The following is a 69,812-nucleotide window of genomic DNA, read 5'->3' on the forward strand; positions in this document are numbered from 1 at the left end:
GCACTAAACTTTAACATCAGTTATTAACTGATGTAAATGAGTACAATAGACATCATTCAAGCTTACAGGACTGATGTTAAATAATATAATATACATCATTTAGGATGTACGAACCGATGTTAAATCCAAGAATAGACATCAGTTATTAACTGATGTTAAAGACATGTACCTTTAACATCGCCCACAATAACATCAGTTACAATTCTGCGGGACATCAGTTTTTGACTGATGTGTATTACCATATTTCTAGTAGTGTTTTCCAAGGGGTATAAGTTTGTTATTTTTGTAAATTACTTTTTGCTGATACCCTAATAATTATATCCTTGAGTTATTAGAACAGTATATATATTCCTAGGCATCAATGTAAATTCTTTACCTAAAAGTTGAGATTAATTTCAAAACATATATGGTTTATTATTTTGGTTTGGTTATGGTTTCAACTGGCATTATATCGATGCAGAGAAAGAAGTTGAGAATACGGTTTGAGGAGAAACACATAAGCAAGCAATCCAGCATCTGGTAGACAGCGTCAGGACCCCTATCCTAGAAAAGTTAAAGGAAAAAGATGAGGAGATCGTGGAAATGGGAAAATTGAACGCGGCACTTCAGAAAAATGTGAAGAATCTTTTGGATGTGAACGAGGCTTGGACAGAATATGCAATATCTTGTGAAATCAAGGCCGCCTCTGTCAGTAACAAATTGGAAGTCACTACAAGAAAATCGTATTCACACACAGTTATTAGACAACAGTCAAAAACTATTTCGTTGTCCTAAATTAACAAACAACTGGGACTTTGTTGTGATTACAAAACTGTTGTTTAGGTGTTTATATGACAATGGTTATAGGTCATTTTTAATCGTGTTGTGTAAGGGGCGTCCTCTGATCAGAATAGACAACAGGTCTTTCATATGCTATTGTTAAATATCTTTTAACACAAGCTTGTAAAACCATTGTATGTGAACAAATTAATTTCATTATAAGACTACACTTTTAGCCATTTGTGTTGTGTAAGTTAGACAAGTGTATACTGGCAGCGTTATTTGATTAATTATCAAACTATGGTTTGTAAATACCATTGTCAAGCTGAAATATTTGAAAAGTTGATAGTCGATGGTTATTAACTTTGTGAGATAAATTGGATTCATACAATAATTTATCAAAACTCTTGTATAAATACCTTGTTCAGAAGACAGTTTCACACATTCTCATAATCACTGTTGTATGTTTATTAACAATGGAAAAAAAATTGACTTGTACATATATTACATCCCAACACAAACCAAACCAACAAATTTGCAAAACCAGAATTCAGCAAGCAACAACATATCAAACCAAAAATCGGCAATGAAATTTGGCAAACCAATTACTTTTATAAATTGACAAGTTAGTCCAATCGGAGTAACTACACAAATTTGATCACTTTTCATGATACAATCAAGGCGTACTAGTTTGTAATTAAGTGGCCAAAATCAACATTACAATGGAAAAAGGTATTTCAATTCCCGGTTATTAATTCCAAGTAAAATCCTTCTGCTTAGCCATTCTTCCAAGGCCTTTCTTTTGACTTTTGACACTGATCATCAAATCTGCAGAAAGAAAAAAATAAGACATTAACCTTAATTAAGAGAAATCTGATTTAGCCAAGATTTGAAAGGCCTACTATCAGCAGTAGAAAACACCATCCAGAATTAGTCCTTTAATTTTCTGCAACCAACGCAAGCCATTTGTATGTCCGCCGCAAGATTGTTTTTGCAATGGTAAAACCATCATCTATTCTAACAAGAGACATCAAGTCGCAACATCAAAGTTCTTGAGAACTCAAAGTCAAATGATGATGATTTTACCACGGCAAAAGCAATCTCATCAATCGGTCGAGTAGAAGCACCAAACCAACAGAATATCAAACCAACAATCCGCAATGAAAATTGGCAAACCAAATAATTTCATAAATTGACAAGTTAGACAATCAGACTAACTACACAAATGTGATCTGTTTTCATGATACAATAAAGGCCTACTAGTTTGTAATCGTTACATAACAATCGAAAGGGCATTACAATTCCTGAGTTATTACCTTTGGTAAAATCCTTCTGTTTACATCAGGTGGTTAATATATACATGCTTTAGCATGTGGTTTATATCAATTATGAAATTTATATATAAAAAGTTACATATTAAAAGATAATGGGTTTGGAAATAAAAAACAACCATTGTGCTCACAACAATCTAATAACTGGACAAATACTTAAAACTTATTGCTCCATCAACATTCCAACAACTAGGAAATATAACAAAGACGTGTCTCAAAAGATGAACAACTATGAGGTACAACACAAACATTTGTCTGAACAACTCTCAGATAAGTGGAACAATGACAAAATGATGAAAATAAGTGATTGCTTGAAGGACCTCTCACAATGGCACTTGATCCCACTGTTGTCTACAACACGCTATAACAAATCTTTGGTTTACCAAGTAGTTGTTGTCATGCTTTGACACCACGGGGAAAGAAGTTACCATTGTTTCAAAACCTCTTACATAAATGTTATTGTCTCAATCTGTCGTCTACAAAAAACTACTACAAGCCGTCTTTTTCAAAACTGTTGTTGCCATGCTTTCCGACCACAATGAAGTCGATGTAACGTTGTTTAACAGAAAATATTAAAAAAAATAGAATGCCTTAGTTGACACGAATACCCCGTTGTTTGTCAGTTAAAAACCATTGTATTACATGTCTTTTAACAATTGTCCTTTATAAGACAATGTTGTTCTTAAGTAATATTAACAAGCAGCAGGGAAGTATTGAGCTATATTGTTCTAACAATGGTTAAACCGGACTTATCTGATATAAATCAGACGGCGCTCCGATAATCAACGGGAGATTTCAAGGTTAGACAAGGGTGGAAAACCATTGCGTGAACCTGTTTTCCTTGTAGTAAGTGGCCCTGGCTGAGGTAAGCAGGCTGCAGAAGCTTTTGCCACGAACTAGTGGTTCCCGAGGAGCAATGTGTTGCTTCTTTCCGTGGTGATAATGTCTCTGAAAAGAACACAAACACACAAGGGAAAGCTGAGGTAGTAGCAGTACAAGATGTTCAGAAAACTGAGGCCGAAAAGGTGAAGACTGGAGCTGGTGAGACGGAGAGGGTAGTGGGGAGAAGAAAAAGTACATGAGCCGGGGTGAGTTTGAACTGAGCATTTTGGCATGGCCATGCTGGCGTCTCTGCTTTTGCATGGTTTGTGGGAGCCAAGAATCCAGTCTTCAAGGTCTTAGCATGAAAGAAACAGTCAATATATCGTTCGAGATGCTTTAAATATACAAGAGCTGCAGACATCAATTTAAAAATTTAACATACCGCAATTTTTGACAATATGAACAAGTATTTTTGTTTTTTTATAACATGGACCGAAACAACAGGAGTAAAATCAATCATCCATATAGGAGGAATCACCATCAGGTAATCCAGTAAAATGAGAAAGATCATAATTCTCTCTCATAATATTTTACAATCCGAACATAGGTAAAATTCGATAAATTGAAAATTTTAACATAACGAGTAAACTTTCTTTCCCAGATATCAAGTAAATCAAGAGGAGCATAAATCAAACACCCATAACATGAGCCACAACCAGTGATGGAGCAAAATATGAAAGGGATTATGCTCATAATATTTCATTACCTAGGCCCATAGCCCTTCCAACAACATTTTGTGTCACAAATTGTCTAAATCAAGAAGCCACAATTTTCTGTTTAATTTAAAAAAAAATAAAAAGTTAAAAAATTATTTTCAACAATTATCCCAAATCTTTTATAATAATTTGTTATTGATTTCGTTTACATTAATAATAATGAGAATTTTCTCAAATTTTATGTGACAGTTTTTAATTAAGATCATATCTACTAGTGCAAGAAGACAATCGCTTATATGCAACTTAATCACCTAGTTAAAATTAATCAAACTCATTATCTGAAATATTTTTAAGTAATAATTTTAATACGCATTGTTTATAATTTGAAAGATGCATGTTTCTCGAACTTTTGTTACCGATAAAGATTGCATGCTACTTATCCCTTTTCGAAGTGTGACATTTTTGGGAACACAATTCTGTGTCGGTACTAAAATTATTGGCGTCGATGCATATTGCGCACCATCTATGTGAGGAACACACTTGTGATGATGTGATCACATAGCGGTTGCATGCATCATTCGACATTAATAGTAAGCATGTATAGTATATTGGTATGTATATATGGGACCCAATACAGAAGCCAAAGTGATAAACATTTATATTGTGTCATCTTTCTAGCAGCTGATCCGATCTTACTGGTCTACCATGACTCATCAAGTTCTGACTAAAATTTGTGACTTGGAGCTCCAGCTTGGGCTTTCTTTCATTCATTTACATTTTCTAATTTTACGGACTTAAATATTATTAATTTATAACCCTTGTCAATCATAAATTTCTAAAATTATTTTATATATACTATTTATTAAAAACTAAACTTTTATTTAATTACATCATCATTTTTTATTGTAATTAAATTATTAGTGTTTAGATATCAAACTTTCGATGTGTAACATTTTATCCTATTTTAAATTTTAATATTTGTTACAAAATTATTTTTAAATGCATGTCAGGATATGAATTTATCTCCGAATGATATGTTTTATTTTAGTGAAATCATTATGCTGTTTTATAAGCTCTAAAGTGATGGAAAACTTTTCGACGCCAACAAATATAAGTTGGCTTTTAGGGTCTTTAATCTTAATAAACTCTTCAAAAATGTAACTAGTATTTAGATATCCAATATGGAATTGTTACAGGTAGTTCATTTTGGTGTAGTAGTGATAATTGTTTCAAAAGTTGTTTGAAAAATTAATATATAAAAGTCCGACGTAATTTTCAAGTTATATAACTTAAATTCAAAACTAATTTACTATCCATTTTTTCAACAATATCTTTTGTTTCGATCTTTTTATTATAACAAATACAGATGTGGCTAATAATATCAATATGAACTCCTTATTTAATTGAATTGTGGAACATGATAGGAATTTTATAGAGTTGTAGTGTAAATTAAATTATTTAAGTTTTAAAACTTAAAACATATAATTTCATTCACGAGGTGATTATGTTACTTTACTACTTGGTACTTCTTATATTTCACTGCAATAAAATTTCGCTTATTAATTAAGTATATAAATAAATATTTAGTATATAAAAAGTAAAAAAATTGAAATTTAGCTTGGACTCAAATTCGTAAGTTAGTGGTCTTTTTAATTTTAATGAAGTCGAACCAATTCCTCATCCCCAATAATTTAAATTTATTTATGCGTTTAAGTTTGTCCGAGAGACTGAAGTAGTGTATGTAACAAAGTATCCGTTAGAAAATTTATTACGGCCCATATTTTATAACCACGGTTTTGTTGAGGCGAATTATAGTAACGGCCTACCACAATCCTTAGACCCTGCAGAGAAAGTGGCAAATAGTCCGATAGATTAGACAATCTGACTATAATAATAAGTTCTTAAGTTAAAAACTGTGGTGACATATTAAAAATAAAAAATATTATTGATCTTTTAAAAAATGACACTTCAACCATAACCAACCTCCTTGTTTATAATTGTCTATTATTTTAACCAACTTCATATTTGTAAAACCTCTACATGCTTTCATTTATTATCATATCGAATTGATATATTTTATTTATAACAATCTAAATATTAATAACATACTATTTTTAATTATAATCAACACCATTGTAACACAATGTCTCACGGTTATTGGTCCAGTTTAGCCAACAATTATAACCAAAGCATGTTGCACATCTGATAACTAGTAAAATCATTTTTATTTTTAATTTTTATAAGTTCTATTTCAATTTTTTACATGATACTAATTTATAATTTACTAAAAAAAAATTTATACTAGTTTTTAAGGGTATATATGATCACATGAATGATGAGGCCCTCGAATTTGTGTAAATCATGTGGCCGCAATTTTACCCCACATTGACACCGCTAATTAAATTTAAATTAAACACTGCGCGTCTCTCTCACTCTTTTGTGTTCTATAAATAAGATTGCATCCGTTACTTCCCAGTTTTCAAAATGTGACATACCTTGCGAAGACAATTCTGTTTCTCCGATATCAAAAATATCAGTTATAGATTGGCATGCACATATTTGAATTTGTATGAGTTCTGAACCCTTTGTGCATGCCATTTTGGAGCTATTCACTTTGTGCATGGCATTTTGGAGCTATTTACTTTTAAGCAAAGTTTATGAAGATAAGGAAGTCTTTATGAAATCACATTCACATGCTTTTGCATGGAGGTTCGTCTTGTATATATATTAAGTTTGTACCCTTCTGAGCGAGAACAAAGAAAAGAAATTTACTAAAACATCAGCACATAGACTTTTGATCACATTGCAATTGCATGCAGCATTGGATATGTATGGGACTCAATACAAATGCTAAAGTGATAAACATGGAGGGACTGATCTGGGATTATTTCTAATAGAAATATAAATAAATTTTTGAAAAATATTTGTATATTTTCAAATTTTTTGAGACACTTTTATAATTTTATAAAATTTAGAACGGTGAAAAAATGACGAATTTTGGTGTGCCTCTTACTAAATTCGCCCCTAACTTTATGCAAATTTTGTATATGTCTATCAAGTCTATTTTTTGGATTTGAGCACCAGCTAATTTCTCTTTTGGATATTGAGCGCCGTGTATTCAACTGATATTTTAAAAGAATTTTTTGTACATAAAATTCTGGTATATCTACTCAGATTTAAAAAATGTGTCAAAATATCAGAGTTTTCATTTGAGATTTATTCTACAAAATCTAATGGTATTGGATTCAAAATTTGAATTATACTTAAAATCTCATGAATTCAGTTAGGACTTTTTGGATGTTAATTAAACGAATGGATTTTGTGAGATTATTCGATATATTTTAAGTTTTTAAAATTGAACAAAAATTTATAAAATTTTATAATATTGTGCATAAATTCTAAATACTTAACATTTGTCGTATTTTAGTGAAATATGTATATAATCAAAATCTGAGGTGATTCATTAAAATCCACAGATAATACTTTTTCCATTTCAAATTACATGTCCGCCTTCAAAAAATCACATAGTTTAAGAAAAGTGGATTTTGAGAAAAAAATGGTGTATTAAGTCATTAATTAAACCTAATATGTGGTATATGGTTTGATATTGGAAATATAAATTAGAAATATATGAATGAGAGTTGATTTTGGAAATATAAATTTATATTGAAAGTTGAAGTGGACAAATATTTTGAAACAATTTTCTTTTCAACTGTGGACATATATTTTAAAACGGAGTGAGTATATAATTTACAGAAATCCCGGTTGAATGCACCTCTAAGTATGACTTTTTAACGTTTTAGCAACCAACTTAAACTGAAAAATGTTTGTAGAATAAGTCGATTTAAAGTTAAAAATAACCCAAATTGATGCTTAAACAATTTATTTTATTGTTATGAATATTTTTTTAGAAATATCATTCAAATAAATAAAATATTTTATTATTATACTTTTAGTAATTCATAAGTCACCTATAACGTCAAATTAATCAAAGAGACATACGGACTTATCATAAGTTATTATTTTAAATTTATTCATACTAGCTCGTTAATTATCTGCTTGTTTAAATTTTAATTATTTTTTCAAAATAGAAAAATAAAAATTTATTTATGAAAAGTAGTCAAGAAGGATTGATTTTTAGTAAGGTCGATATTATTACTAGTCTAGCTACTTATACGCTTGTAAATTTTTCAATCATGTTTAGAGAAAGTGCATATATGATAAACTTTATTTATGAAAATTAGTCTACAAAAAATTTTGCAATAATAAAATTATTTAATAATGTTATATATATATATAATAAAAATAGAAATAATAGGTAACAATTATTAAACCTGTACTCCTAATAATTAAAAAAGAGGACATATACGTGACAAAATGGTTGCGGATAGTCCCATTTATTATTTAAGCCTTGTTTTGGAGATAATTCTAGACGGATAAAGTTTAATATTATAATATAATCTGATAAAGTTCACTTCTGAATATATAAAATATAATTAATAAATTAATTCCAAATTAAAAATATATTTAAAAACATTATATATGTCAATAAACATAATATCGAGATTACACAAGTGTTTTTTTGAGGTGATGGATGAAATAATTGATAAGTCACAATTTCCTCCTCTAATAAATTTGAAGCAAAAAATTTAGTAAAAACAACATATTTCACAATTTGTTGTAACTAAAATAAACAAAATTATCTTTCTGTATTCAATTAGGTGATCATAAATTTTTTACTTTTATCTATCTAAACAACTTAGGTACCCGGTGCGCACTTCGGTAGCGGCGGGTTCTTGCATTAAAAAAAACCTAGGTATCAAAACAACCCTAAATTAACATGGAAACATATCCTTGACACTTTTCGAGCGGGAGGAACACGCGCATAATTCTGTAAGTTTAGGGTTTCGTTTACTATTGGAGTTCTCCATGTTATATGCAATATTTTTGGGGAAATTTTGAACACACGTACGGATGTAAATTTTTTTTTTCGGGATTTCTCAAAATTTTCTGAAATTATATTATTCCATAATATATTTAGAACTTAAAAAAATGTATAATTATAAAAGGACTATTATCAAATAGCTAGAGAGATTATATAGAATTATTATATTTCAAGAGATGGTCACAACATTATTATTGGTTTTAATTTCTTAAACGAAACATATACAAGAGAGATACATAAATTTTCTTTAAAATTGTAGGATTTGTAATACAATATTATTCCTCCTAAATAAGTTTTTCTGAGAGTAAATCTTCCCAAATATTTCAAAAGAATATTATTTGATTTTTGGTTAGAATTTTTTATTCACTTTCTATCTCCAAAATCAGAATAGCAATTGAGGTGGGATATTTTAATTGGTCCAAAATAAAATCATTCCACTCAAAATTTAATATGTGTCATTTTGTACCAAATTTTGTGCATCCCACTCTCAAAGTCTATAAAATGCACCGCAACTCATTCATTCCCTCACCATCTATTGCTCTCTCTTTCTTTCTCTCCAACAACATATACTCACATCTTCCCAACACTATAACTACATCCATCCCATGGCATCTCAATCCAGGCACAGCAGTGTGTATGTTTGTTTGCCTGAATTTAATCATACATGAAAAAGCATGTTTTATATTAGTTATGTGTATCTGATCTATTTTTTATTGAGTCTTATTCCGGTGTAAAATTGTTTTTTGCAGACAGTTTGGGAACAATCAGGCTGCAGCAGGGCTTAACAATCATGTGCAGATGGGTAGTGCAAATCCTTTTGCTACTACAGTGGACAAGCCGTGGCTCGGTATCAATCATATGTTACTAGGTTCGAAAACCATGGTGATTCAGCCGCAGCAAGTGAATGAAACAGTTCCTGCTCATATTGCACCTGCTAACATGCAACTGCCTGATGGCGAAAGAAAGCGTTCCAGAGAATCATCAACAACAAACGAAGCTAAAAATCTGCACAATGTTAATTTTCCAGTCCCTAATTTTGCCCCTCCACAAATTAGGGATGAAATGATCGCCCTAAGGGAGAGTGATCGTCTTCTTTGCCAACAAGTGAGTTCAATTTTTATGGATTACCAATATCCTGATTAATTGTTTCCCTGTTTTATTAGTATGATATAAGAAATTCTTATTTGTTTCTGCTTATGCTTGGCTTGGTTAAGGTATTAACTGGTATAGTATTGATGCAGAGCAAGAGGCTTAGAGTACAATTTGCCGAAAAGCAGAACCAGGCACTTCAACACCTGGTTAATAGTGTGAGAGGCCCTTTGCTTAATCTCTTGAAACAGAAAGATGTGGAACTTTCAAACTTCAAGAGATTGAACTGTGCACTCCATGAAGGTATAAACGATCTTTATAATGAGAACCAGAAATTGTCAGATTGTGCAGGTGCATGGAAAATTAAGGCCGTATCTCTGTACACCAACCTAGAAGTTGCCATGGGAGAGCTTAGGAGGCTGCAGGGGCTTGTGCCGGCAATTGGTGCTGTGGAGGCCCCCCACGAGGAGCAGGAAGCGAAGTCCTACAGTGGTAGCAACGTCTCTGCAGAGAACACACCAGGGAACTCTCAGGAGTGGCAAAGGCAGAAGATGGTGAAACCGCCACTGAGAAGGTGCAGATAGGAGCTGCTGAGACCGGTGAAGGCAGTGGCGAGAAGATGATGTGCCTGATTTGTGGTGAACAGGAAACAAGTGTTTTGGCGTTGCCATGCCGTCATTTGTGCTTTTGCATAGTTTGTGGAACTCGTGAATCCCTTCTTTACCGTCCCTGTCCTTTGTGTGAGACAACGATGATAGCAACAGCCCCTATAAGCTTCATATGAGAAAATTATGTCTGAATAAAGAAGAAATGTGCGGTGCTTCAGAGTCTTTTAAGACCATACCAGTGGTCTATCAGCTGTTTGTTAAGTTTAAGTTTTATGTATGTTATGAGCCTGTAATGTTGTCAAGCAACGTGTAATCTTACTGTTTCTTTTAATAACAATAAAGTGTGATGTACTTGGTACAAATGTGTAATTTTACTGTTTCATGCATTCAAATAACAATAAATGATTATATCCTTATATTATAAGCATAAGGATAATTTGGCGGTATGATATTATCACTATTAAATACTTATGATCAGTTAGCAAGCAAGTAATCCCAGTTGAATTAGAATTCTTTTTCTATCCTATAAATCATGTGCATATTTATGATTACTTTTCTGCATCTAAAATAAATTTTGCTTTTACATGTTTAATTATGATTTCTTTTCTGTTACAAAATCACTTTAATCTAATATATTCTCTCTTTTTTAATTGAAAAAAATATAGTTACATTAAAGATTATAATTTTGAATATAAAAATATAACTATATATAATTAAAAAAATGTGAATACATACATACATATATATATATACATACATATATATTTATATATATTTTATATATATATATAAATTTATGAAAATATCACGTTGTGCTATCTATCATCCTGCTGCAGGGCTTATTCTATAAATGTATAATACGCTAGCCGACAACATGTGTGGTATATATACACTATACAGTGTACCCAGCTCTAGGTTTAGTCACCCACTGCATTTCTCTTTAGATTATTTTTATTGTCTATCCTAGAAACTTTTTGGATTGTTATAATTACACAATTTTTTATATTATTCCTTTATTTGTATTGAAAATTATTTGTTAATGTTATTAGAAATTTGGCAATTGTATCCATTTTTAACATATTAATTGTAAATATACGATTTTTTCTACTTTTCTCGACAATTTTCACAACTCTGCACATGATTTTTCTTTGCTTAGGATAGGATTTGTCTAGGAACTTTTATGTTTCTAGATATTTTATCAAAAATAAAATTAAATTTTACTTTATCACAAATTCTTAGACTACGTTTAAACTATTCTTATCACGACATCTTTATGTTAATAAAATGTAGTTAATAATTTATGTTAAAATGAATTAAAATAAAATTATGTTTTAATATTTAATATATAAGACCTCATATTCTATCACAAAATATCCTAGAATTATAGAAAAAATTTACATAACCAAGATAAAATAATACTTTTACAGAATACAAAAAAACATAATAACACTATATATTTTAAAAGTTTTAAAGGATAATATTGAATTTGAAATCTACATTTTTTTCCCCTTTTGTCATAAAATTTGAACTTTGCTTTAACCAAATAATTATATGAAAATAATACTAGCTTTCAAATTTTTAGTGTAAATTTTTTTTTTGCCAAAATGTTATAAAAGTTTGATAATAATATTATTTGTGCCGCTTTTTGCCTTAAATTTTTTGAAGGAAAAATGATACAATAAGTGTTTAAAATACACGAATATTATTATTAACATTTGGTTAAAATTAATGTCAGTCATAATGATATGCCAAATAGCATTTTGGTTGAAGGTACATTGTCATTTATTAATAATCAATTAAGTTAGGCGCGGTATTAAATAGGACAATAAAAAAATTGTAGGGATAATTTGGTATGATTTAGTTAGGGAGATTAACGCATATGCTTAAGGTCCATTATTGTTATTATTTAAATTATAAATGATAAAAAATATGACATGTGTCATTTTGTGCTTATTTTTGTATGTGTTTCTAATATTTTTGTCTATTAATTCATTCATTACCTCTATAAAAAAAATCCAATGGATACAGTATCTATCTCTAACATTTAGTACTACCAAACCAAAAATCTGGTGGATGCAGGTTGTATCTTTAAGATTTCTTATCATTTAATATTATCTCGACTTGTTTCTCCCTTCACAATCTCTTGAATCTTTAAATTGCAACCATAATCATCATCCCCCGCAAAATACACACATCTTTTCGGGCGCCTTTCTCCTCACAAAACCTTACCTATATCTCACTATATGGCATCCCACAACCACCAACAACAACACTTCTCCGGGCAAGCCATCACAACAAGTGATAGGTACTCAAACTATACACTTTCACATCCACTTAAGTGTGGATATTCTAAATTTATTAATTTATGAAATAGCATATCATTAATATGAATCATATATATATTGTTATGTGTATCTTTATCTTGCTTGTGTTTAATGCTAAAAATAATCAACAGACAAACCATGAACAATCAAGCAGTTGCTGCTTTTGCAGAAAAGGTGAAAATCGGAATGGCCGAGACTGGAGAAGGGAGTGGTGAAAAGAAAAAGTGCATGCTGTGTGATGAGTTTGAGCTGAGCGTTTTGGCGTGGCCATGCTGGCATCTGTGCTTTTGCATAGTTTGTGGGACCCCTGAATCCCGTCTTCAAGGTGGTCCTTGCCCTGTGTGTGGCGTCATCATAAAAGCAGCGGTCCCTGTCAGCATCATTTGAGATGTATCAGGTTTTGATTGTTTGTTTGGAGATTGTTTATTTCAAGAATATCTTGTTTGTGATGTACTTTGAGAAGATTCTTTGTTTTCAATGTTTAGTGATTCAAGATATTAATTAGTATAAGTTTGTTTAAACCGGTAATCTTTTTTGTGAAGTTTTGGACGTTGTGATACATCTAAAGTACTGAAACTTTCTTTTTAATTATTATTGGTTTATTTCTATTTCTGTTAAAAAAATTTATTAACTAGCTAGTTACATGTAGTTGTTATTCTATTATTATTTTTCGTTTGTTATGACTTCTGCAAATGATTTTTATTATTATAATAGTATTACAAACATAACATAATAAATAAGAGATTAATTTGAAATATAGATGATTTATCTTTTGAAATTTCAATAGAGAATGAATCCATAAGATGTGGTACAAATATAATTAATTAGATAAGTAATCAAATATTTTTGAATTTTCAAGAAATTTATATTTTTCTTAAATTATAAGAGTTTTATATTATTTTTTAAAATATATATTTTAGATAAATATATTATGGACTTGTATGCCCCTGGATAATGTAACACAAAATTTTTAAATATTATTTTTGTACTTAAACTCTTAGACTAAGGGACATCCTTATATTAGTTTGATGTAGTTTGTAGTTTATGTTAAAATAAATAAAACATATAATTTAGAATTAAATTTAAATATTTAATTAATATATGTATAAGATTCCATTTTCTATTGCAACTTATCATAAAATCATAGAAAAATTTTGGATAACCAACATAAACTTAATAAATTTTAAATATAATTTTTTACCCTACACAAAAAACATAAAAAATACTATAATTTAAAAAAGTTTTGTAGGATCATAATCGAAGACTTTATTTGATATTGAATTTGAACTTTAATTTAAGAAAACATTTGTGTGAATAATAATCTTGGTGTTTAAAATAGAGGAATATTTTTATTAGTTATTGCTTAAAACTAATTTCAATCATAATGATATAAGTAAATCACATAGTAGCTAGCAATTTGGTTGAAAGGACTTTCTCTTTTATGTGTATAATGCTACTATACTAAATTGCATACAAAATTTATTACATATTGAATTGATTTAACCGGTGAATTTAATTTATATGCTCCAGAACACATGTCATTTTATACCTCTAACATTTTCATTTATTAATTTAATAACTCTGGTGAACAACAGATCTATTTTATTCAGTACCAAAGATCTAATGGATACAGTTTGTATCTCTAAGATTTAGTATATACTAAATCTTGTTTCTTCCTAAACAACCTTCAGTACATCATCCCCAGCAAGATAGACACATCTTCCCACACTGCCAAGCTATTATCTATAATTTCTCCCTCACTAAACCTTCTCTAGCTACATCTCACCCCATGGAATCCCACAAGCAACAACAGTACTTCCCACGCAAGCCATCACAGCATATAATAGGTACTCAAACTATATGGATATGCTAAATTTATTAATTTATCAAATAGCATCTTTGATATGAACCATTGCAAAGTGTATCTTTCATCTTCCTTATGTTTGATCGATACTGGCTAAAATATGATTTTGCAGACAAACTGTGAACTATCAATGAGCCACAAACCAACCCAGTGAATTCTGCCAACAGCGGACCGACTAACATACAGCTTCCTAATGGCCAAAGAACACATTCCAGAGATTTAATGGAAAACCAGGGCAACAATCAGAATCTTTTTGCCGGTCCCCGATTATGCCCCTCAAGATGTGAAGAATGACATGATCGCCATCATGGACGTGGACTTGGCGCATGTGCTTTGCCAAGGGGTAGAAGTTGTTTTTTTTGTATATTACTCTTTGATGATAACTTAATAATTATATCCTTGTGTTATTAAAACGATATATATATATATTCCCTGGCATTAATATTAAATTCTTTACCTAAAAGTTGAGATTGATTTCAAAACATATATTGTTTATTATTTTCGTTTGGTTATGGTTTCAACTGGCATAATATTGATGCAGAGCAAGAGGTTGAGAATACAGTTTGATGCTGAGTTACTTTGTGTATTGTGATTCACAACTATGCCGAATTTGCAATTATATAGAAGATGATAATTAGATCTGCTCTTTAGTAAGGCTGGCACCCTGCTCCCAAGTTTTTTAAAGGAGGGAAGCAGAGGATGGAGATGAAAGTAAAAGAAGAGTGTAATAACTTGCACTCCCTCCTGAGCATATTTAAAATAGTGTGAAACTACCTCCATTTACTTGCTCCCAAGTCAGAAGAAAAACATATATAAGAGGGATGATTGCAAAAAACAAAAAGATGAGAATAACCTTATTTTGGTAAATTAAGAGAAGGCATACTTCCTTCTTCCCCTTAAATCCAGTTCTCGATTGTAAGTTTTGGCATGAAAATTGTATAATTTACTTTTCTCTTACCTTGCCTTCGCTTTTTAAAAACTTGGGAGCATGAAGCTGAATAAAAGTGTTTTATAATTTTACTTCCTCTTCATCTGATTTCTATGCAGAATCACTGCAAAACTGCAAGTGGAATTATTAATGAGTTTTTTACATCTTAAAATTGCTTGGATATTCAAGAATAGATTAATTTTTAGCCTAGTGCCGGAGATCATGTCCTTTCGAGAATCGTTTTAATATATTCAACTCTCATCACTTGTCAAATAATACAGCTCCTTGAGTGGGACTTTTATATGGTATTGACTCTCTTATGTACTTGGTTTGAAACATAGTACTGACAATCTTCATTCATTTGTCCGAAACAGGCACAGGATTTCAGGACTACAGGCACACAGATCTGTAGAAAAATGTGGTTTCAGAATATGAAAATCAAGCTGATAGTGTTGAGTATTCTGATTGCCTTGATCCTAATCATAATACTGTCTGTCTGTCATGGTTTTAACTGTTGAAATTGAGCTGCACCTCTCTGGAGAACTCATTGGAAAAAGCAGCCAAGTACTGATTTTGTCAAAGCTTTGTAGTTAAATGCTTGAATATACTTGTGTTAGTGTACAATTTGTATGTCGTAAGAAACCATTCACCTAAATTTGCTTCAGACGACATTCGGGCTGCAAGAACTTGCTAAAACGTGCTTAGTATAGAAAAGTTGCTCAAGTTTTCTATAAAAGTTGCTAAAACGTTCTTAGTATAGAAAAGTTGCTTAGTATATTAGGGTTTATTTGTACTGTGATTGTAAAATATTGTTGTTTATCTGTTCATAAAAGTTTATGTATGTCTGAAAATTTATACTCTAAATTACGGGATCTTTCAGTAACTTCTTAGAGCAATGACGGGATGAAAATAATATATCGAAGGTCAATGACTCGGTGAGAACTAGGAAAAAAAAACAGTTCTTCTGGGTTCTTACTAATTTTTTTCGGGTTCTAACTAAATTCTGGTTTACTTTTTATTAAATAATGTTATAGTTTATATGTAACTTGAATTATTGAATATATGATATGTTGATTGATTGTTGGGAGAAGAAAAATATATTGAATTCAAATTTCGAAACAAGGTTTATCGATTGACATGAAAATTAAATTAGAAAAGAATGTGATTTTATGTAAGATCAAGGGGTTGTATTTTAATTGTGGCAAGGGTTTTATTTTAATGGTGGGAATGACTTTTAAGATTTGGTCCTTTTATCACAATTTCAATAATAAATATATCAAATATCACGTCTCAAAATTATGACATCAATTATCATTTTATAATGTTATGTTGTTTAATATTTATAATTCTTTTCTCAAAAGAGTAGTAATTCTTTTCTCAAAAGAGTAGAAACGTGTATTGAGTAGCATTTATCATTTTTTTAGTCGAATCTCATAAAAAAACCTAAAAATTCTAATATGAGATGTAACGTTGTGAAGTAAGTATTTGTGAAAAACTCCATATAATTATTGATAAAAAATTATATTATAATTTTATCAGGTCCATTTGTTTTAAAAAAATTCTTGATATATACAATATTTTTTGTGCCATTCCCCTCCCTAAATCCTCCCAAGCAAAAGCAAAAGAGATAAGAGTAATAGAGATAACTCATAATGATATAAATGTTTAAAAAAGAGTATTTTTAGTTATATATTACTTAAAAAGCTGTCTCATTTACGGTACTTAACTCCAGAAAGATACAGTGGATTCGGTTTCTTTATATCCCTAACATTTAATAAGCCTTGACTTATTATTCCCCAAACCACCTTAAATTGAGCATACATCCAGCAAGCTCTCTCATTCAGTCTTGTACAAACATCTTCTCAAGAGCCCATCTATCATTTATAATATCTCCTCATCAAACCATCTCTACATCTCACCCTATGGCATCCGGAAATGAGCAACAACAACACTTCTCCCCGCAAGGCATCACAACCAACGATAGGTACTAAAACTTGACACTTTCATCTTTGTATGACTGATATATTGTTACTTGTATCTTTATTTTGCTTCTGTTCAATAATGGTGCAAAATAATTTTGCAGACAAACTATGAACAATCAAGCAGCTGATGCAGCAAGGTCTAGCAGCAGCAATTCTGTGCAGATGGGCATCAATCAGCCACAAACCAACCCAGTGATTTCTGGGGATAGTGGACCGGCTAACATGCAGCTTCCAAATAGCCAAAGAACCCGTTCCAGAGATTTAATGGAAAACCAGGGTAACAATCAGAACGTTTTTTATCCAGTCCCTGATTATGCCCCTCAAGATATTAGGGAAGACATGATGGCCATCAGGGACGCTGCGCATGTGCTTTGCCAAGGGGTATAAGTTTTTATTTTTGTATTTTACTCTTTGCTGATACCCTGATAATTATTTTTGTATTATATTCCTTGGCATCAAAATTTAATTCTTTACCTAAAAGTTGACATTGATTGCAAAACATATATTCTTTTTATTTTTGTTTGGTTATGGTTTCAACTGGTATAATATCCCTGCAGAGCAAGAAGTTGAGAATACTGTTTGAGGAGAAACAGAAGGAAGCGGTCCAGCATCTGGTAGACAGTGCGAGGATCCCTATCCTACAGAAATTGAACGAGAAAAATGAGGAGATTGTAAAAATGAGAAAACTGAACATGGCACTTGAGAAGAATCTTTTGAATGAGAACCTAGCTTGGAGAGAATATGCAATATCTTGTGAAATCAAGGTGGCCTCTCTTAGTAACAAACTGGAAGCTGCCCTAGCTGAGGTAAGCAGGGTGCGGGGGCTTTTGCCACCAAATGGTACTTTGGCAGCCCCCGCTCAAGAGCAAAATGTTGCTTCATTTGCCCATACTAATGTCTCTGAAAAGAACACAAACACAGAAGCAGAAGCCAAATGGTACTTTGGCAGCCCCCGCTCAAGAGCAAAATGTTGCTTCATTTGCCCATACTAATGTCTCTGAAAAGAACACAAACACAGAAGCAGAAGCTCAGGTAGTAGCAGTGCAAGATCCTCAGGAAACTGAGGATGAAAAAGTCAAGACCCGCGCTGTTGAGAAGGGGGAGGGTAGTAGGGAGAAAAAAAGTGCATGCTCTGTGGTGAGTTCGAAATGAGCGTTTTGGCATGGCCATGCTGGCATCTGTGCTTTTGCATGGTTTGTGGGACCCCTGAATCCTGTCTTCAAGGTCTTCCTTGTCCTGTGTGCGGTGTTACCATGAAAGCAGCGGTCCCTGTCATCATTAGTCGACATGTATGATGCATCTTAGATAGATTATATGTGTCAGGGATTTGAGATAATGTTGGATGCTTCTCTCTATATTTAAAACAAATGTATGTTTTGTCAAGTTTAAGATATTTTGTGATGTTAGTATAATAATAAACTCTTTTTCTAGTTATTGCCATAAGTTTCAATTTATATTGAGTTTTTAATTATTAAACGATTTCATGTAATTGTTATTCTATTATTATCTCTATTTTGATAAAACCTGTTTAAAAGATGTTTCAATATTATAGAAATATTATTACGTATATAATAGATAAGAGATTTAATTTATAATTAGATATTTTATGTTAAAATTTTAATAAAATTTACTAAATAAAGAAATTTAATTCGTATGTAATGAGTTGGACTTCATTTCCTAGTTTTTATGATATCCCACAATTATAAATCTGTGTTCTATATACCAAATATGCATGTGTGCAACAAAGATGCATGTGTGCAAGAAAGGTTTGGAAGGGCTATGTTCACTTGTACTCTAAATCGATCTGTGTCTCTTGTGTTGATATTGTTTGAATTTGTAAATAAAATTTTGTATCCCAATATAAAAAGTTAGAATAGGTTTGGAGTATCATTTTTCTTTTGACAATATTTAAGACACATAATATTATATTATTATAATAAAATATCTAAACTAACTTCTAGTATAAATTTTTAAATATAAGTTACTGATTATTAAATACTAGTACTAAAACATATCTAAAACATATATTAGTAAAATTTATACATATGTAATAATATTTTATTATTTTTAGCAACAAAACTTGAAATTTCATTAATCCCGAGACAAAGATGAATATATATTTAAATTATATATGTCACTTATTATTCTTTATTATTTGTATACTCTACCCATATAGCCAACAATATAATTTAATATCATCTATTTTAATTTAGTTAAACAAATAATTGTTATAATAGCTTTAAATTAGTGCTATGCCCGATTTCTATTAACCCTAGATCAACAGTGTGATATAAATATCTGTTATTATTTTTGATTAAGAATATTTATCATAAATTTAATGTCACATCGTAAAAGACCTAACTACCCACTTAACAAACAGTAAACTATAATGACAACTTGCTTATCAACCTAGAATTCTCCGACCCTAGCGGAAACCTTAGTAAATTATATTAATTATATACATCTAGGTCATTTAATTAAAAAAATATGTTAGGTGATAAAGTTAATCGATATATAAATAAAATTATAAATTTTCTGAATTTTTTTTAAGGTTTGTGGAGTTCTTTTTTTATTAGTTAATATGTATAACGACTTACTTAGTATAAAATAAAAAAATATGCGTACATTGTGTTTGTTCATGTTATATTTTTCTGTATGATTTGGTACATATATAATTAATTATATTAGTGATTAAATAATTTTTTACTTTTTCAGAAATATATATATATATAGAAATATATATATATATATATATATATATATATATATATATATATATATATATATATATATATATATATATGGTCAAGTTCCGTGGAGACGCAACTTATCAAGAGACGAGAGAGACGCAACACCAGCCGTTGATTTCCATCAGTATACTTGCAACCAATACAGGGGCACGCTAGGGAAAAAAAATTATACGCTGATGTAATATGGAAACATACGAGCTGTATACGTCCCTTATAAGGCAACGTGAATATGCTACTGATTTAGAGATTCAATCATGGATTTTGTAATTTTGGAAGCTTTGTACGTCTTAATATATGATACATGCATATATAACTCATAATCAAGAACAGAAGCGTTGAAAAGATTTTGCAGAGGTTTTGTAATATCAGTGTCAACGGAAGCTAGCATGGACGAACTAAGGTTCTGTTCTTGATTTTGATCTCATCGATTCACAGTCTTTTTAGGAATTTTTAATAGAACACTCTATAGAACCCTAACTCTTGATTCTTTATCTGGTTCAGGCATCCGAGCGATAGCGAACAGTTGCAGAACACCGTAAGGTCCATGTCAATTCATCCTGAAGTTCATATCTCAAGGTTAGTTGTGCTTCTTAAACTCTTTTTCAGAATCAACTAAGTATATAGTTGTTATTTTTCTGAGAATATGAAGTAGAACACCAACAAATTTTTTGTTCTTGATGTTTTTGCCTCAGCCACGACAAGCCGATTGTTAGAATCAAACCTAGTATGCTTGTTCGTGTGTTGTCGTCGTTGTCTGATGATCAAAAATCATGGATTTCTTCAACCGGCTTTGATTCTATAATAAGTTTCGGACTTAACGAGTACCCCGTGAAGCTTTCTTAATTTCTGTTATCATCTTTTGAACCAAATCCTTAGGTGACGCAGGGTTTGTTCTTGATTTTGATCTGATTGAATGACAGTTTATATACGATTTTCGTACAGAACACTGCAAGGAACCTTAATTGTTCATGGTTTTTTGATGTTCTTGTTCAGGGATAAGAACCGTGGGGAAGAGTCGCAGAATTTAGTAAGGTCAGCGTCGATTGATCCTAACATTGTTTTCTCAAGGTTCGTGGTTATTCTTGATTTCTCTGAATCATGTTTGTAGACAATTTCGTTTAAAGAACAGTATAAAGAACAATGATTCTTCTTTGTTGTTGATGTTTTTTGTTCAGGAAAGAGAAGCCGATCGTTAGAATTAACCTTGTATGCTTTTTAATGAATTTGTCGTCACTATTTGATGATCAAAAATCATGGATTTCTTCTACCGGGTTTGGTTCCATAATGAGTTTCGAACTAAACGAGTACCCCGTGAAGCTTTCTGAATTTTTTGCTATCATCTTTTGAACAAAATCCTGCATTTTTAAGGATTAATTAAAAAAACATTTTGAGATAGCGGAGGAGGATGTACATGAAATTATGCATGGGTTTTCCTCTCTGGGGAGTAGATCAGGACGACCAGATGCTGAAGAGCAAGAAACGGACATCCAAAAAATTAAGAAGGAGAACTATATCTGGAAAGTGTGTGTGTTAGGCTTGTTTATTTCTTATAGAGATTCTAATATTATTAAGAGATTTGTATTAAAGTTTTATCATATCAAGTATTAAAGTTTTACCATATTAATATTAAATGTGTACATTAATGCATACATTTACAATCCCATGATATATGCATTGTATTTAATTATTTTGAAATTTAAATTTTCTTTACTAGTTTCCTTATTTATGTTTCTACGATTTGCTTGCTACGGATGAAATCCTTTCCATTCTTTCAGGATTCTCTTGGGATTCTTACTTCCAAAGCTAATGTTATATTTTAACAAATAAAGAAACAACAGCTTAATAGAATTTTTGTTCTGAAATAATAAAATATTTAATCTTATACTATTGAATTTTATTGGAACACTAAAATGGATCAATGATAAGATAAGTGAAATATAAACAAATATAAAAATGGTATAAAATTGATAATTCACAATATTTACTCACAAAAATTATATTAAATTTTATATTAGAACAATTTATATATTATGCACAAACCTAAATATTCCGAGAAAAAAATGTTGTTAGATCTCTCATTAGAACCTTAGTATTTTTCGGAACACCTTAATGAATCTTCATATTAATCAAATAATAAATCTCTATTAGTAAATTTTATAAAAACACAACCATATATATTTATTGTATGGATACGTAACACTTTAAGGAATCTCCAAGAAATATTGAATTAATATATGAAAATTTTAAATTAGTGGGACACTTAATGAATTAATTTTTTTTAGATTAATCATCTAAATTAAATAAAACAAAAAGGTACAATTTTTAACGTATTCGTAAGTAACATCTTAAAGAATATCTATGAAATCAATAAGAAAAAATTTGAAAATATAAATTATTCGATAATATATGTTACATTGGTGAAGAACCCATCGATTAATATAATTCTTATTTAAATAATTTAAAATATATATACCTTATTATCTAAATTTTAATAAAACAAATTATTTATGATTGTTGAATTATTATCTTGTGTCTAAGGAACACCGGAAAGAATCTAGTAAAAATAAGTTAGTAATTTAATATTAAAAAGATATAAATTAGTAGGAAAAATATACTACAAGGGTTAAGAAAGAATGAGGATTTCTCCTTCAACTCATAATAGTAATAAATACAATAGATTTTGCAGATATTAAAAGTAGACCTTATTAATATTGTTTTGATTTTAATTTTTTATAATTTTAATATTAAAATATATAATTATTTTTATCACTTTCACGAACACGTTATACAATCTTGTAAAAATATATAATTGTCTAAGGAACACCTTAAAATATATAACTGTCTAAGACCTTGGAACTTTATTGATATTATTATAATTTTAAATAAAATTTATTTTAATATTACTGTATAATTATTATTATCATTTTTTATGAACACGTTATGGAATCTGCATATAATTTAAACAGTTAAATCCTTAATACAAATTTTTTCGAATCTCTATTCACCTTACCAAAAGTCAACATAAAGTTTCTTACATTTTAAATAATAATAAATTAATGAGAGATCAATTTGAATATCTATTGAAATATTTAATTTTTAAAAATAATAATGTCAATATTTAAAAAAAAAATTAAAAAATATCTACTTGTAATGGATAGTAAAGGGACATTATTGATTTTACTATGTATTTGAAAATTATTCAAAGTAGGAGTTCAACTTAAATTAAACAAGAATGCCTAATTCTTAACACTCGCTTCTCCAACATTAAGAATAATGTATCAATAAAATATATTCTAACAAAAAATTTAAATTGAATTTAAAAGTAAACATAATTGTATTGTATTGTATATTCTATTAGAATTTTAATTTTATCAAAAAAAATATAACTGAACTTAATATAGAATAAATATATTCAATCATAATATAGTCGAAATATGATACTAGTGAAATAACTATTATATTTTTGATAATATTAAGGTAACACTTGCTAAAGTTTATACTGAAGGAACTTCAAAATTTTAACATACAATTTTTAGAAAATTCTATATTTCAACTACTTTTCCAAGAAAATGTTATTATGAAAGAGATATAAAATATGAATAAAACACTTTAAAGAATCTCATTTAAAAAATAAAATACATTACGAAATCAAAAATTTCAAAATATGATGATGTAATTGGAGGATAATTTAATACATGACTTCTATAAATTATCAAAATAATTTATAATAATATTTTCTAGTTATAAATATATTGTTTATGTCAAATGATTTTTTTTTATAATTTATGATTCTTTAAAGTGTTTTTGATTACTTAATCTTATAGGTGTTCTTTAAAGTGTTTTCCATTCTTTAATATCATAGGTGTTCGTGGATTCTTGAGCTTTTATAAACGTCTCCTAGTGAAGAATTTATTATTAAATTCTACAATATAAAATAAATGGAAATCTATTTGGAGGAATATCATAATGAATCTTTTAGAGATCAAATTTCTAAAACTATCACATATGATTTGAGTTAGTATGATAGCAATCAAAGTCATGAATTTTAAAAAATAAAATTTTTCAATTTTTGTGGTTTAGATTAAACATGTTATTCTTAAATTTTCTGGTTCTATAAGAACACCTATAAAGAACACTTATGAGAACAATACATGTATAAGAATTCGCAATGGGAGAATTAACGAGATTAAATCCAGCAGCTTCTTCTTCATATATAGCCAATAGATCAATATACACAAAACAATATACTCTTGATCTCCAGAAGAATCTATACCATAATAACCACAAAACAATGACCTATCTTCTCCTCATAACACAACCAATAGAAGACAAATTGATATTGTTATTGCAGTAGCCACCAACATCTGTCTTCAATATAAGGGGGAGGCTTTAACCAGAGGACCATTGTAGTGTAAGTTGTATAAGATGAATAAGATCTTTCACAACAACAAAGCAAGAACACGCATACAAGCATAAAACATGTTAGAATCAATCGACAAAGATCTTACAGTTGTATGAGTATATACAACTAGAACAAGTTGTATGCGTATATACAACTAGAACAAGTTCAGGAACATTCAGGGACCCTTGTAGAAAATAAAAGCTTGATCAAGATCACTAAAACGCTGATCAATGTATGGTTTCAATCCCTCAGAACATTCAGGGATCCAATCTTTACCAAGCTCTTGCATATCAACATCAAAATTTTCATCAAACCTATTGTGATCAAACACAGTATTGCTACAAGCATCTGTAAACAATAAAAAGAATGAAACATAATGGTCTAATCTCGTAGACAAGAATTCAGAAGAAAGTAATATATTATTAAGATACATAGTTCAAAACTTTCGCGAAAAAGAAATCAAACCAGAATTCGAATGCACTTCAGTGTTCCTCCTAGTGTTCTCCATCGCATAGAGCTCCCGTTCGAGGGCAAGCAAAGAGACAACTGTGTCGACGAAAAAAGGAAACAGATTAATTAGAGATAAGAATCAATCAAGGAGAGTGTTATTTGGTAAGTTTGTAATGAATCTTAAATCGATGCAAACAAATATACGTATAAAGATTTTTTTGTTTTAAAATCTTCCGTATACTGCCCTTAATCAGTTTTTAATTGTATTTATACAGTACGTATAGTATTTGCTTAGATTACAAGATCAAGACTGATCCAACGGTCAGCATCCACGTCTCTCACGTCTCTCGCTTATGCCCCGTCTCTTTTGAACCTCCCCCTATATATATATATATATATATATATATATATATATATATATATATATGATAAATATGCTATGGACTTGTGTGTTTCTAGATATTTTAGCAAAAATAAAATTAAATTTTACTTCATACTCAAATTCTTAGACTAAGTGTATCTTTAAGATTTTGTAGCATTTAATTTTATCTTGATGCCTTGTTTCTGTTAGACGGTCTCCGGTGAATCTTTATATTGCAACCATCATCATCATTCCCCGCAATATACACACATCTTTCCAGGTGCCAAACTATTATCATTATTTTCTCCTTACTAAACCTTACCTATATCTCACTCATGACATCTCATAACCAGCAACAACAGCAATCCTCCAGGGAAGCCATCACAACTATGTAGCTACTAGTGATAATGATTCAAACTATACACATCCACATACAAGTATGTGGATATGCTAAATTTATTAATTTATGAAATAGCATCTTAACTTGATATGAATCATAGTTATGTGTATCTTTAACTTTCTTATTAATTTATTAATTATTATTTACTTTTTCGACACATATATAAAGGTATGTATTTGATATTTTTTATGATGTTGGTGATCAAAATGATACCTCTAAAAAACATCAATCAAACAAGTGATATATGACCTTCAACTAATTTGATACTCCCTGTCCTCCTCATTTCTTTGGGTTACTTTTTGACACGTTTTTCCACACTCATTTAAAGTATAGTTTCATAATATATTTTTCAATTTTTTTCTCTCAATAAAAGTTTGATGTTTAAATTTTTATTAAAAAAAAACAAAAATATGAAATTATACTTTATAGAAGTCTCAAAATAAGTGCAAACATTGAACAACCACCGGACAGTGGAAGTACTTAACCCAAATTAAACATAGTATCTTAGAGATTTAGGATATCATCTTAATATATCAAATCCAACAACATGTCTTATATTTGTACCTAATTATTATTAAAATATTAATATTTTTGAATTATTGTTGGAGGCAAATAAAAAGGAGAGAAGTGAGTGATGTGTTGAGATGGGAGAAAACTAATTTTTTATTGATGGAAATAATTTAGAGCATGTATAATGGCATAAATAAGACATTTGTTAGTGTCCATGTATAATGGCAGAAATAAGACATTTGTTAGTGTCCTAATGCACCACTCGACATTATTAGAGCACACACTTACTTTAAATATCTTAAATTTAGATTTAGTACATCAATTTAGGGCACTCTTGGAATTGCTCTAAGTCAGTTTACTATAAAAGTCTGTCATTGCAAATAGTTCATACAACATTTTAACATTATGGATAAATTTTCTTTTTTAAATATTGACTGAATCAATAAAAGCACAAACCAATCAAAAATGACCATTGATAATAGTACATACAAAATTTTAACAGACTGCCATTTTAACATTACAAATAAATTTTATTTTCCTAATATCGACCGAATTAATAGATACAGATCAATCATCTATCAAAGAAATTAACCACTATCGAAAGATGATATTCTCTCATATAATATTTTACTAGGCAAAATTTGATATATGGAAAACTTTAATATTACAAGTAGGCTTCTTTTTCAGGTATCGAGTAAATCAAGAGGAGCATAAATCAATCATCTGTGAGACACGGTAACAAACTGATCTTTTTACGATAGAAATTAATTCTAATTAAATCGGTTGTAAGTTATGAATTTATAATGAAATATTATATTACTATCATTTTTTCAAATATTAAATTCGAAAAAACGTCACAATTTTCCATATACATCATAGGTATGGTTAAACAAAAATTGAATAGGCATAATTTTCACTCATAATATTTTATTATCGGACCTCATAGCCCTTCCAACTATATTTTGTGTCAAAAGAGTCTAAATCAAGAAGCCGTAATTTTATCTAACGATTTTGTCACCACTGATTTTTATTTCAAGTAAATAAAATATTGAATTTTTCTAAAATTATTTATTCTCAAAATTTTTCTCAAGTACTGTTTTATAGTGATTTACTATTGATTTTATTCATATTAATAATAAGAAGAAGAATTTTTTCAACTTTTATATAACAACACTACAGGAAAACAGGTCAAAACCGACCACCAATATAGGTCGGTTATAAATATAATCGGTCGGTTATAAAGCTAAAACCGACCGATAACGGTGGTCAGTTACGTTAATTGGTCGTGTTTAACCCTTAAAACCGACCGTGTGGGTGGTCGGTTATGTGCTGTTGTATTCCCAGAAAAATGGTCCCACTTGATGCCACATGTCACCACGTGGCAACAGGTGTCACACCACGTCAGAATCGAAGAGTAAAACCGACCACCTGTATTGGTCGGTTATGTGCCTTTTATTCACTGTTGACCAAACGTAAAACCGACCGAAGCCAAACCTTCTCACACGGTCGGTTATGTTCGGTCGGGTTAAGCCCAGTACACTTTCCTGATTTTAAAAAAGTTTCTACACCATCCCTATATTCCGGAGTCAACGAAATATTATCACTTTGCACTTGATTACTAATCCAACTTCGATCCAAGTTTGTCATCTACACACACATTTAACACACACACACATACATTGAACACACACATACATTTAACACACACTTAATAACACATTTAACACACACATGTAATAACACATACATTCAATACACACATGTAATAACACATACATTTAACAAATAATTTCACATGAATTTCATACAAATGCATTCAATGTAAATACATACACACACATTTAATATAACATACACATTTAACACACCCACCACACACACATTTAATGCAAAGAAATGAAAATCATTTACATCAAATGTTTGCAAGCAATATTTCTTCCCCACTTTAGTTCCTTTCTTCTCCTTTGGTTTTTATTTGAAGTGAATGTGAGCGCTCACTACTAGCTAAAAGTGATATAAAAGCTGCAGGTTAAAACCGACCGCCGGGCCGGTCGGTTTTGGTACCAAACAAAAAAAACGACACCGTTTTAAGGGATTGACGCATAGATATTTTTATTTAAATCGTTTTTTATTATTTTTTCGCTGAACACAAAACCGACCACAGGGAACGGTCAGTTATGCGTGTGCCATGTCAAACACATAATTGACCAGGGACAACGGTCGGTTTTATGTATTGCCACGTCACACAGTCCATCGTCGTTTTGTGGTTTTGACGAGGCAAAACCAACCACGCGACTGTCGGTCGGTTTTATCCGTGACGGTCGGTTTTAGGTGGTCGGTTTTGACCTGTTTTCTTGTAGTGCAACTTTACAATTATTTCTATTCTTATTAATAAGTAATAATAATACGGTCATCTTATTTAATAAATAAATCATCCAATTAAAATCAATCAAATTCAAAATATTTTGATACGCATCATGTGTCTCGAACTTTTGTTATTGATAAAGTAAGATTGCATGCTAGTACTTCTCCCCTCTCAAAGTGTGACATATTTTGGGAACACAATTCTGTTTCTTCAATCTCCAGTACTAAAAATATTGCCGTGATGCATGCAGCACCTATGTGAGGAAGAAGGACACTTGTGATCGCATATCAGTTGCATGCAGCATTCGACATTGATAGTAAACATGTATGGTATGTATATATGCGACTCAATACAGAACGACTAAAAACTTAATTTAAACACTGCACGTCTCTCTCAAACTTTTGTATTTTTATAAAATAAAAAGCATCCGTTATTCCCAGTTTTCAAAGTGTGACATACCTTGCGAAGACAATTCTGTTTCTCCAATACCAAAAATATCAGTTATTAGAGCTGTTCACGAACCGAGCCGAGCCGAGTTTTGACCGAGTCGAGCCGAGCTTTAAATTTTTTCCTATCGAACCGAGCCGAGCCGAGCTTTCTTATCGAACAAAAAAGTGTGTTCGAGCTCGAGCTCGATAACTAACGAGCCGAACACGAGCTTGTTCACGAACAAATACGAGCCGAGTCGAGTCGAGCCGAGCCGAGCCGAGCCAGAGAAAAATAAGGCCAAACCGCTACTTTACTCTTAAAATAGCGAGCCAAATAAAATTTTTAGCATGTTTTGATGGTACCATATTATAGTTGATATTCTCATGATCGATTTGATATATTATATGTTGAATTCGGCGTTTAATAACATATATATATTACGAAATTATTATGAAAATATTGCTTTTTTTTCGAGCTTTAACGAGCCGAGCTCGAGCCGAACGAGTTCGAGCCGAGCTCGAGCCGAGCTCGAGCCGAACATACTAAAAGCTCGGCTCGAGCTCGTTTTCTTAACGAACAATTTTTTGTGTTCGAGCTCGAGCTCGTTAACTTAACGAGCCGAGCCGAACGAGCTCTTAACGAGCCGAGCTCGAGCTTGTTCGCGAACAGCTCGGTTCGTTAAACAGCTCTATCAGTTATAGATTGGCATCCACATATGAGCTAGTTTTCTTATATTTGAATCTGCATGAATTTTGAAACTTTTATGCATGGCATTTTGGAGCTCTTCACCTTGTGTATGGTATTTTGGAGCTATTTACTTTTAAGCAAAGTTTACGAAGATAAGGAAGACTTTATGAAATCACATTCACATGTTTTGCCATGGAGGTTCGTCTTGTATATAACTTAAATTTGTTCCCTTATGAGCGAGGAAAAAGAAAAGAAACTTACTAAAACATCAGCACATAGACTTGCGCTCACATTGTAGTTGCATGCAACATTGGATATGTATGGTATGCGACTCAATATAAATGCTAAAGAGATAAACATGTAACGATGCCATCTGCTCAGGGATGGATCTCGAGGATTATTTTTTATCGGGATATATAAAATTTTTGAAATGTATTTATACATTTTTAAGACAAATACCGGTAAAAAGAGTCATGAAAGTATTATTTTAAATTATTATAAAAAACAAATGGCCTAATAAAACTTAGAGGCCGTTTGGGTTAGATTAGAAAAGTGACTTGTTACTTAAATTAAAGAAATAGAGTAGAAATGAGAAAAAGGAGAAGTTTTGAAAGAAAACATGGCATTGTCAAGTGCTTCTGCTTATTTAGACAAACCAGTTAGAAGGGAGAAGTAACTCCAGCTTCTCAAGTAACAAAACAGACATGTATTAAAAATATATGACAAGGATCAAAATCCATATTTCAAAATTTGTTGTAACTAAAATAAACAAAATTATTTTTTTACACATGTATTTAATTAAGTGATGATAATTTATGTTTTTACTTTTAAAATATCTAAACCGAGGTATCAAGATAACCCTAGATTAGGGTAGAAACATATTCTGGATGTTTTTCGAGCGGGAGGAACACGTGTAATTTGTAGGTTTCTTCCGCTATATATCCTGTAGGTTTAGGTTTCTTCCGAGCGCTATCATATTATCATATACGTTTACAGGTTTCGTCTATGATTATACTTCTCAATGTTATATGCAACATTTTTGGGAAAATTAATTAGTAAAAAAATATATAAATAATTTAGTGAAAATTATGAACATCCTGATATTTCTGAAAAGTTTCCCAAAAATATTTGTATACCATAATATTATATTTAAAACTTGAAAAATTAATGTACAGATCGTAATATGATTATTGTCAAATAGAGATCATCTAAAAAATTATATTTCAAAAGATGATCACAACATTATTATTAATTGTAATTTCTTAATAAAACTTATATTCTATGGGTACATAAAATTTCTTTAGAATTGTAAATTCTGTAATATAATCTTCTTCCACCTAATTATTATTTTTTCTAAGTGTAAATCTTCCCAAATATTTCAAAGAGATATTATTTGATTTTTGGTTAGAACGGTTTGATTTACTTTCTATCTCCAAAATTAAAATAACAATTGGGATGAAATATTTTAATTAGTACAATAAAATATCATTCCACTCAAAACTTATCATATATTGTTTTGTACAAAATTTTGTACCCAATTTTGTTCCTCAAACATTTTCGATCAGTTTCACTCACCACACAACCCACTCTCAAAGTCTATATAATGCACCGAAACACATTCATTTCCTCACCATCGACTACTCTCTCTTTCTTTCTCTCCAACAACATATACTCACATCTTCCCAACACTATAACTACATCCATCCCATGGCATCTCAATCCAGGCAAAGCAGTGGGTATGTTGGTTTGTGCGAATTTGATCATTTACGAAAAAGCATGTTTTCTACATAGTTATGTGTATCTCTATTTTTCCATCGAGTCTTATACCCGTGTAAACATGTTTTTTGCAGACAATCTGGGAACGATCAAGCTGCATCCGGGCTTAACAATCATGTGCAGATGGGTAGCGCAAATCCTTTTGCTACTACAGTGAACAACCCGTGGCTCAGGATCAATCATATGTTACTTGGTTCAAAAAACATGGTGATTCAGCCGCAAGTGAATGAAACAGTTCCTGCTCATAGTGCACCTGCTAACATGCAACTGCCTGATGGCCAAAGAAAGCGTTCCAGAGAATCATCAATAACAAACGAAGCAATCAATCTGCACAATCTGTATTTTCCGGTCCCTAATTTTGCCCCTCCACAAATTAGGGACGAAATGATCGCCCTTAGGGAGAGTGATCGTCTTCTTTGCCAACAAGTGAGTTCAATTTTTATGGATTACCAATATCCTGATTAATTGTTTCTCTGTTTTATTAGTATTATGAAATTCTTATTTATCTCTGCTTATGCTTGGCTTGGTTACGGTATTAACTGGTATATTGTTGATGCAGAGCAAGAAGATTAGAGTACAATTTGCGGAAAAACAGAACCAGGCGCTGCAACACCTGGTTAACAGTGTGAGAGGTCCTTTGGTGAATCTCTTGAAACAGAAAGATGTGGAACTTTCAAACTTCAAGAGATTGAACTGTGCACTCCATGAAGGTATAAACGATCTTTATAATGAGAACCAGAAATTGTCAGATTGTGCAGGTGCATGGAAAATTAAGGCCGTATCTCTGTACACCAACCTAGAAGTTGCCATGGGAGAGCTTAGGAGGCTGCAGGGGCTTGTGCCGGCAATTGGTGCTGTGGAGGCCCCCCAGGAGGAGCAGGAAGCGAAGTCCTACAGTGGTAGCAACGTCTCTGCAGAGAACACACCAGGGAACTCTCAGGCAGTGGCAAAGGCAGAAGATGGTGAAACCGCCGCTGAGAAGGTGCAGATAGGAGCTGCTGAGACCGGCGAAGGTAGTGGCGAAAAGATGATGTGCCTGATCTGTGGTGAACTGGAAACCAGTGTTTTGGCGTTGCCATGCCGTCATTTGTGCTTTTGTTTAGTTTGTGGAACTCGTGAATCCCTTCTTTACGGTCCCTGTCCTGTGTGTCAGACAACGATGATAGCAACAGCCCCTATAAGCTTCATATGAGAAAATTATGTCTGAATAAAGAAGAAATGTGCGGTGCTTCAGAGTCTTTTAAGACCATACCAGTGGTCTATCAGCTGTTTGTTAAGTTTAAGTTTTATGTATGTTATGAGCTTGTAATGTTGTCAAGCAACGTGTAATCTTACTGTTTCTTTTAATAACAATAAAGTGTGATGTACTTGGTACAAATGTGCAATTTTAGTGTTTCATGCATTCAACTAACAATAAATTATTATATCCTTATATTATACGCATAAGGATAATTTGACGGCATGATATCATCACTATTAAAAACTTATGATCCGTTAGCAAGCAAGTAATCCCAGCTGAATTAGAATTCTTTTTATATCCTATAAATCATGTGCATATTTATGATTACTTTGCTGCATCTAAAATAAATTTTGCCTTTACATCTTTGATTATGATTTCTTTTCTGTTACAAAATCACTTTTATCTAATATATTCTCTCTTTTTTAAATGAAAAAAATATAGTTACATTAAGGATTATAATTTTGAATATAAAAAAATAACTATATATAATTAAAAAAAATGTGAATATATATATATATATATATATATATATATATATATATATATGTATAGTCCTACTCCAATAGAAACCAAATTAGCCTAAAAACTAAAAACCAGGTTCCGGACACTTTTTTATCACTATTTTTAACTACAGAAATCACTAATTTGTACACCATATCACTAATTTATATTTAACATATCTCGCGAATATAAATAAATATATATATATATATAGACACACACACACATATATGCAACGACCACCATCTTCACCCAAATCGTAATAATGGACCTCTTATCACCAATAATCACATACACTTTCCATCATAACTTACAAAACTAACAACATAATAAAAATCGTTGTTTACATATACTGTATAAAAACAATGATGAGTGCAGTATAAATGACATACTCATAATCATGGTAAAACCAGTTTTTATTTTAATAGTAGTTTCTATTTTCACGATGTGCTATCTATCATGGGACTTATTCTATAAAAGTATAATACGCTAAAAGTATAGTACGCTGGCGGACAATATGTGTGGTATACAGTATACCCAGCTCTAGGTTTAGTCGCCCACTGCATTTTTCTTTAGATTATTTTTATTGTCTATCCTGGAAATTTTTTTGATTGTTATAATTACACAATTTTTTCTAATTATTCCTTTATTTGTATTGAAAATTATTTGTTAATGTTATTAGAAATTTGGCAATTGTATCCATTTTTAACATATTAATTGTAAATATATGATTTTTTCTACTCTTTTTGACAATTTTCACAACTTTGCACATGATTTTTCTTTGCTTAGGATAGGATTTGTCTAGGGACTTTTATGTTTCTAGATATTTTAGCAAAAATAAAATAAAATTTTACTTTATACACAAATTCATAGACTACGTGTAAACAATTCTTATCACGACATATTTATGTTAATAAAATGTAGTTGATAATTTATGGCAAAATGAATTAAAATAAAATTATGTTTTGATATTTAATATATAAGACCTCATATTCTATCACAAACTATCCTAGAATCATAGAAAATTTTTACATAACCAAGATAAAATAATACTTTTACACAATTAAAAAAAATATAATAACACTATATATTATAAAAGTTTAAAGGATGATATTGAATTTGAAATCTAATTTTTTTTCCTTTTTGTCATAAAATTTGAACTTTACTTTAACCAAATAGTTATATGAAAATAATACTAGCTTTCAAATTTTTAGTGTAAATTTTTTTCACCAAAATGTTATAAAAATTGATAATAATATTATTTGTGCCGCTTCTTGCCTTGAATTTTTGGCACTAAAAAAGATAAAATAGGTGTTTAAAATAGATGAATATTATTATTAACATTTGGTTAAAATTAATGTCAGTCATAATAATATACAAAATAGTATTTTGGTTGAAGGTACATTGTCGTTTATTAATAATCAGTTAAGTTACGCGTGGTATTAAATAGCACAATAAAAAAATTGTAGGGATAATTTGGGATGATTTAGTTAAGGAGATTAACGCATATGCTTAAGGTCCATTATTGTTATTATTTAAATTATAAATGATAAAAAATATGATATGTGTCATTTTGTGCTCATTTTTGTATGTGTTTCTAATATTTTTCTCTATTAATTCATTCATTAACTCTATAAAAAAAATTCAATGGATACAGCATCTATCTCTAACATTTAGTACTACCAAAACAAATATCTGGTGGATGGAGGTTGTATCTTTAATATTTCTTATCATTTAATATTATCTCTTTAAGATTTCTTATCATTTAATATTATCTCGACTTGTTTCTCCCTTCACAATCTCTTGAATCTTTAAATTGCAACCATAATCATCATCCCCAGCAATATACACACATCTTTCCAGGTGCCTTTCTCCTCACAAAACCTTACCTATATCTCACTATATGGCATCCCACAACCAGCAACAACAACACTTCCCCGCGCAAGCCATCACAACAAGTGATAGGTACTCAAACTATACACTTTCACATCCACTTAAGTGTGGATATTCTAAATTTATTAATTTATGAAAGAGCATATCATTAATATGAATCATATATATATTGTTATGTGTATCTTTATCTTGCTTGTGTTTGATGCTAAAAATAATTCTGCAGACAAACCATGAACAATCAAGCAGTTGCTGCATTTGCAGAAAAGGTGAAGATCGGAATGGCCGGGAGAAGGGAGTGGTGAAAAGAAAAAGTGCATGCTGTGTGATGAGTTTGAGCTGAGCGTTTTGGCATGGCCATGCTGGCATCTATGCTTTTGCATGGTTTGTGGGACCCCTGAATCCCGTCTTCAAGGTGGTCCTTGCCCTGTGTGTGGCGTCATCATAAAAGCAGCGGTCCCTGTTAGCATCATTTGAGATGTATCGCTTTGATTGTTTGTTTGGAGATTGTTTATTTCAAGAATACCTTGTTTGTGATTTATCTTGAGAAGATTATTTGTTTTCAATGATTGTTTATTTGAAGAATACCTTGTTTGTGATGTACTTTGAGAAGATTATTTAATTGTTTTCAATGTTTAGTGATTCAAGATTTTAATTAGTATAAGTTTGTTTAAACCGGTAATCTTTTTTGTGAAGTTTTGGACAGGTATAAAATTTGGTTTATTTTACGTTGTGATACATGTAAAGTACTGAAACATTCTTTTATATTATTATTGGTTTATTTCTATGGGTCTTTCTAGTGTGTGGCCATGAGCACACACTAAACACTAAATTTGAGGAGTTTGGTGGATTTTGATTGGTGGACTTGGTGTAAATGTAAGGGGCTATCCTTATTTATGATTAGATGACTAATAAAAATGCACCAACTCATAGGAGTTAGTGCTTATTGTGTGCCCGCACATCATAGAAAAACCGTATTTCTATATCTGTTAAAAAAAAATTATTAACTAGTTACATGTAGTTGTTATTCTATTATTATTTTTCGTTTGTTATGACTTCTGCAAATGATTTTTTTATTATTATAATAGTATTACAAACATAACATAATAAATATGAGATTAATTTGAAATATAGATGATTTATCTTTTGAAATTTCAACCGAGGATGAATCCATAAGATGTGGTACAAATATAATTTATTAGATAAGTAATCAAAATTTTTTGAATTTTCAAGAAATCTATATTTTTCTTAAATTATAAGAGTTTTATATTATTTTTTGGAATATATAATTTAGATAAATATATTATGGACTTGTATGCCCGCAGATAATGTAACACAAAATTTTTAAATATTATTTTTGTACTTAAACTCTTAGACTAAGGGACATCCTTATATTAGTTTGATGTAGTTTTTACTTTATGTTAAAATAAATAAAACATATAATTTAGCATTACATTTAAATATTTAATTTATATATATATATATATATATATATATATATATATATATATATATATATAAGATTCCATTTTCTATTGCAAATTATCATAAAATCATAGAAAAATTTTGGATAACCAACATAAAGTTAATAAATTTTAAATATAATTTTTTACCCTACACAAAAAACATAAAAAATACTATAATTTACAAAAGTTTTGTAGAATGATAATCGAAGACTTTATTTGATATTGAATTTGAACTTTAATTTAAGCAAACATTTGTGTGAATAATAGTCTGGGTGTTTAAAATGGAGGAATATTTTTATTAGTTATTGTTTAAAACTAATTTCAATCATAATGATATAAGTAAATCACATAGTAGCAATTTGGTTGAAAGGACTTTCTCTTTTATTAGTAAATAATGCTACTATCTAAATTGCATACAAAATTTATTACATATTGAATTGATTTAAATGGTGAATTTAATTTATATGCTCCTACATGTCATTTTATACCTGTAACATTTTCATTTATTAATTTAGTAACTCTGGCGAACAGCGATCTATTTTATTTAGTACCAAAGATCTGATGGATACAGTTTGTATCTCTAAGATCTAAGATGTAGTATATTGGCTTGTTTCTTCCTAAACAACCTCCGGTACATCATCCCAGCAAGATAGACACATCTTTCCCCAGTGCCAAGCTATTATCTATAATTATTCCCTCACAACATATAATAGGTACTCAAACTATATGGATATGCTAAATTTATTAATTTATCAAATGGCATCTTTGATATGAGTCATTGCAAAGTGTATCTTTTATCTTCCTTATGTTTGATCGATACTGGCTAAAATATGATTTTGCAGACAAACTGTGAACTATCAATCAGCCACAAACCAACCCAGTGATTTCTGCCAACAGCGGACCGACTAACATACAGCTTCCTAATGGCCAAAGAACACATTCCAGATCGATTTAATGGAAAACCAGGGCAACAATCAGAATCCTTTTTTCTGGTCCCTGATTATGCCCCTCAAGATGTGAAGAATGACATGATCACCATCATGGACGTGGCGCATGTGCTTTGCCAAGGGGTAGAAGTTGTTATTTTTGTATATTACTCTTTGAGGATAACTTAATAATTATATCCTTGTGTTATTAGAACGGTATATATATATTCCCTGGCATTAATATTAAATTCTTTACCTAAAAGTTGAGATTGATTTTAAAATATATATTGTTTATTATTTTCATTTGGTTATGGTTTCAACTGGCATAATATTGATGCAGAGCAAGAGGCTGAGAATACAGTTTGAGGAGAAACAGAAGCAAGCAGTCCAAGCATCTGGTAGACAGTGTCAGGACCTTGAGAAAACTGAACATGGCACTTGAGAAAAATGTGAAGAATCTTTTGGATTGAGAATATGCAATATCTTGTGAAATCAAGGCCGCCTCTATCAGTCAGAAATTGGAAGCTGCGCTGGCTGAGATAAGCAGGCTGCAGGGGCTTTTGCCACCAAATGGTACTTGGGCACCCCCGCTGAAGAGCAATATATATGTTGCTTCTCTTGCAGTTAGTCGTAGTTTCTCTGAAAAGAACACAAACACACAAGGGAAAGCACCCGTTGTAGCAGTGCAAGTGCTAGATGAGGCAGAAAAAGTGAAGTCCGGAGTCGCTGAGAGCCTGAGACGAGGGAGGGCAGTGTGAAGAAGAAAAAGTACATGTGCTCTAGTGAGTTAAAAATGAGCGATTTTGGCATGGCTATGTTGGCAACTGCTTTTGCATAGTTTGTGAGACCCCTGAATCCCGTCTTCAAGGTCTTCCTTGCCCTGTGTGTGGTGTCACCGTGAAAGCTGCATTCCTGTCAGCCTCGTTGAGAAAAGTATCATTCCGAGATTATTTGTTTGGAGATTATATTTTTTAAGAACAGCCTTATTTGAGATTCACCTGGGAAAAGATTTTTTTTTTTTTAGTATTAATGCTTCTCTATATATATACACACCAGTGATATGTTTTGTGGTATGTTTTGTGAAGTTTAGGATATTTTGTGATGTTCTCAAAATAATAAATAAACAAACCCTTCTTTTTTAAATTGTTAAATATTAGTTAATTACATATAGTTGTTATTCTACTCCCTCTGCTTTGAAATATAGATCGTTTTTGACAATATACACCGGTGTTCGATATGAGCAATATACATGTGTGCATAAAATTGATTCAGGAAGGCCATAATCACCTGTAGGGTGAATTCGTCTGTCTGTGCCTCTGGTCTTGATATTGTTAGTGAACTTATTCGAATTTGTTAACAAAATTTTGCATCCTATGATGAAAAACTAGAAAACATTAGGAGAATTTGTTTTTTGATAATATTTAACACCTGTTATATATAAACCTCACAGCAAAATATATAAACTAATTTATAGTATAAAACTTCTAAATATAACTTGCTAATCATTACATACCTTACACCTTAATCCAACATATTGAAAACAAATATTAGTAAAAATGAAATTATAGATAAATTTTTTTTATAATTGTTAATAACAAAACTTGAAATCTAGAAGCAAAGTTGAATATATATATTATATGCTATTTATTATCTTTTATTATTAATTCTAATAATAAATTTAATATCATCTATTTTAATTTAGTTTGACAAATATATTGTTATACTTGTCTGAAATTACTTACTTCTATCCGTGTTCTCATTAACCCTATGTCAACCCTAACATAAGTACGGAAGAGATAAAGATTATTATTTTACCTAACCCTAATTATCACCAATTTAATGTCACAAGACATCCTTAACAAAAGTAAATCATATCAATCTAGAGTGCTGAGAACCCGGAAAGTGAAAACTCAAAAAAGATAAATCATTTACTTATCAACCTAGAATATCGCTAGAACCGCGTGAAGCTTTAATAAAGTACGGGTATTAAAAAGATAAATCATTTACTTATCAACCTAGAATATCGCTAGAACCGCGTGAAGCTTTAATAAAGTACGGGTATTAAAAGATATTAAGTCAGGTTAAACGAATTTAATAAACATAAAAATATTAATTACATATATATCAAATATTTTATTCTTTAGGTTTATGGAGGCTTTTTTTGTTATTCAGTTACTCTGTCCAATGAATTGCTTAGTATAAAACAAAAAATATGTTCACATAATTCTTATTATATTTTTCACCCGTCTGTAACATATGGTACAAATATAATTAACTAGATTAGTGATTAAAAAGTTTTGAATTTTCAAGAAATCTATATCTTGGATAAACTATGAGATTTTTTTTCCTTGAAATATATATTTTAGATAAATATACTATGAACTTGAGTGTTTCTAGATATTTTAGCAAAAAAAATATAAATTTCTATTCTATACTTATATTCTTAGATTAAGTGTAAGCAATTCTTATCACGACATCTTTATATTATTTAATGCAGTTAATAATCTATGTTAAAATGAATAAAAAATATAATATATTAATAAATTCTGATATTTAATATATAATACCACATATACTATTGCAGATTATCTTAGAATCATAAAAAAAATTAGATAACCAAGATAAAGTTAATAAAATTTAAATATAATTCTTTTACACAATCCAAAAAGACATAATAAATACTATAAATTATATAAGTCTTATAGTATCTCAATCAAAGACTTTATTTTATGTTGAATTTTAAATTTACTTTAAACAAATAATTATATGAAAATAATGCTGATTTTCAAATTTTTAGTATAAAAGAATTTTCACGAAAAATATTATCACCCCAAAAAACCAAACTCTGCCTTATGTAAAGTTGCCGATTAACGCGCATTTGCTTTGTTTCAAGACGAAAATCTGATTCTTGTGAATAGTAGAACCTTGTACAAGGAATCCCTAATTCAAATTGCATTGTATTATTTGGTCTACCTACCGGAACTCATAATATTCGAGATTATGCAGGATTATATACCAAAGATCATTTTTGGTTCTCTCTTTAGCCCTATGTCTCTTATCCCTAGGAGGTCTTCCTCAGCAGGTTTTTTCGGAAAACTCTATTTAGAAAAAGACTCCGATTTTTCCTCTTTTCGGATGGTAAATATTTCTGAGAATATGGAGTGTGCTCGCTTCATCCAAATGTGTAAAAGATCCTAGCAGCACTTAAAAGCCAGAGACGGAGCCTGGATACTTAAGTTTTTTAGTTCCACTAAGCTAACCATAAATAATTTGCTCCACTTCTTACCTTGAATCTTTGGAAGTAAAAAGATAATGGGATTTTCTCATAGATAACCAAGTCAAAAACATTTTTTTGCAAAAATACCGCATCTTTTACAAACATTTTTCAAAAATACCAAACTTTTGAAAATATTTGTAAAAGTACGATGTTGCAACCACATGCAACTACATACTTGCAAACCCAGCAGGCCAATTACCTTAAGTTGCATCTGATTGCATCTAAGATCATTTTTTACAAATATTTTTCAAAAAGTTAGTATTTTTGCAAATATTTTCAAAATATAGTAAAATCGCAAAAAAAAACTTATAAAAAGTGGTATTTTTGGTAAATTCCCAAGGATAAACAGGTGTTTCATATAGAGAAATATTATTATTAGCATTTGATTAAAACTAATTTCAGCCGTAATGATAAAAAAATCAAAAAATAGCATTATTTATCTATTTATTTATTTATTTTTATTTTTGCCGAAATTTATTTATTTATTTGGTGTGAAAATACTTTGTCATTTGTCGTTTTTCATGTTTTAATGAGTAATACTACATGTAGTAAATTTTTTACAAATAACCTACATGGGTAGTTTTGGAATGATGTAACTAGGGATATTAATATATATTTATTAATTCTAACTAGGAAGATTAATATATATTTATTAATATTATTTTGATTATTATTTGTCCTTTTCTTACCATTTTTGTACGTGTCTTTAGCATTTTTTTTTATTAACTTAGTCACTCTTAGAAAAAAAATCCGTAGAGACAGTATCTACTCTAATATTTAGTATCAAAAATCATAGAGATGCAGTTTCGATCAATCTCAAAAATTTAATATTATCTTAGCTTATTTCTCCCTAAACAACCTAAGGTGAATCTTTAAATTGTAACCAAAATCATCAATCCCCAGCAAGATACACAAATCTTCCCGGCTGCCAAACCTTTCCTACATCTCACCCCATGGCATTCCACAACAAGAAACCACACTACTTGTCCGAACAGCCAACACAATAAATAATAGGTACTAAAACTATACACTTACACATCCGTCCATTCAAGTACGTGGATATGCTAAATTTATTAATTTATGAAATAGCATGTTTGATATGAATCATAGATTGCTATATGTATCTTCATCTTGCTTATGTTTGGTCATACCGGCTAAAAAATAATTTTGCAGAGGAAATGTGAACAATCAAGCAGCTGCTGCAGCAAGGTTGAGCAATCCTGCAGTGCAGATGGGTGGTACTACAAATAGTTTTTTTTTTACTAGAGTGGATCAGGATCCTGTGCAGATGGGCAAACCAACATAGAGATTTCTGCGAATAGTGGACCGGCTAACATGGAGCTTCCAAATGGCCAAAGAACACGTTCCAGAGATTTAATTAATGGAAAACCAGGGTAACAATCAGAATGTTTTTTTCCAGTCCCCTGCTTATGCCCCTGAAGCTAATAAGGATGACATAATTGCCATCATGGACGCTGCAGGTGTGCTTTGCCAAGGGGTATAAGTTTGTTATTTTTGTAAATTACTCTTTGCTGATACCCTAATAATTATATCCTTGAGTTATTAGAACAGTATATATATTCCTAGGCATCAATGTAAATTCTTTACCTAAAAGTTGAGATTAATTAATTTGGTTTGGTTATGGTTTCAACTGGCATTATATTGATGCAGAGAAAGAGGTTGAGAATAGGGTTTGAGGAGAAACACATAAGCAAGCAGTCCAGCATCTGGTAGACAGCGTCAGGACCCCTATCCTAGAAAAGTTGAAGGGAAAAGATGAGGAGATCGTGGAAATGGGGAAATTGAATGCGGCACTTCAGAAAAATGTGAAGAATCTTTTGGATGTGAACGAGGCTTGGACAGAATATGCAATATCTTGTGAAATCAAGGCCGCCTCTATCAGTGACAAATTGGAAGTGGCCCTGGCTGAGGTAAGCACGCTGCAGAAGCTTTTGCCACGAACTGGTGGCAGCCCCCCGAGGAGCAATGTGTTGCTTCTTTCTGCGGTGATAATGTCTCTGAAAGAGCACAAACACACAAGAGAAAGCTGAGGTAATAGCAGTACAAGATGTTCTGGAAACTGAAGCCGAAAAGGTGAAGACTGGAGCTGGTGAGACGGGGAGGGTAGTGGGGAGAAGAAAAAGTACATGAGCTGGGGTGAGTTTGAACTGAGCGTTTTTGGCGTGGCCATGCTGGCGTCTCTGCTTTTGCATGGTTTGTTGGAGCCCAGAATCCAGTCTTCAAGGTCTTAGCATGAAAGCAACAGTCAATATATCGTTCGAGATGCTTTAAATATACAAGAGCTGCAGACATCAATATATGCTATGCTATGATGTGATCACATAGCGGTTGCATGCAGCATTCGACATTAATAGTAAGCATGTATGGTATATTGGTATGTATATATGCGACCCAATACAGAAGCCAAAGTGATAAACATTTATATTGTGTCATCTTTCTAGCAGCTGATCCGATCTTACTGGTCTACCATGACTCATCAAGTTCTGACTAAAATTTGTGACTTGGAGCTCCAGCTTGGGCTTTCTTTCATTCATTTACACTTAGTTGAGATTTCATTCATTTACACTCAGAAGCAGCGCGTAGCGCCGCCTATGAAAATTATATTAATGATTCAATATTAATATTTGTAGAATAAAATAATTTTATGACTATCTATCAAAAGTATATATTTGTTTTAAAATTAATATTTGTAGGATAAAATAAATTTTATATTATAAAAATCTTGGTGTAATACCAATATTAATATATAAAATTGCAATATTGGACTATAATTTATGGTGAAAAAATGAAAATAAATTTATACCCGTAATTAACAATTTAAAGCACGACGAATCTTAATTTTATTTGTGTTTTTTTTATAATAATCATGTTCTTACATTGTCACTTTACTCCAATTTTTTTAGATTAATTGTGCACAAAAACATCTAACTTAAATCCGCGAGATAGCGGTCTATAACTACCCTCGTAACAGCCTTTATATTTTAATATTGTATAAACAGCCTTCACTTAAAAGTTGCTTGAGATAGGAGGTTATGTTTAGATGATCCAAAACCCTACAATCTACAGGGGTATTTACAAGTGCAGAGAGATTTGTGTGTTACTCTTTCTCATAATTAAATAATCTGAAACAAAATCAGATTAAAACTTTCAAGCTACTATATTCCATAAATAATCTGAAACAAAATCAGATTTGAAACTTGCTTCTAATATACCGAAAACTAAAAAAGATAATTTTAATTTTTGATATTTTTCATCCAAAAAATTAGAAAAATAGAACGAAGCGATGTGAGAGGCGCCACCTACACGCCCCTTGCTTCTCCTTTATATAAGTATATCGATGATTTTCTGATTTTACCGACTTAAATATTATTAGTTTATAACCCTTTTCAATCATAAATTCCTAAAATTATTTTATATATACTATTTATTAAAAAGTAATTTTTTATTTAATTACATCATCATTTTTTTAATGTAATTAAATTATTATTGTTTAGATATCAAACTTTCGATGTGTAACATTTTATCCTATTTTAAATTTTAATATTTGCTAAAAAATTATTTTTAAATACATGTTAGGATATGAATTTATCTCCGAATGATATGTTTTATTTTAGTGAAAACATTATGCTGTTTTATAAGCTCTAAAGTGATGGAAAACTTAATCGACGCCAACAAATATATATAAATTGGCTTGTAGGGTCTTTAATCTTAATAAACTCTTAAAAAATGTAACTCGTATTTAGTTATTTAATAGGAAATTGTTACCGGCAGTTCATTTAGGTGTAGTAGTGATAATTCTTTCAAAAGTTGTTTGAAAAATCAATATAAAAGTCTGACGTAATTTTCAAGTTATATAACTTAAATTCAAAACTAATTTACTATCCATTTTTTTAACAATATCTTATGTTCCGATCTTTTTATTATAACAAATACAGATTTAGCTAATAATATCAATATGAACTCTTTATTTAATTGAATTGTGAAACATGATAGAATTTTATAGAGTTGTAGTGTAAATTAAATTAATTACGTTTTAAAAATTAAAACATATAATTTCATTGACGAGGTGATTATGTTTGTGGGATAATCTTTACATTACAAAATCTTAACGAATATTAAAGTCTAACGGAGCTTTTAAGTAAATGACTTCAATTCAAAACCAATTGTTCTTATATTTTGATCAATATGCTGCAGCATGAATAATTGTTCTAATGCTAGTAGTGGTCACGACTGAATTGATGACGGTGTTCCCACACATTTTTCGTCTTTATATCGCAATTTTGTGAAAGATAGTAGTTTGAATTAAATTTTATATTAATATGGATTTAGTTAATAATATAAATATGAATTCTTTATTTATTTGAATTTTGAAACATGATAAGAATTTATGCAGCTGTTTCGAAAATTAAATTATTTGAGATTTAAAATTTAAAACAAATAATTCCATTAGGGATGTGATTTTTTTGGTGATACAATTGTTACATTGCAAAATTTTATAGAAGTCTTTTCACAGTAGTATGGTAATTTTTATTATTAAATAAAAATTAAGAATGATAGTCAAATTTTGTTACTTTAATACTTGGTACTTCTTATATTTCACTGCAATAAAATTTCGCTTATTAATTAAGTATATAAATAAATATTTTGTATATAAAAAGTAAAAATGCAATTTAGCTTGGACTCAAATTCCTAAGTTATTGGTCTTTTTAATTTTAATGAAGTCGAACCAATTCCTCATCCCCAATAATTTAAATTTATTTAATTTAAATTTAATTTAATTTAAATTTAAATTTAATTTAAATTTATTTACGCGTTTAAGTTTGTCCGAGAGACGTAGGGTATGTAGCAAAGTATCCGCTAGAAAAATTATTACGGCCCATGTTTTATAACCACGGTTTTGTTAAGGCGAATTATAGTACCTACAAAAATCCTTAGACCCTGCAGAGGAAGTGGCAAATAGTCGGATAGATTAGACTGTGAGCCTGTTTGGCTGAGCTTATGACTCATGATTTAACCTGATTTATAACTTAATGTGACTTATTTGATACTCCCTCCGTCTCTTAATACTTTTCCCGTTTGCCTTCGACACGTTTGCCAACACACATTTTTAATCATTAATATTTTTAAGTTTGTATTAATATTAAATATAAAAATTTCACTGTATTAAAGTACTCATATAAATACGAATCTAACAAGATCACTCATGACTATATTTGATCCTATAAATTATGCGTAAATTAGTAATTTGTCTCATGTTATGAACAGTTGCAACATCTCAAATGGGAAAAGCATAAAGATACAGAGGGAATAAGTTGAGAGATTAAAATTTCTGTTTAGGTAATTTTGACTTATTAATGACTTACAAGTTATTAAAAATATAATAATAGAAATAAACATGATTTATGAGTAATTTATGACATAGTAGTAATTTTTATCAAAAAAGAGTTCAAAAAAAAGTAGTCACTGAAAAAAATACATCAAACTAACTTCTGGCTTTAAGTCAGCTTCTGGCTTATTTTCGACTTTAAGCTGACTTCTTGCTTATTATACAAACAGACATTTTTCACCTTAAAACCACTGATGAATTAAAGCATGGGCTTTAAGCCCAGGCAAACATGCTCTATCTCTAACTATGATAAGTTCTTAAATTAAAAACTGAATTGACATATTAAAAATAAAAAATATTATCAATCTTTTAAAAAAATGATACTCCAACCACAACCAACCCCGTTTCCTATAATTATCTATTATTTTAGCCAACCTCATACTTATAAGAGATTGGTAGAAAACTTACACATCATTTATTATCATATTAAATTGATATATTCTATTTATAACAATCTAAATATTAATAATATACTATTTTTGAATTATAACCAACAATATAGCAACACCATCGAAACACAATATCTAACAGGTTGAGTAAAGTTTACATAATATCTTATAGGTCTATTTAGCCAACAATTATAAGCAAAGCATGTTGCGCATTCTGATAACCAGTAAAATCATTTTTATTTTTATTTTTTATAAGTTCTAATAAATTTTTTACATGATACTAATTTATAGTTTACTAAAAATAAAATTTATACTAGTTTTTAAGGGTATATATGATCACATGAATGATGAGGCCCTCGAAATTGTGTAAATCATGTGGCCGCATTAATTTTACCTCACATTGACACCACTAATTAAATTTAAATTAAACAGTGCACGTCTCTCTCACAAAAGGGTGAAATGAAAAAATCGAAACCCAAAAAAAACCCTGAAAAAACCGAAAAACCATACTGTGAAAAACCAAACCGAAAATAATCAAAATAAAAAACCGAAATTAATGGTACGGTTTTATTTTCGGTTTTATGCTAAAACCGCACCGAAAATATTTGGAGGAGCGCTTACTCGAAAATTAGGACTACTGTAGTTTGCCACAGAGCAGAATATTTATGTTATTAATCTGCTGATCAAATTTTATTATGAAATCTATTCTACTCTTTTATTTATGTACTTTTTGAAGACTTTTTATTTGAATTTCATGATTAGTTAATTTTGGATAATTATATTGAGTTGACATCATATAATTTCTTGTTGAAATATGTATATTTTAGTTTTTATTGTGTATTAAGTTTTTTTAGATGAAAGTATGTAACGTTTCCAATATCCTCATATATGGAAACTGGAGTAACCGAACATACTGTACATGTTTATGAAAATTTTATATTTTTTTTAAAAAAATTATTATGGACAAAAGTAGAAAAACCGCAACCGACTAATGGTTAACGGCAACCGAAAAACCATTTTAATTAATTGGTGTGGTTACGGTTAATGTCCGGAACCCCCCACTCTTTTGTGTTTTATAAATAAGATTGCATCCGTTACTTCCCAGTTTTCAAAGTGTGACATATCTTGCAATGACAATTCTGTTTCTCCAATACCAAAAATATCAGTTATAGATTGGCATGCATATATGAGTTAATTTTCTTATATCTGAATTTGCATTTGCATGAATTCTGAACCTTTGTGCATGCCATTTTGGAGCTATTCACTTTGTGCATGCCATTTTGGAGCTATTTACTTTTAAGCAAAGTTTATGAAGATAAGGAAGTCTTTATGAAATCACATTCACATGCTTTTGCATGAAGGTTTGTACCCTTATGAGCGAGGACAAAGAAAAGAAATTTATTAAAACATCAGCTCATAGACTTTTGATCACATTTCAATTGCATGCAGCATTGGATATGTATGGGACTCAATACAAATGCTAAAGTGATAAACATGGAGGAGGGACTGATCTGGGATTGTTTCTAATAAGAATATAAAATAAATTTTTGAAAAATGTTTGTATATTTTAAAATTTTTGAGACACTTTCATAATTTTATAAAATTTAGAACGGTGAAAAAATGACGAATTTTGGTGTGCCTCTTCCTAAATTCGCCCCTAAGTACTTTATGTAATTTTCTATGTGTCTATCAAGTCTATTTTTTGGATTTGAGCACCAGCTAATTTCTCTTTTGGATATTAAGCGCCATGTATTCAACTGATATTTTAAAAGAATTTTTTATACATAAAATTCCGGTATATCTAACTCAGATTTTAAAAAACGTGTCAAAATATTGGAGTTTTCAATTGAGATTTATTCTACAAAATTTAATGGTATTGGATTCAGAATTTGAATTATACTTAAAATCTCGTGAATTCGGTTAGGATTTTTTGGACTATAAACGAATAGATTTTGTGAGATTATTCAATATATTTTGAAATTTTGAAATTGAACAAAAATTTATAAAATTTTATAATATTGTGCATAAATTCTAAATACTTAACAATATTTGTTGTATTTTAGTGAAATGCGTATATAATCAAAATCCGAGGTGATTCATTAAAATCCCCAGATAATACTCCTCCATTTCAAATTACATGTTCACCTTCAAAAAATCACATAGTGGATTTTTAGAAAAAAGTGGTGTATTAAGTCATTAAACCTAATATGTGGTATATGGTTGATCGTGAAAATATAAATTAGAAATATGTAAATGAGGGTTGATTTTGGAAATATAAATTTATATTGAAAGTTGAAGTGTACAAATATGTTCAAACAATTTTTTTTCAAATGTAGACATATATTTTGAAACGAAGGGAGTATATAATTTAGAGAAATCCCTGTTGAATGCACCTCTAAGTATGACTTTTTAACGTTTTAGCAACCATTTTCTAGGCTTAAAGTCATTTTAAACTGAAAAATATTTGTAGAATGAGTGGACTTAAAGTTAAAATAACCCAAATTCATGTTTAAACAATTTATTTTATTTTTATGAATATTTTTAAAAAAATATCATTCAAATAAATAAAATAATTTATTATTATACTTTTAATAATTCATAAGGCACATATAACATCAAATTAATCAAAGAGACATACGGACTTATCATAAGTTATTATTTTAAATTTATCCATACTAGCTGGTTAATTATCTGCTTGTTTAAATTTTAATTATTCTTTCAAATTTTAATTATTCTTTCAAAATAGAAAAATAAAAAGTTTATTTATGAAAAGTAGTCAAGAAGGATTGATTTTTAGTGAGGTCGATATTATTACTAGTCTAGCTACTTATGCGCTTGTAAATTTTTCAATCATTTTTAGAGAAAGTGCATATATGATAAACTTTATTTATGAAAAGTTGTCTACAAAATTTTTTGCAATAATATAAATATTCAACAATTATATATATATATATATATATATATATATATAATAAAATAAAAATAATAGGTGACAATTATTAAACCAGTACTCCTAATAATTAAAAAAGAGGACAGATACATGACAAAATAGTTGCGATAGTCCCATTTATTATTTAAGCCTTGTTTTCGAAGATAATTCTAGATGGATAAAGTTTAATATTATAATATAATCTGATAAAGTTCACTTCTGAATATATAAAATATAATTAATAAATTAATTTCAAATTAAAAATACATTTAAAAATATTATATATGTCAATAAACATAATATCAAGATTACACAAGTGCTTTTGAGGTGATGGATGAAATAATTAATAAGTCACAATTTCCTCCTTTAATAAATTCGAAAAAATTATTTTAGTAAAAACAACATATTTCACAATTTGTTCTAACTAAAATAAACAAAATTATCTTTCTGTATTCAATTAGGTGATCATAAATTTTTTACTTTTATCTATCTAAATCTAGGTATCAAAAACAACCCTAGTTTAGAATAGAAAGATATACTTGGAGCAGGAGGAACACGCGCGGAATTGTCCATAGGTTTACAGGTTTCGTCTACGAGTGGAGTTTCGAACACACGCGCGGAATTGTATGTAGGTTTACAGGTTTTGTCTACGAGTGGAGTTTCGAACACGCGCGGAATTGTATGTAGGAACACGCGCGGTACAGATGTTTTTCTGGAAATATTTCCGAAATTATTATACCATAATATATTTAGAACTTGAAAAATGTATAATTATAAAAGGATTATTATCAAATAGCTTGAGAGATTATATAGAAATATTATATTTCAAGAGATGATCACAACATTATTATTGGTTTTATTTTCTTAAACAAAACATATACATGAGAGATACTTAAATTTTCTTTAAAATTGTAAATTCGTAATACAATATTATTCCTCCTAAATAACTTTTTTAGAGAGTAAATCCTCCCAAATATTCCAAAATGATATTATTTGATTTTTGGTTAGAATTTTTTATTCATTTTCTATCTCCAAAATCACCACAGTAACCGGGTGGGATGTTTTAATTGATGCAATATAAAATCATTCCACTCAAAACTTAACATGTGTCATTTTGTACCCAATTTTGTGTCTCTAACATTTTCCACTAGTTTAACTCACCCCACAACCCACTCTCAAAGTCTATAAAATGCACCGAAACTCATTCATTCCCTCACCATCGACTGCTCTCTCTTCCTTTCTCTCCAACAACATATACTCACATCTTCCTAACACTATAACTGCATCCATCCCATGGCATCTCAATCCAGGCACAGCAGTGTGTATGTTTGTTTGTCTGATTTTAATCATACATGAAAAAGCATGTTTTATACTAGTTATGTGTATCTGATCTATTTTTCATTTTTCATTGAGTCTTATACTGGGGTAAAATTGTTTTTTGCAGACAGTTTGGGAACAATCAGGCTGCAGCAGGGCTTAACAATCATGTGCAGATGGGTAGTGCAAATCCTTTTGCTACTACAGTGGACAACCCGTGGCTGGGTATCAATCATATGTTACTTGGTTCAATAAACATGGTGATTCAGCCGCAAGTGAATGAAACAGTTCCTGCTCATAGTGCACCTGCTAACATGCAACTGCCTGATGGCGAAAGAAAGCGTTCCAGAGAATCATCAATAACAAACGAAGCTAACAATCTGCACAATGTTAATTTTCCGGTCCGTAATTTTGCCCCTCCACAGATTAGGGATGAAATGATCGCCCTTAGGGAGAGTGATCGTCTTCTTTGCCAACAAGTGAGTTCAAATTTTTCTAGATTACCAATAATTGTTTCCCTGTTTAATTAGTATGATATACGAAATTCTTATTTGTTTCTGCTGCTTGGTTAAGTTATTAACTGGTATATTATTGATGCAGAGCAAGCGGCTTAGAGTACAATTTGCGGAAAAAGAGAACCAGGCACTTCAACACCTGGTTAATAGTGTGAGAGGCCCTTTGCTGAATCTCTTGAAACAAAAAGATGTGGAACTTTCAAACTTCAAGAGATTGAACTGTGCACTCCATGAAGGTATTAACGATCTTTATAATGAGAACCAGAAATTGTCAGATTGTGCAGGTGCATGGAAAATTAAGGCTGTATCTCTGTACACCAACCTAGAAGTTGCCATCGGAGAGCTTAGGAGGCTGCAGGGGCTTGTGCCAGCAATTGGTGCTGTGGAGGCCCCCCATGAGGAGCAGGAAGCTAAGTCCTACAGTGGTAGCAACGTCTCTGCAGAGAACACACCAGGGAACTCTCAGGCAGTGGCAAAGGCAGAAGATGGTGAAACCGCCACTGAGAAGGTGCAGATAGGAGCTGCTGAGACCGGGGAAGGCAGTGGCGAAAAGATGATGTGCAAGAGCTGTGGTGAATTGGAAACTAGTGTTTTGGCGTTGCCATGCCGTCATCTGTGCTTTTGCATTGTTTGTGGAACTCGTGAATCCCTTCTTTACTGTCCCTGCCCTGTGTGTGAAACTGTGATGACTGCAACAGCCCCTTTAAGCTTCATCTGAGAAAATTATGTTTGAATAAAAAGGAAATGTGCGGTGCTTCTGAGTCTTTTCGGACCATACCAGTGGTGGTCTATCAGCTGTTTGTTAAGTTTAAGTTTTATGTATGCTGTGAGCTTGTGATATTCAAGCAATGTGTGATGTTACTGTTTTTTTAATAAAAATAAATTGTGATGTTTTGAAGCAATGTGTGTAATGTTAGTATTTCTTTTCAAATAATAATTTATGATGTTCTCAAGTAACGTGTAACATCACCGTTTCTGTTAGTAATAATAAATTATATATATAATATGCTCAAAAAGAAGTTTATCCATGATTATATATCTTTTTATAATTAAAATGAATATATCTTGGTTTTCTTAAAATTAGGATTCATCAATGTGTGGGTAATTAAATTAAAGATTATAAGTTATAATGATCCCACAACAATATATTTACATAAATATTTTTTTTCAAACATGTTATAATATATGAAATAATATCATAAACTTTACGACTGCAGCACATGAAAGTATTAAGCATAAGTAATTAAATCTTATCTTACACACTATAAAAAAAATTCGTTCATTGCCTATTATATTAATCGGTGGCTTATATACAAGGGAGTCTTTAAGGCTATATTTAATTAGATAATTATTTGGTGGTGATTTGGTATGATTATAAACTCTAATATATTTGTTTTTTTCTCCAAAATGTAGAGCGGATTTCATTAATACGAAAGAGACTGAATCAAGACAAATCCCAATTGATCATGCAACCAGGTTGAAAAACAAATAAACGATCTAAATAATTAACCACTTTGTTTTCGGAATTGCTTAATGAAGATGATGGTTTCTTGAGCAATCCAACCTGCATCTCCGCCGAAAACAGTAGCTTCACAATTGACCCTCACATTAATTCATTTCATGGATAGTGCACTGTTCAGAGGACTCAGTTGCAAAAACTAAGTTTAGAAGCCTCATATTTTCACTACCGTTCCATATACACTCCAGCTATCTACTTGCCGGACACCAGCTTTAGACCTGCCGAAAGTGCTGTTGATGCGAGTTCTCCGGATCTCCCAATACACCATAGAATTCATTTTCAACACAAACACATCGCATAATGCGAGACACATCGTACAAAGCTAGACACTCAAACACACAAACAATAACTCAGACTAAAGACAACGAGAAAAACCCAAATGGGATTCTCGAATCTTGTGGAACAAAACTCGATTTTATTGAAGAAAAAAAGGATTATCGATAGGAAATTGAAAAGAAGAGAAGAGGTATTGTGTGGATGGAGAAGGAACGTCTAGTGAATTAGGATGGGATGAAAGGAGATAGGTATAAATACGGGTAGAAGAGGTGAAGAAGGAGATGGAAGAGGTTAGGGTTTGAGAAAGATGGAGCGGCCGACTCTCATAACTCTAGTCAAGTTTTTTGAAAACAAATTTATCTAGTATTACCAATAAAACTTTTTTTTGCCGACTCTCATAACTCTAGTCAAGTTTTTTGAAAACAAATTTATACAGTATTACCAATAAAACTTCTTTTTTGGTATACTAGGGATACACCGTTTAATCAAAAATTAAGTAAGATGTTCAAAATCATTTTGGTCAAACTATCTAACTCATTTTAGCCTAATTTTTAATTGAGTATCATACAAATCTTAACTTATCAGGGGTTTATTTATTGGATTTTCATAGAATTTTGAATATAAAACTTTTTTATTAAGCTCTGCTCAGGAGGTATAATCACAAATTCTCCTCCCTAAAACTTGTTTTACAGTGATAATAAAGAGAATCTTCTATATTTATAATTAATTCTACACTAACAACTATTCAATAATATCAAAATCGAAACACTAAAAAATAATTAGTGTATTTACGTACTTATGGTTACTTTAATTTATAAAATAATTTAATAGGTCCTCTTTATTATAACTAAATTACATATTAATTATTTATAAGTCTTTTAACAAGATGAATCTTAGATTTTTTTAACATGTCGAATAAGAATAGTTACTTAACATATCAAAAAAAATATATTAACACAAACACATTTATTAATCATTTAAAAAATTATTTTCAAAAAACACATATTTATACTATATATCATAAATATATTTTTGAAATAAAAAAGATATAATAATAAAAAAAACATAAGACACTTGTACATAGCATGAATTACAAATTAATACATTAAAATTCAATTCATAAAAAAATTTGGTCCGTTGATGGTCAATCGGTATATATTTGAACCCATTTATGAGTCTTTATACTTTAATATCTATTTTAATCGTTCCGTTCTATTTTAATTAAAGTAACTAAAAGTTATAATTTAAATGAATTATATTTTCAAATATATTTTACTAAAAAATTTATTCTAAGAGATGAAAGAAAACATGGTTATACACGTGCATCCATAAATCTTATTATGATACATGTTTTCACATAATAATTATGCGATGATTTATATGCGCACAAAATTTCAATATGATCGGTTTCAATTGAACAAGACATAAATTGTTCATTAAGATTTGTGAAAATAATTTAGTGGATATTTCAATTTTCCGATATTTGAACTTTAAACTCTGCACCTGAGAGCTGCATCATATAATATAACCAGAAATAGCCTGTCATTCAAACCCGGAGAACTAATGTACTTGTATCCGAGCAGTTGCTGAACTACATGGTCGCATAAGACTTCAACATATTTATATTTCAACTTTGTGAATCAAAGCACCAAATCCAGCCTAAAAATCATTAAGAACTGGTGATCCGAACTTCTATTTATTCTTTTGTATAGTCATCAAGCACAATTATTTCAAGACTATCCAAAAGTGATCTGAACTTCTAATTTCTCTGCACATTTTCAAAAATAATGTGAAAGAACATTTTCAAGCTTACACTTTTCGAATATCAATTCTTTTATTATGCAAGTTTTGTTCATTGAGACTTTGGTTTAGAGTCGATATGTTTAATTTTGAATTGAAGTTACTGGAAAGATTTCAAAAAAGATTAGGAGGGATCATAATTAAGAAGTAGGTTGTTCACACTTTGAAAAATAAATGAAATCAATGTATATCTTGGATCATAATTAAGAAGTAGGTTGTTCACATCTTGAAGAATAAATGAAATATTTTTGCTTGGAGTCATGCTTACAATAAGATGGGAATAATTTCTGAAATATTGTGTTATTATCTAAATATTGATCCTACTAAATGGGGATAAGACAAAAACATAGAATCGATCGGCGAACAAAGGGCTGAAATTTGGAACGAAGAAGTGCATCGATTATTGAAGATAGAGAAGTTAAATTAATTTTTTTTATCGAAGCAGATCAGTTAATACTGTGGTGGTAAAGAAGCCTAATGATACCTGTTTGAGTGGAGTTCACCGATTTTGAGAAGATGTGTCCTAAGAATAGTGAAATTACACACCCAGGGGGGGTGAATAGGTGTTATGGCTAATATACCTGATTTTTATAAGTTACCAAATAATATTAATCTATCAATGACAGCCTGCTGTTACTAGCTAACAATATAAATGCAATGCAGAGAATATAAAGCAGTATGCTAGCAACACCAAGAATTTTAGCCAGGTTCGACCCCTAACCCTATTGGTCTACGTCCTGGTCCCCTACCAACTGGTAAGAGATTATATTATTAATCAATAATATCAACGATTACAAGATTCAATAATATAACTCCCTTTATCCCTTGTTCCTGTTATCAGCCTGCTGAAACCCCTGAACCACGAACCAAAAGCCTACCAAGACCTATACTTCCCAAGTATATTCTTCTAGCTAACTAGTTCCCTTGTTCCCTTGTTTCACAAGCTGGATACACAGCAACAAAACATTACACCTTGAACAATACAATGAATAAGTGTAATACAACCGAAACTATGAACTCTCAATATAGATATATATGCAAATATAAGTACTAGAGCTCAACAAAAGATTTAGCAATGTAAAGAGTTGTATTTCAGAAAGCTTTGTGTGTTTTTCTTGTTCTTAAAAAAGAAATCACACTCAAGTATTTATACATCACACTAACGGTCATAATCCAACAAATTTCCAACGATCTTGGTAACAACCTCACGTTTAAATTTGATTTGAATAATGAACGTTTGGATGACATATGTTTACTGAGTAAAAGATAACCCATGTTTGAAATTATCTCAGTAAGATATTTAAATAAAATCCAACCATTTTAAACTAGATAGGAGTTTGTAGATAAGATCGATTTGAGATAAAATCTCCTATTAGTTAGGAAAACGTTTTTGAATGAAAACTCTTTATAAAACCGAGCTCTAATATTTATATAAGATATATACAAATATTATAATCCTTACAAATTCGTTTCCTATTAAATCTCCATGAAAATAGACTTTGATCTTTATCCGATTGTTTCTCTGTTCACGCTGTAAGCCTGCTGATAGCTTGTAAATCACCCTGTAAGCTTGCTGACAGTTATAATCATGCTAACATCCTGAAATACTGTTAGTCCGCATAAACAACCTTTGATATGCTCACACATATCAGTTTCATGTTATTAGCTTGCTGTTAGTGTCATCATCAAAACCTTTAGAGTATCAATCTCCCCCTTTTTTATGATTACACTATATTAGGAAAAGTAATAAACTTCCCCTAAATATAGCAATCTAATATCACTAAACTTTCACAGAAAATATAATCTAGCAGATATACCTAATTCACAGATATGCATAATTTAACTAACACAGAGAACAATTAAACAAAACAACTTGCATAGATAATTCAAATAATCCTAACCAGGATAAACCACCTGGTATCCAAAATATTATCCAAACATAACCAAAGATAAACCACCTGAGATCAACCAAATTCAAAACACCACAAACCAACTTAGTCTTGAAACAAAATAAACTTAGAGCCATAGTACTTAAGCAAACAAAGCCATAGTACTTAAGCAAACAAACACTCAAGTAAAGTCTTATTTATTTTTCCTAATTTCCTCCCCCTTAATCATTAAAAAGGAAAGAAATTTAAAACTCATCATCATCCTTTGCAGCATCCATCTTTGTCGCAATCTCTTCCTTTCGAGCCTCCAGATCTATCTTCCCAACAGCTTCAGCCTCCTTGAGAGCATCCAAAGCAGTCCTTGGCCTGTCAGGACTATCTTCTTCAATGCCAGTGCTGAAAGTGAACTTCACATCCGATGAACCACCAGACCCATACATCTTTTTGCAGAGCTCATGAAGAAGAGAATTTGTGTTGCCTGAGCTACACTTCTCTGATGATTTCCCAAACTTATCTCCATAAACCATCTTATTCCAGAACCTTGTCTGACGACCAAGATCATGAAGCTGCTCTGACAGCTGCTTCTGACCATCCATCACCTGTTTGTGATTTGCACGGAGCTCTTCCATATAATCATGAATCTCTTGAGCAGAGATGCCCAAATCAACAACCCCAACAGAGTGAACTGGGGGAGTAGTTGGAGGAACCTCAACAACCAAGTTCCCATCTTTATCCAGCTTTAAATTCGACTGAGCCAAGAATTTCACATCAAGAAATTCTTTTGCAGACACACTATCTTCACCAACAAAAGAAACTCCAAACCATTCAAATAACCTTGTTAACAACAACCCATACGGGAGACCACCAGAAGATTTACCCTCCACAGAATCCATCATATTCTTAAGAATTAAATCAGGTAAATCAAATTTTCTCCCAGCAAGAATCATAGAAACAACAACAATATCCTGTGATGACAGATTGGACGAGTGCCTAGCCTAGGACTCACATTTTCAATTGACATCTTAAACAAGGCTTGAGCCAGAGGAACTAACTGTGTAGTGGATGAAAAAACACCCTCAGAAACAGACTCAAGACCAGTGATTAGCTTCAACTGATCCTGACGAGAAAAACCCTCAATATTTTTCGGACCTCGCTTAGTGTGAATAGACACAGTGGATGGTGGAACTTTCAAAATAGCACCCAAAAACATCGAAGATAAACATATCTTGACATCAGACACATACGACACATACTGATCGGAACCAACAGGCTGAAGATTTGCATAAAACTCACGCACTAAAGCAGGATAACAGAGCTTAGGCAAATCAACTAAGAAAGACTGAAACCCTAGATCTTCAAACAGCTTAACAATTCCACAACTATAAAAGGCTTTGCCGGAGAGAGGCTTACCCAAGATAACCTATCGGCCTGCAAGACCTCGAACAACGAGAATCTCTGATTTGGGCTTTTTCTGAGTTAACTCCATTCCGATCTCATCCCGATTTACTCCAGATATCTCATCACCGCTTTCAACAGTTACGAGCTCGTCATCGTCCTCATCAATTAGCTTGCGCTTCTGAGAAGTAGGAGTAGGCTGAGGAGTGTGACCGTGACGTTTGCCCTAGTCTTCTTCCTCATCGCGACTCGTAAACCGATAGTTGCTATTGTGAGCACAAATGTCTTTCGGAGTAGGTGAGATAAAACCCTAGCGTCTCGGGGAGGAGAGTATATGTAGGCGAACAGTCGAGGAGAAAGGATTTGTTTCAAACACTTTTTAATAATTATCAGGGGAGTAGTTTTAGGAATAAAATTAAACGAACTAAAATTCCTAAAATAATTCATGATAATCTATTAGATCTCGAATGATTTAAACTACTGAACACTTATCACTTAAACACACATATATATACCCATTGTAACTAATTTGAATTTTAAAACTTATCATAAGTTGCACAGATAAGCACATAATCACGTATCAAAATTCAACACAAAAATTCAGCTTTCTAAGCATACAACGGTAATATCATTTAAGTACACATATATCAATTAAACACTTAAACTGACCGGCATGCAAAATAAAGAAAAATTATGTAAAATGCTAAGAGTAAGCTGACAGTACCCGGACCATGCTTAAGAGCCTGCTGACTGCACATCACACATACCCAATTCCCTTCTTAGCACAACATATCGTTCTTCAGGAAGAGGTTTTGTGAAGATATCAGCTAGTTGGTCTGCTGTAGCCACAAAAATTAACTTGACAGCACCCTTTGCAACATTGTCTCTCAGAAAATGATGTCGAACATCAATGTGCTTTGTTCTTGAATGATTTACTGGATTTTCTGAAATGTTGATTGTACTTGTGTTGTCACAGAAGATAGGAGTTTGCTTGCATTTGATTCCAAAATCCTTCAATTGTTGTCTCATCCATAGCATTTGAGAGCAACAGCTACCAGCTGCCAAATACTCCCCCTCAGCCGTAGATAGAGCAACTGAAGTTTGCTTCTTGCTTAACCAAGAAACTAAGCTTTGACCCAAAAATGCACAAACACCACTTGTACTTTTTCTATCAGTTTGACTACCTGCATAATCTGCATCACTATACCCAACAAGATCAAAAGTGTGATAGGATAGAATAAACCCAAAGTAATAGTTCCACTTAAATATTTAAATATTCTTTTAACAGCTTGTAAGTGAGAATCCTTTGGTTTTGCTTGAAATCTAGCACAGACACAAACACTATACATAATATCAGGTCTATAGGCTGTAAGATAAAGTAAACTACCAATCATACCTCTATACATTCGAATATCAACATCTTTACCATTTTCATCTGCTGTCAGCTTGCTGACAACGCTCATAGGTGTTGATTTCGCCTTGATATTTTCATATCCAAATCTTTTGAGTAAATTCTTGATGTACTTGGATTGATGCACATATATTCCTTCTGGAGTTTGCTTAATTTGGATCCCCAAGAAATAATTGAGTTCTCCCATCATGCTCATGTCAAACTCAATATGCATGCACTTTGAAAACCACTTACACAAGGAATCATTAGTAGACCCAAATATAATATTATCTACATATATTTGAACAACTAATATATCTTGACCTTTAATAATGGTAAACAAAGTAGGATCAATTTTACCTCTAATAAAACCATTTTTGATCAAAAATTCACTTAACCTTTCATACCATGACCGAGGTGCTTGCTTTAATCCATAAAGTACCTTCTTGAGCTTGTAGACACGGTTTGGATACTTCTCATCCTCGAATCTTGGTGGTTGCTTGACATAGACTTCTTCCTTTAGATATCCATTTAAGAATGCACTCTTGACGTCCATTTGATGTAGCTTGAACTTCTTGAAGCATGCAAATGATAACAGCATCCTAATAGATTCCAATCTTGCAACCGGAGCATATGTTTGATCAAAATCAATTCCTTCTTGCTGATTATATCCTTGTGCAACAAGTCTAGCTTTATTCCGAGTGATAGTACCAAATTCATCAACTTTATTCTTGAACACCCATTTGGTTCCAACAATTGAAGCATCCTTTGGTGGATCTACAAGTTCCCAAACCTCACACCTTTCAAATTGGTTGAGTTTCTTCTTGCATTGCCATGATCCAATTTTCATCTTGTAAAGCTTCTTGAACATTCTTTGGTTCTTCTTGAGCTATAAAGGCAGCATAAGCATAAATATTGGCTTGAGCTTTCCTTGTCCTGATTCCAGCTAATTTGTCTCCAATGATCAACTGAGGAGGATGATTCTTTACTGTTCTAGTTGACTTTGGTAGATTATGTTGAGCTATGACTTCTTCATTCCTTGTAATCTACCTTGGAGGAGTCTGATCAACAACATCTTGGCTTGCTGATGAAGTTTGACCTCTGGATTCATTCAAAGTGAGCTTTGACATCTTGTCCAAAGTTTCTTCAAGAGATGGAGTGGATTCTGTTGCCTTATTGCTTTCTGAAGTTGTGGCAGTTGATTTGTCAGCTTGCTGATTTCCAGTTTCCTGCACTGTCAGCTTGCTGCCAGTACCTGTACCTGCACATTCTTCCTCATCCCTCGAAAGATCATCAGTAGAATCTTGAAATGAAACATCAATAGACTCTTCAACAGTATGTTTAGTAAGATTATACACTCTATAAGCACGACTTGTTAAAGAATAGCCTAAGAATATAGCTTCATAAGATTTAGAATCGAATTTACCATCCCTATCAATGGTTTTGAGTACGAAGCACTTAGATCCAAAAACCTTGAAATAACTGATGTTAGACTTCCTTTTCCTTAGCAATTCATAAGGAGTTTTGTTGAGAATTGGCCTGATAAGCACTCTGTTAAGAACATAGCATGCTGTGTTGACAGCTTCTGCCCAAAAACTTCTTGGCAGCTTGCTCTCCTGCAGCAATATCCTAGCAGTTTCTTGTAAGGACATGTTCTTACGCTCTACAACTCCATTTTGCTGAGGTATACGAGGTGCTGAGAACTCATGTGAAATTCCTCTTTCTTCACAGTATGTTATGAAGTCTTTTTGGAATTCTCCACCATGATCACTTCGAATACCTACAAGTCTTGTATCTAACTTGTTCTCAAGCAACTTGATTAGTTTCTCAAATTCACTAAAAGCACAATCTTTAGTACGCAAGAATAATATCCAAGTGAATCTAGAATAATCATCAACAATAACAAAGGCATATTGTTTACCTCCAATACTCTTATAAGCTTCGGGACCAAAAAGATCCAAGTGAAGAAGCTCTAAAGGTTTAGAGGTAGATACCATTTTCTATGCCTTGTGTGGAGTCCTTGTTTGCTTTCCCAATTGACAAGCAGAACATGTCCCCATCTTGACATATTTAAGCTTTGGTAATCCTCAAACAAGCTTCTTTGCTGACAGCTTGCTGAGATGATCCATATGAGCATGTCCAAGCCTTCTATGCCAAATATCTGGATTATTATCTACAGCTGCTAAACAAACACCTGCCTCCTGTTCTTCAAAGTTCAAAATATAGACATTTCCTATAGTTCCCTTGCCAAGAATGGGAAGAGTTTTGCTATCACCAATTGTGACACGACCACCCTTCTTCATCTTCAAGCTTAGAAACTGTGATTTGTCTCCACTCATGTGCCTAGTGCATCCACTATCCAATATCCATTGATTTGGCTTTATTTTAGACACGAGACAAACCTACAAAACAAACACAAACAACTCAACGTTTTGGTACCCAAATTTTGTTGGGTCCAGCAGTGTTAGATGATAAAACATATAGAACATTTAGATCAGATTTCTTGATCCACATTTGGACCACTTTAGAAGTCTTCGTCCATGTTCTGCCAGTCTTATCAGCATACTGTCTACGAGCTGTCTTCTATCTGTTTGTGTTGTCAGCATACTGTCTGTGAGTTGACTTCTGTCTGTTTGTGTTGTCAGCATACTGTCTGTGAGCTGACTTCCTTCTCCAGCTTGTTGATTGTGTATTCTTCATTGGACAGTTATTAGCGAGATGGCCCTTCTTTCCACACTTGTGACATGTTTTCCATGGCATGGCATAATTATATAGAGTACCATTTTTCCCTTCATATCTTATTGATGATGTGACGCCTCCTTTGTCATGAGAACCTCTAGCTTGTTTCATCATAGATTTAAGACTTTCTTCCCCTTGAACAAACTTTCCCTTGGCTTTCTGAAGATCTTTAACTTCTTGCTCCAAAGACTTGATCTTTTCAGCTTGAATAGAGATTTTGGCTAAGCTTTGGGTTTTGCTTAACTCGAATGCCTCCAAGCTTTCATCCTTAGCTTTAAGATCTGCTCTCAGCGAGCTGAGTTCCTTCATGAGTGTATCATTCCTTCTTTGGATTTGCATGTTGTTCCCTTCAAGTTGTGAGATCTGTTCCTTGAGAGTAGCAATGATTCCACTTCTTGCCTTGGCACTTTTTTCATTCAAGAAATCACCTATGACTTTCTTCAAATGAACATTTTCTTTCTCGAGCTCATAGTTCTCATTCTTTAGATCAATGAGTTCCATAATTGATAGACAACTCTTATCCTGCATGGTTAGTTCACAAGATGTTGTATCAATAGAATGTAATTCAGAATTAATAGAATGTACCTCACTATTAGTCTCTGAATCTGAATCAGTTGTCTCTATTGAGCCATCGAGACCAACAAGAGCCAAGTTAACCATCTCATCACTTAAAACATCAGAAGCTGATTCATCTTCATCATCACTCCATGTGAGAAGTGCCTTTGATTTCCTTTTGTTCTTGTAATCAGCTTGCTGTTTAGGCGGCTTAGATTTGTTTTTCAGCTTGTAGCAATCCCTTTTGAAATGTTCTTTCTTGCCACATTCGAAACATGCATCATCTTTTGGATCTTTCTCTGCACCAAAAGTTTTGCCCTTTTCTCTTTTCATCTTATTCTTCTTTTCGATGATTCTTTTGATTTTTCTGGACATTAGAGCTAGATCCTCATCTGATTCTGTTTCCTCATCTGATACCAGCTTGCCGGCAGTGGAGTGTAGTGCAAGATTCTTCATTTTCTCAGTAGGTAGCTTGCTGCTTTCTGAGCTGTTAGCTTCAATTTTAGCTTCAAATTGTTCCAACTCGGCAAATATAGCTAGGTGATCCATAGTATCAATGTTGAGAGCTGACTCCAATGCTGTGACCTTGGCACCATATTCGAATGGAACTGCATTTAGAATATTCATGTTGATTTCCGATTGAGGAATCTTTTTGCCAAGTCTTTCAAGGCTGTTAAGAGTGACTTGGAATCTAGCTTGGCTTTCCCGAATAGATTCTCCCTTCTTGATAGTGAAGCTTCCAAATTCTTTCATAAGCTTTCCGAGCTTGACCTTCTTTAGACCTTGTGAGCCTTCATGATACGTTTCCAATGCATCCCAAATTTCCTTTTCTGTTTTGAGAGAAGAGACCTTGTCATATTCAGCTTGATTCAGCCCATTGATCAATGTACTCCTTGCTTTTCCATTGGCAGCAACCTTTGATAGCTCGTCAACAGTGAGAACATCAACGTCCTTGACTTTGCCATCTTTATCAAGATATTCATAAGGACCTCTCTGCACAACTCTTTGCATAAGGGGATCTCTGGATAGATGAGCCTCCATTTGGCCTTTCCACCAATTGTAGTTGTCAGAACCTGTAAGTAGAGGAGCTCTAAAATCGGACTTTCCCTGAAAGTGATCAGCCATATCGATCGATACTATTCCTGTTACAGAAGTATTAGTACAAACACAGCTCTGATACCAATTGAAATTACACACCTAGAGGGGGGTGAATATATAGGTGTTATGGCTAATATACCCGATTTTTATAAGTTACTGAATAATATTAATCTGTCAATGACAGCCTGCTGTTAAGTTTCAGAGTAAACAGTCAGCTAGCTAACAATATAAATGCAATGCAGAGAATATAAATCAGTATGCTAGCAACACCAAGAATTTTAGCCAGGTTCGACCCCTAACCCTATTGGTCTACGTCCTGGTCCCCTACCAACTGGTAAGAGATTATTTTATTAATCAATAATATCAACGATTACAAGATTCAATAATATAACTCCCTTTATCCCTTGTTCCTGTTATCAGCCTGCTGAAACCCCTGAACCACGAACCAAAAGCCTACCAAGACCTATACTTCCCAAGTATATTCTTCTAGCTAACTAGTTCCCTTGTTCCCTTGTTTCACAAGCTGGATACACAGCAACAAAACATTACACCTTGAACAATACAATGAATAAGTGTAATACAACCGAAACTATGAACTCTCAATATAGATATATATGCAAATATAAGTACTAGAGCTCAACAAAAGATTTAGCAATGTAAAGAGTTGTATTTCAGAAAGCTTTGTGTGTTTTTCTTGTTCTTAAAAACGAAATCACACTCAAGTATTTATACATCACACTAACGGTCATAATCCAACAAATTTCCAACGATCTTGGTAACAACCTCACGTTTAAATTTGATTTGAATAATGAACGTTTGGATGACATATGTTTACTGAGTAAAAGATAACCCATGTTTGAAATTAACTCAGTAAGATATTTAAATAAAATCCAACCATTTTAAACTAGATAGGAGTTTGTAGATAAGATCGATTTGAGATAAAATCTCCTATTAGTTAGGAAAACGTTTTTGAATGAAAACTCTTTATAAAACCGAGCTCTAATATATATATAAGATATATACAAATATTAGAATCCTTACAAATTCATTTCCTATTAAATCTCCATGAAAATAGACTTTGATCTTTATCCGATTGTTTCTCTGTTCACGCTGTAAGCCTGCTGATAGCTTGTAAATCACCATGTAAGCTTGCTGACAGTTATAATCATGCTAACATCCTGAAATACTGTTAGTCCGCATAAACAACCTTTGATAGCATGCTCACACATATCAGTTTCATGTTATTAGCTTGCTGTTAATGTCATCATCAAAACCTTGAGAGTATTAAATAGTTTCCCCTTTCTCCAATTAATCAGACGATGTCATGAAAATGAATGTGCTCTTAAGTTTTATAATGCTTATCTTGGATATAATCACATCTCATTTTATATATGGACCAAATCACATAGATACATGATTTTACTTTAATATCATAATGTCCTTGGAGCTTTGAATGTTGGGCTACTTAGAAAAGGCTAGTTGGTATGATGTTAAAGTGATAAACATGTATTAGAATGTTATCTTATTCTATTTAGTTGTTTCTTGTGTATCATCAAAGCTATTATGTTAGTGTTCTAACAATTCAATATCATGTTTAGTTGGGGAAAGAAATTTGAAAGAAATGAAAATAATACTTGAATTATGTTAGTAGTTATATAAGAAAACTTGTGTAAGAATTTTATTTATTTCTTAATTTTATTCCTTGCACTGCATATGAATTTGAGAAGGAATACTTTATTTTCTAGTATATCTAATTTCTTTTCCAATCTTATTTTAACAATTTTACAGTTATTTGATTATATTTCAAATCTTTTCTATGATCTCAATTACATATTTTTCATCTATTTATTTATCATTTCAATCAATTTCATTTCATTCCTTCGAAAATACAACAAAACATATACCTATAACATAACATACATCTCATGATAAACTACTCTTATTTTTATTTTATTATTTTTATATATAACATTTACCCCATATCAGACTTGCACACTATTTTAGGATTATTTACATTTTTTTTATATAAATCAAACCCTTTGACATGAGGCTCCCTAGCTAGTATAATGATTTAAATTTTAATTATTTTAAGATAATATAAATATGATAGATTTCACAAGTAACCTAATATTATAATACTATGTTAGTATAAATATATGTTATTAACTAACTATTGCTGAAATTAATGAAGCACTCTAAAGAAATAGAAGAAAATATGATAGAAGTAGTGGAGGTATCCGTTTACCCTTTACTGAAAGCTGGTTTGTTGAGCGTTTCAAATAAGCATATATTTTTACAAATTTTTTAAAATATAATTTGAAATTACAAATTATTTTATATATTTAATACAAACTGATGATGGCTAAAAATAAGAATGTATAAAATCATAAATTTCAAAATGTATAATGAATTAATACTTGATAAAATAAAAAATAGTCAATATAGTATTTACTGAAACCGCCATGTTACCACCCACTTAAGTATGAGCTAAAGTAAAAGTAAGTATAGTTGAGTAACAGTAAATACAATCTTGTATTCTCTTTTCAATCAAAACTATCTTCATATTAAACCTTTTAAGATAAATGTTAATATAGTTTATTTGTTATTAAAAATATTAATCAAAAAATGTAATCAGATACAAAACAAAGCTCACAAACAATTTCAAAAACATCTTGAAAATGATCAAAATCATCACAATTGTAATCAGGTGAGCATCAACATCTTGTCCCCAACAGACTTCCCACTCTCACGTGCTATCAGTTGTACTGACCGACATTTATTTATTCTGTTTTTAGTTTTAAAATTTAAATGAATACTCCTACCTTTTTTTTGCAGAAGAGGTTCTCCAACCTGTATTAAAATGATATATGTAGTAAAAAAAATTAAATTAAATATTGCTCTTGCTTTTTATTAAAAAGTAATTAAATAAATAATATCAAACCAACTCAATGACAAAGGCATCAAAAATTTTAATAGAAGTATCTAGAGTCCATTATCCCTCCCCAGGTACATCCACTTGATTAAAAAACAACTTCAGCTTTTAGGAAAAAAAAATAATAACTTCAGCACATTGGGAGGTTTTTTTTTTTTACGAAATTAAAGCACATACTGGTTTTAGTTGTTGCAATAATCGAATAATCTTGCAACAATACAAATTCGACTCTATGTTAAACCACGGGGTACTTTCAGAGAAACTCACCGATGGAGTTCAAAATATATTAGATAAATAAAATTATTTATGTTAATCATGTAATTATATTATTATACATGTATATCTAACCAATATAACATCAAATACTATTAATATATGATATACAAATATCTATTTGTAAGTATTAAAAGCTTTTGCAATCTAAAATTATTACAATGTAATTTATTTATTTTTTTAATAAATGGTCATTTAATTACCTTTAGTTTTATTAAGACAAATCTAACCATAGCTTTCACAAAAATATTAATATTAAGACAAATCTAACCATAGCAGTTATAGAATTGAATATGTTCTTTTTACCATTAAATTTAATTTAGTTGTTATAAATTTAAAAATGAATATAGAAATTAATTAAATTATTTACATTATATTTTCATTATAACATTTTTATGCAGTAATTAGTATTGATCTTGGTAACAAATTCATCCTGTACCTATCTAAAATTAAATATTTATTTGCCGACCCTCCTTTCTGAGGCCTTTAAATTGCAATCCAGTCTTTTTTATTTCCTCGCCATATATTGCATTCTCTTTCCCAAAGTGCCAACACTATCAGCTATATATCCCGTCTCTCCCCACTGAACCCTCCCTTCTCTCATCCATGGCATTTCATAATAGGAAACAACATAACTTCTCTAGGCAAATCATCAGAAACAACAGGTATAATCATGAATTTTATAGTTTAGCATGTCTTTTAACACTGATATATTGTTATGGCCTTTTTATTATCAGTTGAGTTTAATACCGGCATAAAAATATATTTACAGACAACAATATGAGATCAATCAAGTTGCTGCAACCAGCTTTAACAGTCCTGTCCAGATAGGTAGTGAGATCAATCAAGTTGCTGCAACCAGCTTTAACAGTCCTGTCCAGATAGGTAGTGAGATCAATCAAGTTGCTGCAACCAGCTTTAACAGTCCTGTCCAGATGGGTAGTGAGATCAATCAAGTTGCTGCAACCAGCTTTAACAGTCCTGTCCAGATGGGTAGTGAGAATCCTTCAGAGAATCCTTGGATCGGCATGAATCAACCACAACCTAATGCACTGATATCATCTCAAAGTAGTGGACGGGCTAACATGCTACCAAATGGCCAAAGAAAACATTTCGGATCAGTTTCAACTGAAAGCCTGGTAAATAATATCAGAACGTCTATTTACCAATCCCAGATTATGCACGTCCCTCAAAATATTAAAGATGAGATGATAGTCGTTAGGAACGCTGACGGTTTGCTTTGCAAATGAGTTTTTTTTTTTTTTTTTTAGATTACCGACATCCTTATTTATTATATCATTGTTTTATTGGTGATATAATATTACTTAGCATTGATAATAAAATAATTAATTCATTAATTGTTGGTATTGACATTAAGGCATATAGTTCTTATGTTTGGTTTGGTTAAGGTATGTACTGGTATATTATTGATGCAGAGCAAGAGGCTTAAAATGCAATTCCCGAAGAATCAGAACCAAGCAGTGCAACCCGAGACCCCAATCCTGAATATATTAAAGGAAAGTGATGCAGAAATTTTGAGCTTAGGGAATTCGAACATGCCATTCCAAGAAGATGTAAAGAATTTCTCTGTTGACAACCAGAAACGGAGAGAATATGCAACAGGTTGGGAATCCAAGACCATGTCTGCGCATAACAGTTTGGAATTGGCCCGTGCTATGGTTAGGATGCTACATAGGTTTCTACCCCTTCATAATAGTGCTGAGGAGCACGATGTAAAGTCTTACAATGATTGCAACGTCTCTGAAAAGAACGCACCAAGTAACGCTCAGGTAGTAGCAGTGGAAGATATTGGCGGAACTTCTGGGGAGGTGCAGACAGGAGAAGGTAGTGGAGTGAAGAGGATGTGTATGAGCTGCAGAGAAATGGAAATGAGCTTTTTGGCATTGCCATGCTGGCATCTGTGCTTTTGCATAGTTTGCGGGACTCGTCAATCCATTCTTCAAGATCCCTGCCCTGTGTGTGAGACTACAATCACTGCAACAGCCCCTGTTAGCCTCGTCTCAGATGAATGATGACAAAATCAAGTGTTGTGTGAAAGAAGCAAGTTAGTGCATGCTTCTGTGTACATTAGTATGAGTTTGTTAAGACCAGTTGTCTGTATGGTTAAGCTTGTGTTGTTGCAAGTAATGAAGCTTTTTTCGTAATTTGTCCTAATGAATCTCTGTTGATTCCAAGTTATCCGACTACTAATTAGCCAGGGACTATCTTCTAAGTTGCCCAACTACTGAAATATTTTCAAAAACTGATCATCGAAAAATTGTTTTGATAATGTGCACACTGTTGAGCTGGCTGCACGTATGCATTAGCTAATTCATTCAACTTTAAGTTAATATGTTTGCTTTTTTCCATTTTTTTGCTAATTAGTTTCTTGGTTTGCTATTATACAACACATTTGCAGTGTGTTTGTAAAATGTTACACGTCCATTTGTAAGTTCAAACAAGTTCTCTATGACTTATTTGAAAATTTAAGTTTAATTTCAAATTTAAAATATATTTAATTAAATAATTCATCTGGATATCGATCATTAACAGAATTTGTATTAGTATTTTATGAAATCTAAAATATTTAA

General features: G+C 31.3%; 4 protein-coding genes across 4 annotated transcripts; all 4 read left to right on the forward strand.

The window, feature by feature from the left end:
- Window positions 1-582: 582 nt before the first annotated feature.
- Window positions 583-12,981, forward strand: LOC108216739 (E3 ubiquitin-protein ligase BOI-like). The gene is made up of 4 exons (XM_064093762.1): window positions 583-722; window positions 9,323-9,677; window positions 9,788-10,236; window positions 12,726-12,981. Exons 1-4 carry the CDS (start codon window positions 583-585, stop codon window positions 12,979-12,981), a joined length of 1,200 nt encoding a protein of 399 aa, XP_063949832.1.
- An 18,448-nt stretch (window positions 12,982-31,429) lies between these two features.
- Window positions 31,430-32,690, forward strand: LOC108216748 (E3 ubiquitin-protein ligase BOI-like). Its single transcript, XM_017389590.2, has 3 exons — window positions 31,430-31,458; window positions 31,573-31,924; window positions 32,058-32,690. The coding sequence occupies exons 1-3, from the start codon at window positions 31,430-31,432 to the stop codon at window positions 32,688-32,690; spliced, it is 1,014 nt and encodes a 337-aa protein (XP_017245079.2).
- Window positions 32,691-42,945: 10,255 nt separating this feature from the next.
- Window positions 42,946-52,073, forward strand: LOC108216758 (BOI-related E3 ubiquitin-protein ligase 1-like). The gene is made up of 3 exons (XM_064094404.1): window positions 42,946-43,043; window positions 50,968-51,319; window positions 51,441-52,073. Exons 1-3 carry the CDS (start codon window positions 42,946-42,948, stop codon window positions 52,071-52,073), a joined length of 1,083 nt encoding a protein of 360 aa, XP_063950474.1.
- Window positions 52,074-67,827: 15,754 nt separating this feature from the next.
- LOC108216769 (BOI-related E3 ubiquitin-protein ligase 1-like) lies at window positions 67,828-69,254 on the forward strand. Its single transcript, XM_017389610.1, has 3 exons — window positions 67,828-67,886; window positions 67,994-68,360; window positions 68,658-69,254. The coding sequence occupies exons 1-3, from the start codon at window positions 67,828-67,830 to the stop codon at window positions 69,252-69,254; spliced, it is 1,023 nt and encodes a 340-aa protein (XP_017245099.1).
- The last annotated feature ends 558 nt before the right edge of the window (window positions 69,255-69,812 follow it).

The sequence above is a fragment of the Daucus carota genome, chromosome 1 (assembly GCF_001625215.2).
Source record: "Daucus carota subsp. sativus chromosome 1, DH1 v3.0, whole genome shotgun sequence".
Classification (NCBI taxonomy): domain Eukaryota; kingdom Viridiplantae; phylum Streptophyta; class Magnoliopsida; order Apiales; family Apiaceae; genus Daucus; species Daucus carota.

Excerpts from the sequence above, each read along its gene's own strand:
- LOC108216739 (XM_064093762.1), top strand. The coding sequence starts at position 583 with ATGGGAAAATTGAACGCGGCACTTCAGAAAAATGTGAAGAATCTTTTG. Across the intron at positions 723-9,322 it reads GAAGTCACTACAAGAAAATC|ACAGTTTGGGAACAATCAGG; the intron begins GTATTCACACAC and ends TGTTTTTTGCAG. Across the intron at positions 10,237-12,725 it reads GTGAAACCGCCACTGAGAAG|ACAAACCATGAACAATCAAG; the intron begins GTGCAGATAGGA and ends AATAATCAACAG.
- LOC108216748 (XM_017389590.2), top strand. The coding sequence starts at position 31,430 with ATGGCATCTCAATCCAGGCAAAGCAGTGG. Across the intron at positions 31,459-31,572 it reads CAATCCAGGCAAAGCAGTGG|ACAATCTGGGAACGATCAAG; the intron begins GTATGTTGGTTT and ends TGTTTTTTGCAG. Across the intron at positions 31,925-32,057 it reads ATCGTCTTCTTTGCCAACAA|AGCAAGAAGATTAGAGTACA; the intron begins GTGAGTTCAATT and ends TTGTTGATGCAG.
- LOC108216758 (XM_064094404.1), top strand. The coding sequence starts at position 42,946 with ATGAGCTGGGGTGAGTTTGAACTGAGCGTTTTTGGCGTGGCCATGCTG. Across the intron at positions 43,044-50,967 it reads CCCAGAATCCAGTCTTCAAG|ACAGTTTGGGAACAATCAGG; the intron begins GTCTTAGCATGA and ends TGTTTTTTGCAG. Across the intron at positions 51,320-51,440 it reads ATCGTCTTCTTTGCCAACAA|AGCAAGCGGCTTAGAGTACA; the intron begins GTGAGTTCAAAT and ends TTATTGATGCAG.
- LOC108216769 (XM_017389610.1), top strand. The coding sequence starts at position 67,828 with ATGGCATTTCATAATAGGAAACAACATAACTTCTCTAGGCAAATCATC. Across the intron at positions 67,887-67,993 it reads CAAATCATCAGAAACAACAG|ACAACAATATGAGATCAATC; the intron begins GTATAATCATGA and ends ATATATTTACAG. Across the intron at positions 68,361-68,657 it reads CAGTTTCAACTGAAAGCCTG|AGCAAGAGGCTTAAAATGCA; the intron begins GTAAATAATATC and ends TTATTGATGCAG.